The following is a 68,806-nucleotide window of genomic DNA, read 5'->3' on the forward strand; positions in this document are numbered from 1 at the left end:
CTTTCACAGTGCTCCATCATCAGAAAATAGGAATCCCATGCGCTGTCATTTACCATCATGTTTCCTGTGGAGTAGCCAAGGAAGGGAGGGGGTTGGGGGGCGCTGCAGGTGATTGGCTGCTGTAACCGGAAGAGGCGGAACAAGGAGCTTCGTGTGTTTTTCGTCTTCCTCTCTGCTTTAATCTGCAGTGAAATGAAGGCTCAAACTGGATCTTTGTTCACTGTACTACAACTTTTGTGTTGTGTTTTACATGTTGTGTTCAAAATGGCTCTCTTAAACCAGTACATGAGGAAAAGTCAAAGATATCTAGAGTTTAGGAGCATTTTGAGTCCTCCAGTTTTTTCATAACCAGTTTCTGTGGTATTCACCAAGTAATGAGTGGTAGTGGTATCCTGCATTACAAGAAAAACACATTCAAAATCACTTAATTGGGAGATAAGTCCATGGATTTACTGGGCAGGGAGGTGTGAAAATTTTATGTTAGAAAAGTAAAGCTGTCGGGAGTAAGTAAGATTCAACTCTGAGATGTTGAGAAGTGGAAGAATAAAGCTGCATAAACTAGAAATACTCAAGTAGAGTACAAGTACCTTGAATTTGTGAATAAGCAAATGTACTAAATTAAATTCCACCACTGCAAATATATTTTATACAGACATGATACACATATTTGCAGTATGACTTTTTTTCCCATGTTTTGGACAAGATACTATAGTGGACAGGAATTTAAAGGCAAATTATTTTTTTTTATTGTCAAAAAGTGTTTTGTCCGTCATTTGAACATGAATAAAATGAAATCCTGAATAGGTGGTGTTAAACATTAAGTGGATTCCTGTTAAAGTCCCTCCTGACTATGACTCTACTTTATATCAAGAGTTTATACCTTACAGTTACTAAGAAAATCGAAGGCAAAGTTCACTTTTTTTGCATTTTGACATCGAAATTTCCTAATTTAAAATATTCATTAAAAATAATCCGTAATAGCTGGCGAAAAACTTTGACTGGATTCCCGTTCAGGAGAATCTCGACTATGACCCTGAGAAATATCAAAAGTTTGACTTTTGACGAGCAAGGATTTAGGTAAGAATTTCATTCAATATGTTTTTGCGATTTGATTTCTTCCCTGTTTGTTTTAAAGTTTAAGTGTGACACTGCATTTTCCCACTGACATTGATAATGTAATCTGTCATGTTACATGTTTAACAGGAGGCATTTTGACTTGTGACAGACTGCATTTCACTAAAGGAATTTCCTGCATGTACATACTGTCACTTTTTTCATTTAAAAAAAAAAAGAGGGGAAATTATTAGTCAGTGGTCAAAATCGATTAATTTTCTGCAAATCAATTAAAATTGATCGAGTCATTGCTGCAGCTCTTCATGGAAAAAAAAGGGGGGGGGGCGGGGGGGGACATTGACGTGACCAAACACTTAAGTTACCATTCAAATATGCCTGATAAAGACCTTTTACAGTCTGCAAAGTCTGGGGAAACACTGGGTTATTCCAGATGAATGGTATCTGTGCGTGTGCTTGTTCCCCACAGTCACCTGAAGCGGCCCAACCCTTCCCTCCATCCCGTGAGAGGCTCCGCGCCGACACCCACCCAGCCGGATCTGATGTGCTGACGTGTCGGGTCCTGCAGCCCAGTGCTCGAGCTCCAGCAGCGGAGTCAAAGGCAGCCGACAAAACTGCCAGCATGGCAGCAAAACACTTTTACCGACAAGGCTTTTTATTACTTTTATTTAACTTTATTTCAACAGCAGCCTTGGAGAAAAGGTTCTCCGACTTCAAGAGATGCGCCGATGAGGAGTGCAGCAGTAAGTTTCTCCGGCGACCAGCTGGGGGGCTTCGGGACGCGTCCTCCCCCATCCCGACACCACAGCTAGCCATAAACGGCGCCTTATCTCTGGACCTGTTGCCGATCGATGTTGGCGGCCGACCTTGAGCGCCTCTTCCAGTTGTTCTGATGCCGTTGAGCTGCGTGATGCTCTGTGATGTTAACGTTAGTCATCGGCGGGGTGGTCCGTTCAGACGCAGCCGCGGCGGCCGGTCGTCCGGCCGGCCGGAGCGGCCTGCCTCGCACGGTGAATAGTGGATGCTAATGTTAGCAGCTAATTAGCCACCGACCGGCTTGGTGTGTTAAAGCTGATGTAGTTCCTGAATAAACAGCATCTGGTTGAGGCCTCTGTTGTTCAACCCGATGAGATGACTGTTGACCTGCGTCTTATTTTGTTGACAACGCTGCGCAACACAAACCAACGGACCACGAAGACGTTTGTAGCTCAGCAAAGTGTAGATGAAACATTAGAAAACGAAGTGAGCTTTATTAGGTTTAAGGAAAAGCAGGTTGAGCTGGAGGGACGGTTGTCTGTTGAAGACAGTCTTCATCAGACACTAAGCGTTAACCACGACATAACGTCTTCTCCAGGTGATAAGAAGTCATTTTATTGGTTCGTTATCAGCAGGGAAAGATGGTTTTGACTCGTACAACAAATGATTACACACAAGACAAAGTCACAGCCCTTCAAGACTTCAAAGCTGAGACACAACCATGAGATTTAGGTTTTAACATCCACATCCGTCTTTTCTTGTAATCCGTTTGTTGCATCATCAGTTTTGGTCTCATTTTGTTTTGCTGCTGCTGTTAAAAGGACAAAACTGTTTACTGTAACTTCCTGTTTGAACTTGTGAAATGTGAAAAATAAGATTATTAAAAGAGTTGTAATTTTTCATCCTTTGCTTTTTTTAGTGCTTCTATGTCGGGGAAAAGCTGTGAAAGATTTCTCAGGACCTGATTGTCGTTTCCTGGGATTCAAGAAATCTGAAACTATCTACGTATACTACAAATTGTCAGGAAGAAGGGCTGACATGTGGGCCGGAAGTGTAAGTATACTATAGTTAATATTCAATAATTGCTGTGTTATTATGAAGCCAATCTAGATAACAAAAGTCCTCAACATGCTCTCTTGTCAACAGGTTGGAAGTAACTTCGGCTATTTCCCAAAGGACCTTCTTGCAATAAACCATCTTTATACTGACAAAGAAGTGGAAATTCCAGCACAGGTATGAAGATATGATACTAAAATGCAATAAAGCTCTCACGATCCAAATAATAGCATTTAGAAAGGTGATTACCATGCCTTTTTTTGTAACTTTCATTTTTCGTCTTCCTCTCAGGAAACAGATTTTGTCTGTTTTGACACTGGGTTTGATAAGTTTGACAACTACGACGTAGATTATCTTTTAGGCTCGTCACCGGAGGACAGTGATAATGAAAACAAGGGAGCATCTGACCAAATCCAAGTGGCAGAGGGCACACCGAAAGAAACACAGCCATCAGACGTGAATACCAGTGAGAAACCAACTGAGCATCATGATCAAAGTGCCTCTTTACCTGAACTCGACACCTCAACTGAGTCGCCTTCAACAGAAATAGAAGAGTCCGATTCAGCAGCTCCACCTGATGCTACGGAGGAAGAAGTTGAGCAAAAACATGCACCAGAGTTTGTTGAAAATATGTCTGAAAGTAGTGAAACCAAAGAACATGTGTCCAAAGAGGATTTTGATTCAGATGATGAACCAGTCTCGGTTTCTAAAGGAGTGCAAATCCCCAAGTTGACAACTACTTTTGGGACAACTTTTGATGCGGTCACCACCGACGAGGAAATCACCAAGAACGTTACCCCATATGAAGAGGAGGACAGTGAAGAAGTACAACACCATCCTGAAGATGACATCGATGTTAAAGAGGAAACTCCACTGCTGTCGTTCTCTGAAGAAACCATGAACACTCCAGCATCTGATTCTCTGAAAGAGACTGAAAGTCCGGCAGCGGCACCGGACGACAAACCAAAGCCAGCGGAGGAGAAGAACATGTGGACATCGCTTGGAGATACTGTGTTTTCAGTTGTCACAGGAGGAGAGATGGCAGGGCAAGATTTGAGTTCAGAGGAGGATGAAGATGAGGAGGATCGGGAGGAAGAAGCTGTTTCAGAAATTACACAGAGTTTTGAGGAAGCAAAGGAAGAACCACTCTCAGTAAAATCCCACAAAGACCCGAAGAAAATAGAACCAGTTCTTGAAGATCCTCTGAAATCCAGCTCGGTACAGGCCGATATTAAAGAAACCGTGAGCGACACTGGGAAGGTTTTGTTTAATTTCGAGGATGAGAGTGATGGAGAAGTGATCGGACATGAGGAAGCTTGGGATGAAACGTTAAAGTCGGCTGAGGAGCCGATACGCCATCAAACAGAAGAGAGCATATCAGTAGATCCAGATGAACTTTTAGGCAGTCCTGACGCTGGGAAACCAGATATTAAAACAACATATGAACCCGCCGAGGACAAAGAAGAGGAGGAAGTGTCCAAGGTATCAGAGGTCAATAAGGATGAAGTAAATGTGCAGGACAGTAGTGTTGTAATAGAGCAGGATTTAGACGACGCATTGGAGGAAAACAAAACCGATCAAGAATTAGCCATTACTGAAAGAAAAACAAACCAGCGCAGGTTCACTGAAGAGAGGATATCAAATGTTCCAGATCTCAAAGATGACACAAATATAGTTAATGATAGTCAGATACAAGATGATTTAGTGACCGATTTAGAGAGTAATTACAGTCAAGATGAAGTACCTGTTGAGGAACCGGAGATTGACGACGAACCACATCCAGAGGAAAAGGAAGATGAAAAAGATGCAGAGATGGAGGAAGACAAAGAGAAATTACTCGAAGATGAAAATGCACTTTCTTTCTCACAGTCAGACGCTGAGGAACCTGAAACAGCTCAGCCCAGTGCGTCAACTCCAGAGCCAGAATACAGCGACAGCATAATGAGGCTGGCTCTGCTGAGAGACCACTTCACAGCGGAGAAAATGAATCGGGTCCAGAAGCTTTTCGGTCTAAAGAATCTGTTCAAAGTGGAGGCCATGTTCTCTGATCTGGACATAGAGCTCCAGGCTACCCGTCTCTCACACACAAGCACCATGCAGGCCATTGAAAACTCTCTCGAGGGGATCCTGGAAGCTTCTGAGAACGCTATCTTGGACGAAATTGAGAAGATGCTTGATGGTCGGTACACAAAAAACAACAATGACCACCATGCGGACACGAGTATTTTAGACGAGGAAACAGAAATACTGGATGACTTTCAGGAGCTCGCTTTCAGCCTTCGACAAAAATATTCGACAGCCAGTGACAGTACACCCTTAGCAGCAGAAAAATCATCAGATAATGAGCAAGGTGAGTTTGATTTTTATTATTTTAAATCTTGTCCCCATAAGGTACTAGATACTTGGCTCCTCTGTGATTGGCAGAGTCAACTAGCATTGCATTTTCCACTTTAACCACTGATAACTGGGCCTTTTACAGACAAATACAGGACATTACATCATCTTATGATCCAAAGAAAAAGTGAATTCCGGATTTGCTACGATGGCCCAGCAGATATGCCGTCCTCGGTTACCCTTTCAGACCTGTTTCGACCTGTATCTTGTTTCCAGATATATCCTGATTGAGTTTAAAGGGATTCATACCTGGCAGCAGCATATGTCTCAAGTGACATGTTATGATAGAATGAAACTTTCGTAAACAATGAATTGTGGCCACAAAGACACAAAATGCTTCTTCTTTTTTTTCTCTGCCACGTACTTAACTTTACCTTCTTCAAAAGCAGCTCAAGGCAACCGTGTTTGTTTGGGCTGGTTGCATGCTACAAAATTTTAAAAGTTAGCTTTCAGTGTGCTGAAGGACACATTTCTATGAAGATTTGGGCTGTAACTAAAACATATGTTCATTATTAATTAATTTGATGACTGAAAAGAAAACATTCTTCAGGCACTTTGAAGCAGAGCAAAAAGAAAAGTCATCACAGGGTCACTTTAAGGATGTGAATTATACAGTATTGTTTATTTGATTTATTACTTGTTTATTGTAGAGCATGAAAGGTCAGAAAAAAGTGAGAAAACGCTGGTAAATTGTTCCAGAGTCAAAGGTGTTTGACTTCACATTGTAACAGTATGCAGACAGAAGAAGAAATTCCACTCATTTGAGAAGTAGTAATGGTTTGACTTTTTGCCTGACAAATGGCTTAAAACTGAATCAATTTTTAAAATTGTTTATTCATTTTCAGTCAACTCACCAATCAAATAACTGATAGTTTCAGCACTAATTGAAACTACACTAAAGCACAAATCATCTCCAAATGTTGCTGCATGATTTTACTTTCTCAGTGAGCCTTGGATGACATTACATCTACACTTAGAGCTGCATCATCCAATATGCATTTTAGTTCAATACGGTGTGAACATTTTTTAATTGCATGACAAAAGATCTTTCTATCTTTGCTTTACAGATATCATGTAGTGTACAGAGATGTTCCAGATTTATAATAGAAGCTGGTACAGGCCTTTGGCAAAGACACTCTGTTGACAAAGCATTAGATCAGACCTGCTGTCACAAGGTCAAACCCGAGTTACCAAATGTACACCTCCCAGAAAAAGACCCAATTCCCCCACCACAATTACAGTCCTCTCTAGCCACAGCTGAGAAATCACGTTCTTGATTACTCTCTAATTGCGCATGGGTTTTATTTTCTGTGTTTGCTTTATAGATGAACATGAGTTCAATGTTACAGAAGACGTGGCCCACATTGTTGAAGAAACATTTGACAGCCTTCCGGAGGCCGAGAGCGGTGACAACGTCGCATTAAAGGATCATGAAGAAAGGCCAGCTGAGGTGGAAGAGGAGCAGATTGTTTTGGACGAGGTGCCCTCTGCTCCAGACGTCAGCGTTGACGAGGACGGCGGACATTTTAATAAAAACAAAGACAATCCGCCGAACTTCAGTGAATCGGACGAGATGCAGAAAGTCCCTCAAGCCACCCTGGAAAATCCTTTAGACATGGGACTTGGTGTTGAGGTGGAGCACTCACCCTCAGGTTGGTAATCTAAACAACATAATTGATATATCTTTTTCAATTATGTCAATTGTGTTGAAATTATGCCAAATTTCTTTAAGGCAGAAACAAAAGCTGCTCAGTTGCCACCTTGTGGGAAGAATTCTTTATATTTTACTTTTTGCCAATTTCTTATCTTAAATTTGACAACTCGATTAAAAGATCTTCATTATTCATGATGACATAATTAGAAAATATAAACCTGTATTTCCTTACCATAAAATATAGCACAATTGTGTTCAAAAGTTCACTCCTGGGATCCATCTATAAGTCATAGATGAGTTTTGTTTGATTCTGACTATCAGCTAAAATGTAAGATTCTCACGTAGTGCATCCATAACACATACAAACTGACTAACTGGCAAATATCGTCCCATAAGGATCTATGGACTCGATGGAGCCAGTATCTGAAATGCACGAAGAAGAAGCGGGATTACTCTCAACTGGAATTGTTTACACCAGTTGCATCCTTTCAATAATCAAGAATAAAACTTCAGAGTGGACCACTGTGGTAAGTCCAAGAATTGTACAGTACTGTAAGATACTTGTCTTGTCTCAGTTCATCCCCATTAATTCAGAACATAAATTCGACATCACATTAATCTCTGTGTGCTGCATGTCTGTTGCGGTTCCAACTAGATATCAAGAAAGTAAAGAGAAGTGAGAGCTTGCTTGAGAGCTTTGGAACAAGTAGGGAAGTTTAAAAAAACAAAACAACGTATTGGGAAATTATCACCACCAGCTACAAAGCAAATGCTGGTAATGTATGGAAGTGGTTTATATGTCTACATATCATCTACATAATATAGTTTATAATATCCTGCCCTACACACACTATTAGCCAGTCTGCAAGGAAACTGGGTTTTTAAAAGGTAACTACACTGATGATAACAGTGTGAAGTGAACCATTGAGTACTCAAATAGACACAAAATAAAAAATTGGTATGATGACAGAGATTTGGTCCAATAATGAGTGTAGAAGACTGAAGAAATATAATTTTTCTAAAAAGTGTAAATGAACAGCAAACAAACCAAATATGAACCACGATACTATCACTATACTGTACTGGCTTCTAACTACCCTGCAACGGATAAAAGTTGTTTTTTTAAATCCTATAAGCATTGTGGTCTGTCCTGTAATCCCACATTGGTCGTCAGTGCTTATTAGGACGTCTGTGTCAGGGAAAGTTCAGATGTCCGACTTCCCCTGAACGTCCCAGGGCCCTCCCCCTGTTGACTGTCGCGGTGTCGGTTGAAGTTCAACAGCCGGTGCTGATAGACGGGCCTGATAGACGGACCTGATCTGGACTCGGACCAGCAGATCACAACACACCGTCTCCATCTGGACTCGGTACCGTCGAGTTCTCGGAGCTCCTGAAACTCTTTCTGTGGTCAAACTGGTGTCAACATTTGATCCAGCAGATAAACTCGGTTGTTTTATTTCAGAACTGAATGGAACCGTCGGCTCGTCTGTAATTACCATTAGAAGCTGTTGGTTCTGTTGGTTCCGAGTCCGGCTGTTAAACGTCATTTTATTACATCGTATTCTTTAACGCTGTCGGCTAACTCGCGTTAGCTCAACCTGCAGTGGACTGTCGAGGACAGCTAACGTGCTAGCAAGCTAGCTGGTATCTGTCAAACTAGCATTCAGCTAGTTCCGTTGTTGAGTCCAACCCGACCATAGAGAGCGAAGCGGTACCGGACCCGTGGTGGTACCGGACCCGTGGCGGTACCGGACCCGTGGCGGTACCCCGACCCGTGGCGGTACCGGACCACATCAGCATGTTTCTCCTCAAAGAAGTGCGACATGTAAGTGAAACATTTGTCAGACTGAGCCCCGGTCCAGGTATTAATGATGTCGTCATGGTCCAGGTATGAATTATGTCGTCATGGTCCAGGTATTAATGATGTCGTCATGGTCCAGGTATGAATGATGTCGTCATGGCCTGCTGACGTGTTGATGAGCGCGTGACAGACGGTCCAGGTATTAATTATGTCGTCATGGTCCAGGTATTAATTATGTCGTCATGGTCCAGGTATTAATGATGTCGTCATGGTCCAGGTATTAATGATGTCGTCATGGTCCAGGTATTAATGATGTCGTCATGGTCCAGGTATTAATTATGTCGTCATGGCCTGCTGACGTGTTGATGAGCGCGTGACAGACGGTCCAGGTATTAATTATGTCGTCATGGCCTGCTGACGTGTTGATGAGCGCGTGACAGACGGTCCTTCACTTGGTCGTTTTGTTGTTCCTGAATTCACCCACCAACCTCGTCTTTAGCAACAGGTGCACCTGAGCTCGCTCAAACGTTTGCAGAAGGCCTTCCACTTTCATGTGCCTCTTTTCATAACGTGTTTTCTGAGTATGACCACCATCTTTCCTTTGTGCAATGCCATATTAAACAGTTCGGCTTCAGGGAAGATGTTAACTTAATTTCACCTTAATGCCTGCATTGTACTAGAGCGGAGTGAGTGTTTGCTCCTGCATGAACAATCACCTGTGGAGTTCAAAGGTTTCTTTGAGGTTGAGCCACTACGTACTTCTGCCTGGACATAAAAATAAACCACTGAAGCCAGTTTAACTGATTTAAACCCCATCTGGATTGCAGTTGTAAGATTTAGGTGTCTACATTTTAAAATAGCTGATGGATGCATAATTTTTTTCTTTTTTTGTCAAGTTGTAGCACCAGCTACCTTTTATAATACTCTTAATACTGCAATGCTTAAGAGGTACTTATCCACGTCAAAATGTATAGTGCACTGGATTGACACTGTGTATTGATTGTGGTAGTGAAAGGAAACGTAAAAGAGTTCAGTAGTTTTGCAGCTTCTTGCCTTTCTGTGCAGTTGATCTGCAATTTCAGCTTTGATGACTCCGGCATAAGTAGATCATTTAGTTGCACAGCACTTCATTTTTGTTAATGCCCTCGGTAGTGTGATGACCTGCCTTTGTGGTGGTGCGAGTAGAGTAACAGATCACTCATCACTCACCTTTGTTGTTGATCAGATTGTGGTTCACACTATCTTAGTCAAAAGGTTCTTATAAATACTGAAAGTTGATTTGAGGCGATACTAAATGTAGATCTTCTGCCTTCTGTGCCCATTTAGTGTCTCATTAGATTATTTTTGTTTTGTTTTAAAGGATGATAACAAGTGTAACAAAGCTGTTTGCTCCTCACCTCATTTGACATGCAACAGTTCCTTCTTATATTATTTATGTTTAACCATCTTTCTCCAGCTTTATGTCAGACTTCAGTGTGAACACTGTGTTTGTGTTTTTGTGTCCTCAGATGATTTCATTGCTGCCAGAAGAGTGGAAGCCAGGTGAAACTTTGTTTGGCTGTCCTTGGCAAGCTGTTGTCCTCACCGCAGTGGTTGGGGTTGTGACCTTCACCCTCTTCTTCTGGAGAACTGTTTTGGCAGTAAGTGTTGCAATATCACTGCTCTCATCTCAACTCTTAATAATATGTTATTATTTGACAGCAACAAATGATAATCGTGTTTGTATAAGTTTAGATTGAATCATGTTTTGAGTCTAAAGACATTGTCTTGGTGCCTAATTCTCCCCCTGAGCTTAACTACCTTTAGATTGAATTGGACATAATGTAATATTTTCCATATCTGGATCATTATTGGACAATATTTATAAACTTTCCTAGAAGTTAAAGCTACATTACACATGATGAATGCGCGGTGCTAATTATTTCTAATGTTTTGATAAGCCATAAAATTGATGTTAATTTACTGTATTTTTTTAGGTAAAGAAGAGAGAATACCTTGGTAGGTTTTACTTATGTTTTCCTCATCACGTTACAAAATGCAGATTTTTAAATCCTCACTGACTGTGTTCTTTCTGTTGTGGAAAAAGTGGATGAAAAAAGGCTCGCAGAACAAATCCAGTCACTGAAAAAAGAAAAGATCGATGCTCTCGCCAAAATGTCTGAACTTAAGAAACAGGTGAGTTACAAGAGAAATGTGATCAAAGGTCTATGAGCTACTTTGGATAAAGTTTTAATTAGTTTTTTCTTCTTTTTCTGAAAGACGGAACAACTAAAAGAAAATCAGAAGCAATCAAAGGAAACCGTTAGCTGTACAATGAAAAGGATGCAAAACCTAGAGGTAAGGAAACGATGTGTTTTTGTCTTGTTTTTGTTTGTATTGTATTGAGTGTTTTTATTTGAAAAGGAGCTTTTAACAATGGAGAAGGGTCTGTTGTTAGATTTGCCTTTCACAACTACCGCTGCACATCTTATACCTGTAAATCATTTCATTATGTTGTGTGTCATCTGGAAAGAAGATAAAATGACTTCTTGTTTTTTAAGGACTGTCAGTCAAGTTTCTCTCATTTTCTTTTTTCAGAATAAAGTTGTGGAGGCAGAAACACTGAATGGACAGATGGCTGAGGAAAACAACAAATACGCAAAACTACTTGAAGAAGAACGGGCAAACTTTCTCCAGAACAAAAACAGGGTAAGTGTTTAATGTATTTTCCTTACTGTTATTATTAAAAACTGTCTCCTCAGATTCATGACATTAAATGCTTTTTCAACAGATTGAAAAATTAGAGAAGTCAAATGAGAAGTTGCAGCTCAGCAGGAAAAAGATTCAGGAAGCGCTCAATAAGGTACAAATCCTTGCACAATATTTCGTAAAGTGCAAGACTCCGCTGTGTTACTGTAACCTTTCACTTTGAGTGCATCTAATGAACTCTGCTTTGGCCACAGACAACTGTTCTCCTGGATGAGGCTAAGATTCGTGAAGATGCCCGAAACGTTCAACACAAATGTCTTCAGAAAGATTTTACTGGATTAAAAGAGGAAAACAAAACGGTAAGCAGTAGACCTGTTTTGGATTTGTTGATCAGTGAATCCTTTTACGAGGGCCATTATATTGTGAATGATCAAAATATAGCCAAGTAAAAAAAGCTAAGATAATTTTAGAGATTCTTTTCCTGGAGCCTTCTTCTGACCCTGCCAATCACTTCCAGCTCAAGGCTACTATTAAAGGCTGGGAGGAAAAACACAAGGAACTGAACGAGAAGATTAAAGTCTATCAAAAGTCCCAGAAAGAACTCAAGGACTCGGCGGTGCTCAAAGATCACAACGTGGAGGTCAGTATTTTTCTCTCACTATTGTCATACTGACTTGTCTTTTGTTTCTTGACTTATATCAAATTATTTGCTGACCCTGCACAAAAATGTCTGCTAACAGGTGCTGTCTGACCTCCTGGCAGACCTGGATGCTTGTGATTTGCAAAAAGGGAACACCAAAGTTTTAGCCAATGGTGAAGTAGCACCTGGTGAGGCCAACGCTGTCATTAATTTAGGAAAAGGAAGAATAAACATGCAGATACATTCAGTAGTTTTGAAGTTGAGTTGTTTTGTTAACCACCATTTCATAATATAAAGTGTTCTTCGCTGTCATTTACAGATAAGAAAACAGCCATAAAGAACAGAATCAAGCAGATGATGGATGTTTCCAGGGTAAGATGTCAACAAAGGTTTTAAAACTCACTCTAGTTTTACTAAAGAGTTTCAATGTTTTTAAATTAGGCCTTTCGGGATTGTATGGTTCTCATTTCTGTACTTGTTCACAGGTCCAGACCACACTCACTGTAGTTGAAGAAGAGCGCGATCGCTTCATGACAAAACTGCTGAATGAAGAAAAGTCAAGGAAGGCCCTAGAAGGTATGTCGGTCATGAAGAAATACATTTTCTGTCAACATTGTGTAATAAAGTAGTATTACTGATAATGAAATCGCACAAATGTGAAGTTTTCGAACGTCTCTCATTTAACATTTTGTTTTAAATTATAACAGAACAACACCAGGAGCTGGAACATGCAATTGCAGCCCTAAAAAGCGATAAGAGCCACGTTGAAAACCAATTCACGATCCTCCAGCAGAAAAACGAAATCATGGTTGAGATGTACCAGCAGAAGGAAAACGCTCTGCAGCAGTGAGTGCAGTTTCAGCACTCTGTAGAAATGTCGCCACATTTTTTTCTTCAAATATGTGAACAAATGTTTTATGATTTCCAGTGATTGAGAGTTTTGTGATATAATATTTGCAACAGTCTCTAAATTTGATTTACTATCATTTCACAATGATGACGATGAATAAGCTGAACTTTTTTTTTAAAGCAAAATCCAGTTCTGTATAAATGCCTGCATCTTTAACATGGAGACGCGGTATGAAGAGTTGAATACAGATGTTTGAAGGAGCGTCTCTGTTTGTTTTGTTTTTACAGGAGATTAACCAAAGAGGAGCTGGAGCGACGCAGCAAAGAAAATCTGCTGACTGAGGTTGGAGGAAAAGCTCTTGAAGCTGAGGAGCAGGTCAAAGTCTTAAGGCAGCGCATTAATGAAATGGAAGACCAGATGAAGAAGACCGAGGAAGTCTATAAAGAACAGGTGGGCTGTGGTTAAGATTTATATTTTAAAATGAACAAATACGAAGAGAAATTTCCCTGAAACCTGAACCCTGGCTGTATGGCTCTTTTCTCTTCTTTTAGATAAAGGAACAGGAAAACAAAACTCATTCAAACTGGGTAACTTGCATGGAATACATTCACAAATAACAACATGCTATAAACAGATATTTGAGCCTTTTTAGGATTAAAAACAAGCCGTAAATTGTATATTAATTCTCCGTGTTGTTTCCAGGTAAATGCCCGTAATGCAGAGCGAGCTCTGAATCAAGAGAAGGTCGAATCATCAAAGCTCCGTGAAAAGTGAGTGTCGGCAGAATTATTAAAACGGTTTCATGAAAAATGTTGGATTTCTCAGTCCTGTAGTTCATCTGAAATGTCAGAATATTAATTTCCCCACTCATGATTAGCCGGTTTATACGCAGAAAGTTGTGAAAACCACCAAATATTCATTGGTTGCAGCACCTAACATCACCGTAAACTAAATATCTTGGGTTTTTGTTTTCTTTTGACTTATTTGGACAAATTGTTGAAGCAATTTGATTGTGTCATCTATTTTTGTTGTTGTTGTCTATTTTCAGCAGATATAATGATAATTCAAATAAATGTGAGGTGCAGCTCAGCCCGTCACAATGAATTGCATCTGATCAGGTTTCCTGTGTTCACAGACTCTCCGTACTCACCTCCCAACTGAATGAGCGCCGCGCTCCTCTCTTCAGACCGAACTCCGGTCAGCCTGCCGGCCCTCGTCAAGGTAAGCCGACACAACTCGCCTGCTGTTCTCTTCCCAGCGGGACGGTTCTCCACAACCACAGGAGGAGGAGGAGGCTGTTTCCTAATCCTGCTTTTTTCTTTCTTCTTGTAGTCTTGTTTTTGCTTGTTAGGAAACATTTGGTCACGTGTCGGCGTTCTATTTGTCATGTTGAAGTACTTTGACTTTCTCAGAGAGCCTGGAGCGAGGACCTCTTCTGTGCCTAGATTGTGGTGTATTGTCAGCTGCTGCTTTTCTTTCTGTAAATTGATGGTTTGATCATAACAGGTGACTCTTATGGGCCCTCTCCTGTGAGTGGGGGTGCGCCATCCCCTCCATTAATGATAGAGGGTCCCAGGCGCCCTCCTTCTGCCCCAGCCGGGCGAAGAATTGACCCGTATGGTGAGTCCAAGTGGATTACTTCATCTTCAGTTTTTCACCGGTCGGACATCATCCCTGCACAGTAGCCTCATGTCCTTAAATCTCTCTCCTCTTCCACTCCTGACTTTAGTTTTCTTTTCAGCGTTCTCACCTCGACTTTTTCCTTCCTTTATTTCTTCCCAGTGTGTCGCATCCTGCATCTTTCTGCTACCTGCCCATGTTTTGTACCTTTTAGTTGAACCATTTAGAAATGTCCTTTGTGAGGAAGTCTTTTCGTGTGTTGCTGTTAAAATGTGTTTTGCCCTCTTTTAACTTTTAAAGCCCTGAAAATATATTTTCTCGATCAGCTTCTTAGTATGAACAGTTGGGTCATATAACAAAGTAGTCTCGATAAAGCAGATTAGATGACTTTTCATGTTAAACTCTTAATAAACAGGAATTTCTCAAATGTTCTGCTTAATAGTTGTTTATTTAACTTTCACTAAGGAGATTTTCATTGGAAACCAAGTTTTCAGGGGTTTAACTAATATAAAATGCTTTGCTCCTCTGATTTTCCTACTTTATCTCCTCTTCCTTTTTTCCTCAAACCATGTTTTCCCTGGAAAGGTGCTACAAACAGTCTGACTTTTTAAAAAAATATTTTTTTATATCATTCATCGTCTTGTCTTCATCTCGCCTCAGGTCCTCGACCTCCATCAGATCCACATGGTCGTTACCCTGACAACAAGCACATCTCTGGGATGGGTATGTCCTCTGAAGTGTCTTTGCATTTCAAAGGGTTCATGGTTGCTCCTAACCTGCTCATAACGCTGTGCTGTTTCTCCTCTTGCAGACATGATGGGCCCTCGTAGCTCATCTCCAGCCAACTTGGACGTTTCTGTAAGTCATTTTCTCATCACGCCGTTTGACTCTCTTTTATAAGATACCGTCCCTCCTTCCATCTGTAGAGCTACGGCTCCTACCTACATGTCCGCTGTGTATGTCCTTGCTCGAAAACAGACACAAGAGGTAGATCCACAGGTAAAAGCCGAGGCTGCGGCTGAGGCCTCCACAGAGAGTCCAGAGCCAGTGAGTACAGAGACTCTCCGGTTGGTGCTTGGTGTGAAGGTGTATGCAGGCACTCCACCCTCTCTTCCCTACAGCTGTATGTGGATATGGGAAGAGTTTAACATGTTTGGGTTTTTTTGCTTCCCTGGGGCTGAACTTAACTGTTTTTAAGGCTGAGTGTGTGGCTTCACCTGCTCTCACACCACTGACAGAAACACTCTTTTAGACAAAACTTCAGCGAAATGTGTCTTGGAAATATTTGGGTTTTTAAAAGTTGCAGAGTATGTGTGTCAGAGCTCAAGTATTCGTTAAAGCGGTTTGATTTTTTTTTTTCACCCAAATAATCATGGTGTGTGGTTACTGGTCATGTGATTGAGGCCGAGCTAAATGCACTTATGGTTTGGGAGTTAATTGTGTGGTTTCTGAATATCTTCACTGCATGATTAAAATTTTAATCCATCCGCTGTACACTCAGGAAAATTGCGACCGCACATGAAAAAAAACCATCCCAGTTTATTTTCTGCTTTTCTGATCATCTGTGTCTATTTCAGGGACCTGGATCTTTCCACGCATCACCTATCAGGGACTCGCCTGGCCCCATGGTCCAGGGCCCTCCGTCCGGCCCTGGACCCCACGACCCACTACTGCCGCCTGGACCCCACGGTCGTCTACCACCACCCGGACCTTACAGACAGCCACGACCTGGTCCTTACCACCTCCCACCTGGCCCCCCTCCTCCAAATGCACTTCCCCCTTTGCACGGGCCTCCACTACCGGCCAACGGACACCCAGGGATGCCGCTGCCTGGACCAATGGGAGGAGAGTTTGGACCTCGACCGGCCAATGGGCATGCCTTCCACCCCAGGCCGGGTCCCGGCCACATCATCGATCCTCGGGGTCCACCGCCACCACACTTCCGTCCCCCTCTGCCTCATCACTTTGGACCGATGCCTCCGCCACACGGTACAGTCAGCCCTTTGTTTGAGTTTCAGCACATCGTGTTTTGTAGCCTCAGTATTTTGTCAAGAATTTAGTGTCGTTTCCACCCTTTTAGTCAAAAGAGTGAGTTTTTCTGTAGGATGTGCCGGTGTTCAGTGGTACATGAATGGATGTGGGGAGCCTGTTCGCTGTAGCTGCATCATGTAGACCAGCGAGTCTGTACAAACCCGCTGACAGACGCAGCTGATAGCACGAAGTAGACGGTGCTAATTCAAGCCCTAGAGGGAAACATGCATCTGTCACCACCTGCGCTGCTTAAAGTGAGACGATATAACTCCTGATGAACAGCAGCTGTTGAAACCACGAGGGAAAATTACAAGATAATGAGGAGTTGCAGAACGTCTGTTTGCTAACGTTAGCCACCATGGGATAGTAATGTCTGTTGCACGGAGAAAGCAAATGTTTTAGGATTATAATCCGTCCATTTCAGTTGTTGGCAGTTTGTTCGATAATAAAAGTTGTTCTCAATCTATTGTTCATGACTCCCTGTATGTTGCTCATTTGTATATTTAGTCGCTGATTGTGTGGATGTTTTCCAGCCTTTTCTGACTGTTTTTCAATCGTGCCGTTAAGGTGTCCGTGGGCCTGTGGGACCACGTCCACCCGTCCCTCCCGACATGCGCTTCCCAGGACCGCGTGACCACACCGGCCCACCAATGGACCTGCCTCTCGGTCCCCCACGCCATCCTGCACATCCCGGTGTTGGATATGGTCATGCTGCGCCCAGTGCCCTCCAGAACTCAGCGGGAGCTCACAGCGGCCCCAGACACGACCTGCATGTGAAGCAGGAGGCCCGTCAGGACTCCCGTCAGGACTCCCGTCAGGACTCAGCGAGGCCAGCCATGGTCAAGCCTTAAAAAATGCCACCAGCTGCAGGAGCTACGGTACCACAATAACAACCCAGTCCAAACATAGGTCATGATTATTTTCATATTTCTGTTATAAAATGAAAAAAATTAAATGATGTTTATCAAAAACGTGGTCTTTAGATTAAAGAATCATCAATAATTATGTGTCTGAAATCAATATGAATTGAGAGGGTTGCCACTTTTTCTGAACCGCTTATTGTGCAATAACACTTCATTTATATGCCAGAGAATTTTCATTTATGTGGATCTTTTAAAAGAATATATATAGCAATGATTTTTAAAGGGCAAATTTTTTTAATGTCATTTCCTGTGGAAATTATTTTAAAAAAGGAGAAACAGGAGGGAGGTTTAGCTTCTAACATTTCAGGAATACCATAATTTCCCCAAAGCTGTTGCTTTAGTATGAACTGTAAAGCAAATGTGTAATTTGATGGCCAGATGTATAACTTATTTTACTATGTTGGTAGAACTTTTAATAATAAAAAAATGAAAAAGCTGTCGGTGTTATGTTATCAGCGGAGAATGTGCTTTAAACACTCTCTGTGGGCTCTGCGAGATGTGATGAGGCCTTTATTTGAGAAAAAATAAGGCATACATCTGTGCCACTACTGCGATAGAAACATATTGGTGCAAAAACTGTATGCTCTTTAAAAAAAATTTGCTTAATGTAGTTTTTACGTGGGCAGGGACAGTGAAGCACAGTGCCGACATGTTTTGGCAAATTACCAAGATCTTTCTTCACATTTTGAAATTATGATCTGGACGAGAGTCGGCTCTTCTCTGCTTCTCACCACCGTCAACAGGCCGTAGACCTGGACAGCATTTTCACACACACACGGTTCTCATCGGCACACACTCGCTCAGGAATTTACCCCAAATCTAAGTTAAGAGGCACAAAAGACGCTGAAAGTGTCGCTTCACCCAAAATAAACATCACGCGTCTAAACGTACCTGCTCCAGATGTATGAAGCCATGCGTAGTTTTGGTTTTATTTGTCCATATTTTGAGGAAAAACAGAGTTTGTGCCTCCATCACAGCATCGTAGAGGGGAAATTAGTTTAATTTGAAGTGCTTACAACAATTAAAAATTATATTCACACACCGTGATCTAAACTGCATTATTTTAAACCAAGACTAAATTTATTCATCCATAAATTAGCGCTGATGAACCAAAGCTTATCGCTACACATATGATGAATATAATTTATTGTTGATTCTATTTTATGGGTACTTTTTTTTGTGTTGTTGTGCAGTTGGCCTTTGTTGATTTGGATGAAGTTGATAAAACGGAAGCTATTTGCAAGACTAAATGTGACGAGGTGGAGGGTCAGTGAAAGGACCTTTTCTGTAATTTGAGGGAACTGGACTGAAATAAGTGAAAATGGTAGAAAATAAAACTCGGCAGATTACATTATGTCTCGTACACGTTTAGTCTTTAAAGGGAAATAACTTGAAATTATTAAAAAATAGTTTTTGAGCAAATAATATATCTGAGAAATAAACTTAAAAAAATTATAATGAAGTTAATGTAGACGTACGTGCTAAAAATGCAGTCTGTTTACTGGACGATGCTCTGAAAGAAATCCATCCAACAAAACTGCCTCGTTTGTAGTTTATTAGAAATTAGAAGCATTGTAAATGTTCCATACAATTCCCCTCAATCTGTCAACCAAACAGTTCCCAGTCCTGCCACGTTGTGGCGCTTCGCACACACAGTTCATGTAAATCCATCACTTAGTGTATCTTACAGTTAATTGAAATTCCTGTTTTTTTTTGACATTACAAAAATAAAATCTAAAATCAAACGTTACAATGTCGATGTTTGAGTGAACAAGAACATCTGAAGTCAGAATAAAAGTCGCACAATGTGAAATTTCAAAATAAAAGCAGTGGACTTTCCTGAACTGTAAAGACACACACGATCCTTAAAAGAACAAGAGCACCAATCTGTAGTTTGACGGCCAGTAAAGATCCACCATCTGTAAGCATTTCATTCAGATAGAAACTGTATACACAGAACATTTTGATCTGCAAAGTAACACCGGATTACAAAACCTCTTGTGGGCAGGTGGAAACATCTGCTTTATCCAACACTACATTTCTGCTTGCTTGATGTTATAAACATCTGGCTCAAACAAAACAAATGAACAGCAGGCAAAGCACGCTGCGTCAATTTGACTCGTTCTATGCATTTTAAAAAACAGTATGCAACAGTATTTAAACTCAGTAAATTGAATCCCTACCGAAGCATAAATACTGACGTGTGGCGACTGTCTGGGTTTACGGTCATGTTAAATTTCACCCGTGTCGTAATCTCATTTTATTCATATTTTCTAAACAAATATTTAAATGTGACCTGATCAGACAAAGCAAATAAAATGTATTGTAACTCAATTAAAATGTAGATGCCACTGTATATTTAGCATAATTGCACCATTTAAACACTAAACCTCGAGAATCTGTAGTTCACCACCAGAAATTAACAGATGTGTTTATTGTTTAATTATACATGAGCACATTTCCCCAAATGTTGAACCACCCCTTAAAATGAAAAATAATTTTCTTTGAATTGGTACAGGTTCAAATACAAACCGTAAATGTTAAAGTGACAAACAAATATGGTGAAATAAGTTAATTTTGTAATTCCTTTGTTAAAATTCTGTTGTTAATTTACTATTTAAAGACAAAATGTGGAAATGGATTTCGTTAGTTAATGAACTTTTTTGTAGTGATTTAAAATGTTATCGGTTAAACCCGTTTTAGATTTATGACATTAATAGTTCAAAACTGAACATAGGTTTATAATAAGAGCACACTTCAGACTCTGTAGACCATCCTGGACCATCTGAATTTAGGAATGCACTTTTTGTGTTTCAATGGAGCAGACAAACTCGCCGTTTTATCTTGAATTCCTTTTTAGTTACTGGTTGATTCTCAACTTCCTCAACAAGTCCCATAGTTTGGCAGCTGTAGTTGTTAAAACTCTGCCGGTCCCGATTCCACATTGTCTGAAATCACAAGCTGCTCAATTCAATCGATGTAAACTGTTTTAAGATATCAAAACCGACAGCAGCTCTTTACTTTGTAATGAGACACACAAGCACAGCAGTAGTTTTCGACATCTTCTGTCGTCTACTTGTCGAATCGCTGTGCTGCATTGTTGTCACCGTGAGTCCAACAAACAAAACAAGCTTCTCGTCTTTTTTTTTTTATTATTATTAAAGCAGGGTTAAACTTTAAGGGGTTAATGTTTTGCTGAATTTTACTTGACAGTCCAAAGTCCTTCTCCACAAACGCAACGAGCCAAACTGAAGTTTCAGCACCTGCAGCGACTCTGGTTGTTTCCCAGTTCCCCCCCTCCCCCCAAAAAAGGAGCACAAAGGAAGACTGAAGGTGAGGCTGTTTATCTTGAGCAACATGCTACTGCTGGAGTTCGTTAACTCGCCCAACAATCTGTTTTAAGTTTTTTTGAGAATTTCCTGCAACAGAAATCAAAAATCTTGAGCGTGAGCTGATGTGACCGCGGCTCAGTCCTCTTCTCTTTGTTCATATGGGGCCTTGAGTATTGCTGGATGTGTTGACGGGAAACAGCTCGTTTTGCTGGATGTGAGAGACGGTTGGCGGTTCGAGTCTGACTTAGCTGTCCTTGTGTATTGTCTGATGAAGATGGAGATAAAGTGGTTTCTTTGTGAGAAGCTGCAGTTTCTTCCTCTTAAAGTCTGTTGGCTTCTTGTACCTGAAACACAAGAAGACACAATTTTTTTTTTACCGACATGAGAAAAACCTCAAGAAATGTTGTTCCTAAAAAAAAAAAGAAAAGAAAAAGAAGCATTCACTGGCCGACTCACAGTTCAATGACGATCGGTCCGGGTTTGATCTCGTCCATTTCCATGAAGCCAAAGCATTTTGTGCTGGTAAACCTCTTTTTGGGTTTGTAGTGCTTGAATTCAAAGAAGATAGCTGCTCCTGCAAGGAATTAGAACATAATGTGAATTATAGGACAACATGGGAGGGCTGACGAGAGATACTCTCCATCAAACACACCTCAATATACACAGCTTGAAACTGAATTGAATTCATGGTTTCCCTGCAGAGAAAAAGGCTTTGTTTGTGTGATTTGGGTGAATGAAGCTGTGAGCAACAGGTGGGCGGAGCCAGACTGCGACTGTCCTCGTTTGACTTCGTCATTTGAAAGGGCCCGTCTCCAAAAGGACTATTTATTAATCAGACGAACAAAATAATTCGACGTTCAGTGAGCACGGTGCTTTCGGGGTGTCCCAAGCAGCCGCCCGCTCTGCCCGGTTGGCGTCAAACGTTACCTTTCGGTAATTTCTCCACGTGTCTCTGGATCTCTACGTCCACACTGAAGTGAATGTAGGTGTCTTCCTTCCTGCTGGCCACGGGGGTGTCCTGCACTGGGTTCACATCCACACCGTTCAGATCTGCAGGCAGAGACAACAACAGACTGTTTTCCAGACTTGAAGCCGCATTTTCAAAGCACTTGAGAAGCTTTTCAGTACAAGACGGAGTGAGTGGAACCACAATGGAGGGAAGTCTGCGGCTGCAATCGGAAACTGGCCACACTCTGCTCACATTAATTCAAGCAATCGCACACTGCAGGCCCATTTAAAAACGTGCATCCTGGGATCTGTACCTTTCACACTAATGGTCATGTAGGGATCGATGCACTGCCCGGCATCCTTCAACCCTATTTTTTCAATCTTTATCGTAAGTAGCGTCATCGCAGGCTCCGAGGGTAACCGTGGCAACAAGGTACCTGTAAAAGGACAAAGGTTACAGACGTTAGCGGTTCTGTCTCATAACAGCGAATGAGCAACAAAGAGTAAGAAACAACCCACACAGTGCTTTTAGGTGGGTAGGTATTTACTTTATTAATCCCCGAGGGGAAATTTTTAGTTACTATTCAAACATTATAAATTACGTATTTATCAAGTGCCACTCCACTTCCTGGTTAGCTGCTGTTCTCTAGTGTTTAGTTCTTACTCTGTTTTTTTTTTCTCCACAGAGATTCTTTCATTGACAAAATGTGGTTATACTCTTTTCTTTTTTTTTCCATTTTAATAAGCAGAAGGGAACTTGGGCTCTATTCATGAAGAGAGAAACTCATTAACCTACAGTCAAAAAGAAGAAGAAGCATCTAATTCTAAAATTAACTCTGAATGTGACATTTATAATTCACATTTTCTCAACTGAGCAACAGACTGTGTTGAAAATTTTAAAAAAGAATAAAAAAAACATGTCCGTCATGCGGCAGAGGATGAATTTAGATGCCGTACCTTGCGAAGCTGCAAATGAACCAGGCAGGCAGGAATGAGCGATGAAGCCATGCACAGCCCCGACAGAAAGAACAAAAAGACGCATAGTCAGACAGTTCATATAAAACAGGACAACCGGGCAAAATGACATGAAACCAAGCAGTCCGAACAAAGGTGAGTTTGATGAGCGGGTGTGAAGTACCAGGAGCTCGCGGTGGAAAAGCTTCCGTTGAACCTGCTCCTGCTGCGGCATCTTCTTCCTCCTCCAGCTCGAGGTTCTCCTCTTCACCCGGAGCGAGGATTCTCCTGAAAGACAGGAACAGAGAAAAAAACAAAAACAAAAAAACAAATCACTTCATCTGAAGATTAGACACGATAAAATGTCACAGATAGATTTTTACCTCAAGGGCACCGGCTGGACATCAAAGGGGAACGCCTTGTTGTAGCTGAGTATATTTTTGATTACTGTTGAAGAAAAGAAGTTGATTTTTTTATTTTGAATTAGAATATCCAGTGATTTATCAGAGCGATCAGTCTCACACTTACTGTTCTCCAGTTTTTTCAGGTCTTCTAACTTGAACTCCTCCTTTGACGGAGTGCACTGAGGAAGAGCAGACAGAGGACAGACTCAAAACTGAACCTGTTTATTCCGGAAAGGGAATTTACACAAATTTAAACCAACTTGACAAACAATGCTTCAAAACTGAAGAAGCATTGGAGGTGGACATTATGGATTATTAGGGATGATGCATTTTAGGGGATTTGACATTTGACCGTGCTACATTTTGCACGTACGTGTCAAACAGACTCAAAAACAACAACACAAACCTGTAAACTAGCACTTCTCATCTCCAGGCATGTTGCAGTCTTCCCTAAAGTTTTCTACACAAAAAAAAAAAAGAAGAAGAGAAAAACAAACATTTGTGAGAGTGAAGCCGCAGACTTTTTTCCGTGTGAAGGTTGTTGCACCCAGATGTAATGATTACCTTCTGCTCCTCTGTGAAGTCTGATGAGTTGGTCGACTGGACTTCTCTTTGCAGTTGTCTTGCTAGACTGAATTAACCAACATGAGCACAGTTAGAGACATCAATGATTCCCCATAACACTCATGAAGATGCATGCAATGTAAGGTGGCTGCCGTATGCATGTCTGCGCCCCCTTGCGGTGGAGAAAAGGTGCAATCAAGGTCTAGGTTTTGCATCACAATCTTAAATAAAGCGGTAATTAGCAGACCAATCTCAGATGGTATGCTGGAAAAACGGCAAAGAGACTGACGTGAAAAGCAGAAAGCATTCCTCACTAAACTGATGAAACCCACCATAACAATGAGAGGGTGTGGCTGCCCGTTTCTCAACACTCTGAGGAATACTGGCCCATTTCTGCACTTCATGACGCAAAATGAAACCCACGGCACGCAGCTCTGGAGGATTTTCCACGAACTGCTGCCGTGGATGAAGCTGGGATGCAACACAGCGACTCTGCTCCCTCTGCAACAACCGCCACATCACGTCACGTCACGGACGGGCTCGGGTTTATTTACCGCTGAGCTGACTGACAGCTCAGAGGCCAACTTCTGGAGAAGCACCGTGCACACGCCGTTATCTCCCTGCACGGTCTCCGGATCCGAAAGGAGAGGAATCCGGATAAACCAGCAGCGACAGGATACACATGTTGAATGCAACTTACATTTGGTACTCATCTATAGCCTCCACTAATTGTCCCCACGAGTCAAAGTCCGTGCCTTTCTTGAAACTGGCGTGCCATTTCTGAATAGTCTTGTTGACATCAGACATTTTGGCGGGGCGGATCCTCGCGGCGCTCTCAGGGCAGCATAGCCGTGGATGAGATTCATCTACGGGGCTTCGGCGGCGGCAGCGTCGTTACCCAGGTTGTGAGAGACGGACCGGTGACACCCCGACCAAGCCCTTTCTGCCTGCTCACCCTGATATCGCATCCGCAAGAGAAAGGAAGTCCCGCCTGGAGCTCGGGGTGCGCGCGTTTTGGGATACGGGGTCGCCCGAATGCACAACAAGTCCGAGGCTCATAAAACACTGATGTCGAAAAAAATGACTATTTAACTTAGATAGCCATGTAAATCAAGAACAGTTTGCTGTTCATAACTATACACACACACAGACTATATACACAAAGAATAAAAAATAAATATATGGTAGTAAATATATTTATTTTTATTTTATTTTATTTGTTTTTGTGTATATAGTCTCTGTGTGTGTGTGTGTGTGTGTGTATTTATTAATTCATTGCTCTTATTTTCTTTTCTAAAATAATAATTTTTATCTGTCTCATTTTATGTATACGTATTTGTAAATTTGTTCTTATTGTGTGCACCTTTTTTGTGTTTCTATGCTGCTGTGGCGACTAAATTCCCCCACTGTGGGATTAATAAACAATATATAAACACTGTTCAAATTCAAAATACTATTTAAAATTACAAAAAATATGTGCTTTATTTTCCATAACATTTTCCGAGTAAGAGTATAATATTTTACTCCACTACATTTATTTAACTGTTTAAGTAACAAAACATAATAACTGATATAATCAAATGCCTTGTTATAGATGTAACTGCATGAAGCAGTTCAAATAATAAAGGTACAATAATATGATCACCTTTTTTTACTTTGAAAAAAATGTATATTCGTGGTCTTAATTAGTGATGGATTACTTTAATTGTGTGGTTTTGCTACATTTATTACCTAAGTACTACTGTATATACAAATTGATTTAGTTGTTTTTTTTATTATTATCAAAGATGCAACATGTAAACTGAATTTTTCCGTAGCTGTTAAAGAAATTTAGCGGTGTAAAAAGAGGCAAAAAAAAAGTTTTCCATTTTAAGTAAAAGTCTAATAAAATGAAACTACCCAGATACTAACTGTATATATTTACTTTAGACCACTGTGTTAAAAGTATTTTTGGATATCAAAAGTGATATTTTTATTTATCATGAAAATATAGACATTGCTTTAAAATAAATATATGTATTTACTAATAAACGAATTACACCATGACAAAACGTCTGTCTACAATGAAGCATTATTAAATATTTCTGAGGTTCTTTGGCGTTTCTCTTGTTTGTAATAGATTTTGGGACAGTGTTACCTCCCCCTTTTTCAGTCTGCAAATCTTAGGATGTTTGTAAGATAGATTAACATCTATTTCTTAAAAAAGATGAAACATTTTAAAGACAGCTGAGTTCATAACTGTTGCAACACGTCTAACGCTTTTATTGTGAAAGCACACCAGGCGTCTTCCGGTTTCTCTCCGGCTTCCGGCAGTAGTCGAACAGCGGACGTTGGCGATGGGACCGACGGTCCGAAGCGACACAACAAGTGGCGTGTTTTAGGGCGAGTTAGCCGCTGACAGAATGAGATAAGATGGATCATGTCACCACGGATTCCTGCGCCGCTGAGGAGGATGAATGTTCAGACTCGGAGGTTTTATGTCTGATGAGAGTCGGAAGAAACTCCGACTGGCTTCGCTTGTTCGAAAACACAGAGGTGCAGTTTGCTAATGTTAGCTAACTCGCTAAATTGACGTCAAGCTTGAAGCTTGTTGAGATGAACATTAAACATGTCCCTCATTTATGCGCCATGTTTGTTTGTGTGTTTTTCTTAAGATTGCCGTCACTGAAGAGTACCCATAGATGATCTTCTGAGCTAACTGAAGGTGATGTCTGTTTTTGTCGGTCCAGATCACCATCGGACGCAGCGTGGATGTCTCCTACCAGCTGCTGTCTCCGACCTGTCCTCTGATGATCTCCAGACAGCACTGCATCTTCAAGCAAACGGAAGACGGACAGTGGACAGTGACAGACAGGAAGGTGACCAGCTTTTCTCATGTGCCTAATACTGAACATTTCATCATTGCTCTCTGTTATATTTTATATATTGTAAAAATGTAAAAGATGCAAACAAACAAAAGAAACATTGAGAGACTAGAAACATTATAGAGGGACTGGTCTTTTGGATATGTTGTCCTAGAGGGACTGGTCTTTTGGATATGTTGTCCTGGAGGGACTGGTCTTTTGGATATGTTGTCCTCGAGGGACTGGTCTTTTGGATATGTTGTCCTGGAGGGACTGGTCTTTTGGATATGTTGTCCTGGAGGGACTGGTCTTTTGGATATGTTGTCCTAGAGGGACTGGTCTTTTGGATATGTTGTCCTGGAGGGACTGGTCTTTTGGATATGTTGTCCTGGAGGGACTGGTCTTTTGGATATGTTGTCCTGGAGGGACTGGTCTTTTGGATATGTTGTCCTAGAGGGACTGGTCTTTTGGATATGTTGTCCTCGAGGGACTGGTCTTTTGGATATGTTGTCCTAGAGGGACTGGTCTTTTGGATATGTTGTCCTAGAGGGACTGGTCTTTTGGATATGTTGTCCTAGAGGGACTGGTCTTTTGGATATGTTGTCCTAGAGGGACTGGTCTTTTGGATATGTTGTCCTAGAGGGACTGGTCTTTTGGATATGTTGTCCTGGAGGGACTGGTCTTTTGGATATGTTGTCCTGGAGGGACTGGTCTTTTGGATATGTTGTCCTGGAGGGACTGGTCTTTTGGATATGTTGTCCTAGAGGGACTGGTCTTTTGGATATGTTGTCCTAGAGGGACTGGTCTTTTGGATATGTTGTCCTGGAGGGACTGGTCTTTTGGATATGTTGTCCTGGAGGGACTGGTCTTTTGGATATGTTGTCCTAGAGGGACTGGTCTTTTGGATATGTTGTCCTAGAGGGACTGGTCTTTTGGATATGTTGTCCTGGAGGGACTGGTCTTTTGGATATGTTGTCCTGGAGGGACTGGTCTTTTGGATATGTTGTCCTGGAGGGACTGGTCTTTTGGATATGTTGTCCTAGAGGGACTGGTCTTTTGGATATGTTGTCCTGGAGGGACTGGTCTTTTGGATATGTTGTCCTGGAGGGACTGGTCTTTTGGATATGTTGTCCTAGAGGGACTGGTCTTTTGGATATGTTGTCCTGGAGGGACTGGTCTTTTGGATATGTTGTCCTAGAGGGACTGGTCTTTTGGATATGTTGTCCTGGAGGGACTGGTCTTTTGGATATGTTGTCCTAGAGGGACTGGTCTTTTGGATATGTTGTCCTAGAGGGACTGGTCTTTTGGATATGTTGTCCTAGAGGGACTGGTCTTTTGGATATGTTGTCCTAGAGGGACTGGTCTTTTGGATATGTTGTCCTAGAGGGACTGGTCTTTTGGATATGTTGTCCTGGAGGGACTGGTCTTTTGGATATGTTGTCCTGGAGGGACTGGTCTTTTGGATATGTTGTCCTGGAGGGACTGGTCTTTTGGATATGTTGTCCTGGAGGGACTGGTCTTTTGGATATGTTGTCCTAGAGGGACTGGTCTTTTGGATATGTTGTCCTAGAGGGACTGGTCTTTTGGATATGTTGTCCTGGAGGGACTGGTCTTTTGGATATGTTGTCCTGGAGGGACTGGTCTTTTGGATATGTTGTCCTAGAGGGACTGGTCTTTTGGATATGTTGTCCTGGAGGGACTGGTCTTTTGGATATGTTGTCCTGGAGGGACTGGTCTTTTGGATATGTTGTCCTAGAGGGACTGGTCTTTTGGATATGTTGTCCTGGAGGGACTGGTCTTTTGGATATGTTGTCCTGGAGGGACTGGTCTTTTGGATATGTTGTCCTGGAGGGACTGGTCTTTTGGATATGTTGTCCTAGAGGGACTGGTCTTTTGGATATGTTGTCCTGGAGGGACTGGTCTTTTGGATATGTTGTCCTGGAGGGACTGGTCTTTTGGATATGTTGTCCTGGAGGGACTGGTCTTTTGGATATGTTGTCCTAGAGGGACTGGTCTTTTGGATATGTTGTCCTGGAGGGACTGGTCTTTTGGATATGTTGTCCTAGAAAGACGTCCCTTCATTCTGTATGTTTAAGGGATGTTTTTTTCTGTCAGAAAACTAAAATTGTTATATCGCTCTCTAACCACCAGATAGACTTAGCGATATATGGATATATATCTATCTATATATAAATAGATATATATATACATATATTGTAATGAGACTTTATATTGCCTTAGATTTTGGATATCGCAATTGTCATGAAATGGTAAGGTTATTATATATGTCCATATAAGGTAACGATTAATTTTGCTGTTACAGTAATCCCTGCATTTTTTTTTTTGCAAGCTCGATATGGAGGTATTATGTCAAAAATAGCCTCACAGGTCTACCACTGCCTTGCTCCGTCAGTTTGTTTGTGTTATTGTGTGACTTTGGTGATGTTTTAACATGTCGGTACGGATCCAAACTACCAAAACAGGGATTCAGATAGCCAGCGTCTCACACGGCACATACCTCAAGAACCAACCCCATCAAAGTAAATTGCTGAAGGCTCATGTTATTTATTACCGTTGTGTTACAGATGTTGCAGAGAGCGAGATATAAAGTACATTACCATTCAATCGCAGGGATTTGTAGGTGTCCCTGTACGGTTCACAGCAGCTGATAAACGCAGTGCTGCTCTCTTTTTCAGAGTCTTAACGGTGTGTGGGTGAATGGGAATCGCATACCCGCCGATGAAGCCCATCAGCTCAGGCTCGGAGACTCCATCCAGCTCGGAGTTCCTGTCATCGGAACCAAAGTGGAGTTTGACTACATTCTCGTCCAGCGGCTGCTCAAAGACATTAAACTCTACCTGGCAAAGGGACAGAGGGAGGGCGCCAAGACGGCCCACGCAACCAAGAAGCCCAAGAGGAAGCTGACCATGGAAGAGGTGGAGCCGTCTACCTCCAAGTCCAAGCTCTACCGCTGCTCTTCTGCCGACAAGTCCACTGCGACGCCCTGCCCGCTGTCTCCGGTGAAACGCCAACAGCGACTCAGTCACTCCCTGCCGGAGGAAACGACACCCAGCAGACAGCTTCGAGAGTCAAACCGGCTCTCCGGTGACTCCAGCATTCACTGTGACCTGGACAACTTGCAGATGTAAGTCCCAGTTTCTCTGAAAGAAAATGTACCAAGTCCTTTGTCGAGGAATTATTTAATTGTCTAGAAATCCAACATGTCTGCTTCAAGAAAGATATTCAGTTTGCTCTCATAAATGGCCAGAAATCTGGAAGTATTTGCATTTGAGAGACTGGACCTAAAACATTTTGTTAATTTGTCCTTCTAAATGTCTTGAAGGATAATGAAAAGAAATATTCTGTGGTTTGAGAAAAATCATTTCCACTGTAACCATAAGGTGCTCCTTTATTTGTTGCAGCTGTGAAGGTATTTCCAGAGTTCTTTGAAAACTCTTCTGTCAATCTGGATCAAAAATCTTTCCACCAGCTGAACAATGAAAATAATTTATAATCCATTAGTTGTGACTCAGTATCTTAAACCATAATAAAGATGGAAGCAGTAGACCGTAGATACCTAAAGAATTTGTTTGGTGCCATTAAAAGTATCAGCGTTCGGTAGTCAGCCCTGAGTTTCATCGCCTTGATGTTTTTTTGTTTTTGTTGTTGTCTGCAGGTACAGCCAGAACATCCTGCTGCTGAGGGAGCAGGTGGATGACACCCAGAGGCAGGTAGCCTCTCTGGAGGGAAAGCCCTGCCAAGCTGACCTGCTCAAAGAGGAGCAGGTCTGCGAGCTGCAGGGTCAGCTCGACACGCTCAGAGCCAAAATGCACAGAATGGAGACGTTAGAGAAATCTTTCAGTGAAACTAAGAAGCAGCTGGAGGTGAGACGCTTTTTCCCCGAAGCAACTTCTACACACAGAAAATCCTCAATTAGCATCAGTTTTAAAAACGGTGCCTTTTTGTTGTTAAGTCCTTGTTGTCATGTACTTTTTAAAGGTCGCTCAAAGGTATAAAATACAATACACGTTTTAGCTTGTCGTATAAGCTGCTGTTTTAAATCACTTCAGTCTTAAAATGGTTTAGTTATATGAAAAATATCAAAGAGAAATGTTTTATATAACATCGCAAATATGGTCAGATTGCATTTTAAAGACTAGTTCACACAATTGTTTATCGAAAGTTTATCAGCCATTTTTTAAAATGTTTACATGAATATTCATTCAGCTACACTTTATCTCTGCTCTGTTTGTGGAGTTTGCCCGAATTTTAAGATATGTTATGTACATGTTTTTTTTGCAGATACACATAAACTGTAAAAACTATTTTTTTTTATAAATTACTACGAGACTCAAAATACATAGATACTTAATTGTCATTGCATATAAATATGCAATGACATTTTGTTTGACAGCAATCCTTATAGCTGCATATATGTAAATAGAACAGAATAACAGTTGGGAAATTATATAAATTTGATAAATTGTGCAAGTTTTACATCGAACACTATGAACAGTGTCAATATTTGACGGTGTTGTATTTTGCAGTTATAGCAGCAGCTCAGTCCTTTGTTTGTTTTCCTGGTGGTGGAATATTATCTTTAATCAACATGTAACTTTTTATGAATCCAGGAACAGAAAACGCAACATCAAGAGGAGCTTCTGAAAAAACGTCTGGATGATGCCCTGCACGAGGTAACAAGCATAAAATCAATTTATAATACAAACAAGTGTTATAAGTATTATCAGTTTTTGTTTTAGTAAAGCTTTATAATTATAAAAACACAGGCAACTAAAAACATACACCGTCTGACAGTTTTATAATTTTGAAAATATGATATTCAGAAAGCTCAAATTTGCATAAATTGAATTTAAACGTTGAATTTGTCCTAATATCTCAACCTGTTTTTACATCCTTAGCAAAAGAAAGTGATAGACGAACTCGCCCTCTCTCGACAAGGTTTTGAAGAGATTCTCTTGGCCAAAAACAAAGAACTAGAAATGACAAAGGTACGGTCAGTACAGTTGTGTCGTTTCTTTTCTTTTTTTTTTATCACCTTTAAAGCTCAATTCTTTCTCTTTTGGTGCAGGAGGAGAAGGAAAGGGCGACGGCCCAAAAAGAGGAGGTAGTTACACAAGTGACTGAAGTCCTGGAGAACGAGCTTCAGTGCATCATCTGCTCAGAGCTCTTCATCGAGGTAACACGGAAATGACATCATCCTGGCTGCTGTATTTTATTCCCTGTTTGGCTTCACAGGAACCCGACCAGGACAAAAGCTCATTGTGACTGTAAAAAAAAAAAAAAGTACAAATTAGGTTTTGGTCTTTGAGCTTCTTCACCAGCTCGACACAAAAGAGAAAACCCTAAAATCAAATTAACTCTGTCATCTGCATTGATGTCCGCTGCAGGCAGTCATCCTGAACTGCGCTCACAGCTTTTGCTGTCACTGCATCAAGCTATGGCGCAAAAAGAAAGACGAGTGTCCCATGTGCCGCCAGCCCATCCTGTCTCAGACCCGCTGCCTGGCACTGGATAACTGCATCGACAGCATGGTGGATAACCTGAGTCTGGACATGAAGGCGAGGCGGCAGACCCTCATCACTGAGAGGAAAGGTGAGAGGTGCGTCATCATTTGTCTTCATCAATAAATACAGTCTGTTTGTCTATTTCCACATAAAAACTCAAACCTCTCAAAATAATTTGTACCTGTTGGAGACAAGCAAGCTTGTGAGCTTCTTGTCGTCATTACTCGTGATCTTAAAATCTCTCCCAGTTGGAGTCATTGAATGCTCCACAACATGAGGCTTTTTAGAAATTATACATTTTGTTACACTGAAACGTTGACTCGGATCAAATCTTTTTAACATTTTACCATCTAGGCTCGAATACTGTCCAACAAATACACGCATACATATTATTGCAACACCCTTTGCCAACATCACTCTCCTCGCCCTTAACACACGGCAGGTAATCTGCTCGCTGCGTTCAGTCGGTTTCCCTGAATACGTCTGTCGGCTGTGTTGAGCTCCTTGAAATGTCAGTAACCTACTCGGGCTCATGCACATGCGAGTTATCACCCGAATGACCCGTACAGCACTTATATCTGAGTGGACAGTAGCAACGGTGGGCAGTGCCACATTAATCACATCCGACGAGTGCAGAGCCTTGACGTGTCTGGTGAATTCAGTGACTGATGTTGTTCCTCCCCCTCTGTATTAACCACGGACGCGTCCTTGAACGCAGCGCTCCACCCTCGGACGGTGTGATGAAGCTGCTCGGAGGTTTTTAAGCAGTAAAATAAATGTGGTTTTCAAAATGTTTTAAGAGTAATTACACTCACTGCTTCCTCCTGTCATGGTTTTCTAGATAATTGTATGACATGCTTGTGAAGAGAGGAGGGGCGAGCGGTCCGTAATGCGGAGCAGTGAACATTTCAAACACAAGGTGGCAGTACAATGACGCATTTTCTATCCGTCTTTATTTTATACGGAATGTTCTGTGTTTTAAATATATTGAAAAGAGAGAAAGTCATAAACCTCCTTCCAAAGGAGCTCAGCAGTCAATTGAATTAGTGTCAGGCGGGCGGGGCTGGAGATGAGCACGCTTTTACCAGATAAGCTAATGTGGAAAAATAGCATGTATGTGTTTCGCTTAGCAAATGTAAACAAGGCTGCCGATCAGAATACTCGTACTCATGGCTTAAATTCAGGAAGTAAACGTCAAACACGGCGAGTTTTTTTTTCCTTCGTTTTTGAGCTAAAAAGGTAAAAATATGACGTCGGCATGCCACTCATGATTTGCTCTAACTTCACTGCTTTATAATATGATATACACATACATCATTTTGTTCTGTTGTTGTGGCATCTTCTTCTAGTTTTGTACTTCAATATGATGCTGTTGTTATTCAAATGATTATGTACTGCCGGTTACACAGAAGACGTCAGTTGAGTAGGTTGACCTTTGATGTGTCCATATGTCTGGCCGTCCAGTCAGACTTACAAAAGTCAAACAGACTGATTAATGTGTGCTGTTGGTTTTGGTCTTTTCATGCGACTTGTTTCCAATAAGAAACAGCAGTCTGATCCTTTAAGGTCATGGAAAGGACTTGAGAGTGGCTCAGATGGACGTCGCTGCCTCTTCAAATGTTTGCCAAGAGAAACTCACGATGTTTTTTCTTTCCCCCTGGGTTTTCCAGCAGCTGACTCTGCAGAGGTGATGGTGATCCACGATGACGACAGTAGCAGGAGCAGCGACACTGATGGAAGCATGGTGTCCATAGACAGCAGCCTCAGCTCCGTGGTCTCTGTGGGCACAGACGGTAGCATCCATTTGGACTCCAGTTCTCCCTACAGTGGGTACTCTGATGACAGTTTTGATTAGAATGTTTTGAAGATCAGTCCGTTTTGGACTTTTTGGTTCTGTGTTCGGCGTTTCCCTGGAAAGTTCCCAGGACATTTGGAATAAAAAGGACAAAGTTCGATCTCACCTGGAGCTCAGCAACCAGATCCAGCTGGAGTTCATGTTTCTTTTTGTACATTGATTAGTTGTGTTTATTTTTAACGAAAGGAATAAAGTTTCTGCCTATACATTTTCACAGTCACCTCTACCTGTATGTTGTGCTGTTGACTTTGATCAAGCATTGATTCTTGGTGTTACTAGATCATGAAAACATGAAATCTAAAGTCTCCACTGCTGCAGGTAGTAAAAGCGTTCTCCGAAAATGCCCAACTCCACATGAAAGCTTCTCCACGTGAAAGCTTCTCTCTGTGAAAGCTTCTCCACGTGAAAGCTTCTCCATGTGAAAGCTTCTCCATGTGAAAGCTTCTCCACGTGAAAGCTTCTCTCTGTGAAAGCTTCTCCATGTGAAAGCTTCTCCATGTGAAAGCTTCTCCATGTGAAAGCTTCTCCACATGAAAGCTTCTCTACGTGAAAGCTTCTCTCTGTGAAAGCTTCTCCATGTGAAAGCTTCTCCATGTGAAAGCTTCTCCATGTGAAAGCTTCTCCACATGAAAGCTTCTCTACGCGAAAGCTTCTCCATGTGAAAGCTTCTCCATGTGAAAGCTTCTCCATGTGAAAGCTTCTCCACGTGAAAGCTTCTCTCTGTGAAAGCTTCTCCACGTGAAAGCTTCTCCATGTGAAAGCTTCTCCATGTGAAAGCTTCTCCACATGAAAGCTTCTCTACGTGAAAGCTTCTCTCTGTGAAAGCTTCTCCACGTGAAAGCTTCTCCATGTGAAAGCTTCTCCACATGAAAGCTTCTCCATGTGAAAGCTTCTCCATGTGAAAGCTTCTCTCTGTGGAAGCTTCTCCATGTGAAAGCTTCTCCACATGAAAGCTTCTCTACGTGAAAGCTTCTCCATGTGAAAGCTTCTCTCTGTGAAAGCTTCTCCATGTGAAAGCTTCTCTCTGTGAAAGCTTCTCTCTGTGAAAGCTTCTCCATGTGAAAGCTTCTCCATGTGAAAGCTTCTCTCTGTGAAAGCTTCTCCATATGAAAGCTTCTCTATGTGAAAGCTTCTCCAGGTGAAAGCTTCTCCAGGTGAAAGCTTCTCTATGTGAAAGCTTCTCTATGTGAAAGCTTCTCTATGTGAAAGCTTCTCCATGTGAAAGCTTCTCCATGTGAAAGCTTCTTCATGTGAAAGCTTCTCTATGTGAAAGCTTCTCTATGTGAAAGCTTCTCTATGTGAAAGCTTCTTCATGTGAAAGCTTCTCCAGGTGAAAGCTTCTTCATGTGAAAGCTTCTCCAGGTGAAAGCTTCTCCAGGTGAAAGCTTCTCTATGTGAAAGCTTCTCTATGTGAAAGCTTCTCTATGTGAAAGCTTCTTCATGTGAAAGCTTCTCCAGGTGAAAGCTTCTCTATGTGAAAGCTTCTCCATGCGAAAGCTTCTTCATGTGAAAGCTTCTCTATGTGAAAGCTTCTCCATGTGAAAGCTTCTCCATGTGAAAGCTTCTCCAGGTGAAAGCTTCTTCATGTGAAAGCTTCTCCATGTGAAAGCTTCTCTATGTGAAAGCTTCTCCAGGTGAAAGCTTCTTCATGTGAAAGCTTCTCCATGTGAAAGCTTCTCCATGTGAAAGCTTCTCTATGTGAAAGCTTCTCCATGTGAAAGCTTCTCCATGTGAAAGCTTCTTCATGTGAAAGCTTCTCCATGTGAAAGCTTCTTCATGTGAAAGCTTCTTCATGGACGTGCTGCCGACGGAGCTCTGTGGATGTCAGTGTCTGTCTGTTGGTCCAATTCAGTTCAGTTCAGTTTGATTTATGTTGCAGAGTATAAAAATTCCTTCCAATCAATCTTATCAGGTTTGTTGTTTACGTAAGTTTTTGTATTTAAAACACAATTTAGGAGTGAAAGACGTCACAGTGTCCTGGTGAACTACTTTTAATCCATTCATTCTGTGCTCCTCGAGGTAGAAGACATCCCTTCGTTTAATCTCTTAATGAACCTACCAAGACTTGAGTTAGAAAAATGTTAACATCATAAGAACATTCTTTAATGTGACAACGTTATGATTACTGAAATCACCAAAGAGACATTTTTCGTTGTTGCTCAGTGATGCCCTGCTTTCCCTTCATCCACTGACTCACCTGGGAGTTGCGTCTCTTGGCTCACAAGCTGTAGTGCTTTGTTGAAAGGCTGCCGGGCTGCAGACAAGGAGGAGCATTAATCACTCCCACTGGCAACCCAGCAGATTTTATCTCTGCTCTCACTGCTTCTACCTCATAAACAAGCAACCGAATCACTTTAGTTCTTATGATAGTGTGTGAAATGTTTAGTTCGTTTGCATTTTTTTTATGTCTTATTTTTTTGTTTTATTTACTTGGGCTGTTGAAGTGCACAAGATGACGTTTATGTTGCATGTAAGATACAGAAAAGGCACCTTTCAAAAAGCGTTATTGTCATTGGTCAGTGAAACATTTACATACCTGTACAATACTGAGTTACTAAACAATACTTCACATCTTAATCTGCCTGCCAGGTCCTGCTGCAGTGGGTGTCACATTTATAAATAGATTTTCATCTTCGAAAGAAACTCTTCATTTTGCTAAATCCTTTTAGTAATTACATACACGTTGCGTTGCCTAGCAACTAATGCAACAGCTCCTTGGGCTCTTGAGAGCGAAATGGAAGTGTGATGGTAGTGGCTGCGGTGGTGAGGCAGAAGGTAATGCACACACACAGTCCTCCCATACTGTAGGCAGGCGGCGGAGATGCTGCAGTTGTGTGTTAACTCTCTTACTTTTGTTTGTTGGGAGATTATTATATATAGTCACTGCATGTATTCAATACTGCAGTACAGATGTGTGAGCCAATATCCAGCTGCACTGTCAGGTCATTTTTTTTCTGGAGTATGCTGAATTCCTGGTTTCATACGTGAGCATTAAACATTCAAACTTTTGAATTTCCTTCCTTTCTTGTAGAAGTACAGTACTTATGTCTTTGACACTATGGCGGAAAACAGGTAAAGCTTTTTTATAAGGAGGTTCAGTTCACTTTCCACGGAAGCACAGATGTAATTAATACATTTCATCATAATTTAGCAGCTGCTCCATTTACACCCAGATTAAAGTCACCAGAATGATGCATCTCTGCTGGAATGAGTGGCTGAAGTCAGAGACCCTCATTCTTCTGCGAGATGATCAGTAAGTTCATTTTATATCAGAATTTGTTCTCTCTCATAAAAGAAACTTTGATTTGATTTCCTGAATAAACAAAGCACACTCTATAATAAACAATAGTTTAAATATAACTATTCCTTTGTTATTGGATTGTTTGCTTACTTGTAGACTTTTCTCCATCATTTTTATCTGTTTAACTGACCTGCCTGCATTAATAAAAGGTAAGTTTTGTGCCAACAACTAATTGAAATGAATAAGTTGGAAACATTTCCATACGTAATCATGACTGATTCGGATTTCAGCCTTTTAAAGGAAAATTTTGAATTTTTTTAGGCTGATCCCACAGTTTTAAAATTTTGTCTTTTCCTACCACAGTTTGTTTTCTGGCTGGATTCTGTGAAGGAAGATTAAATTAACACAATACAAAATATACTTGGACTCATTACCAGTCTGCGTAACATTATTATAATTTTCCAGGAATCTCCCCATTAATGTAAAGTTTTTTTATTTTACTTACATCAGTTACATTCTTAGAAATATTATGAAACAATGAGGCCCATGTTGCTATGATATATAATAAATATCATAATAAATAATGATATGAGTATCATTATTTCGTTACATATTGCTTCTTGTGTCTTTTAATCAGTTGTAAACGATGTTTGACAGCTGCGTCACGCTGCCTCATGCTGAAACAATAGACGTGCCAGGCCGATCAGAGAACCTGTTTACAGTCCTCGTGATGCAGGAACCCCCAAAGTGGTGACTCATCCCACACTGACTTTACTTTACTGGGACAGCAGCTCACAAAGTGAGTTTGCCTCCTGTGCTGTGGCTGGCTGATGTCACGCCAGTCCATTAAAGCCAGAGTACGAGGGAAGCGTGTCTGTCAGGCCGTATTACATGAGGACGACAGTGATGGACTGCCTCTGGGCTACAGTTGGAGCCTCTCGTTCCTCTATTCGACCCTACATCCCACTCTTGGAGCAACCTCATGATGCCATCTCTCTCTCTCTCTCTCTCTGGCAAACTCTGCCCAAACATATGGAAAATAAAAGCAGTTTTGCTGCATCATGCACCTGTCTTCATTCATGTGCCATCATGGGAAAATGATACCCGGATTATTACATAACTGATGAAAGTAGCAAGAACTGACACAATTAGTCAAATAACGGATAGAGGGAAAAATGTATCTGCAACTGATGGTTAATTGTTTCAGTCACGTTTTTTTAAAGCAAAAATTCACTTCTTTCATCTTCTGGACTATGCAGATTTTATGGTTTTCTTCATATATCAAAATAAACTTAAGTACCTTTGAGTTTTAGAATGTTGGCAAAACAAAACAACCAATTTAAATACATCTCCTTGGACTTAATTGGCCCTTTTTCACTATTATCTTGTATTTGTTGTTGAAACAATTAATCAAATACACTGATTATTTCTTTAATATATCAATAATTAAAACAATTGTTATCTTTCAGTATAATCTTTTTAACTACATCCTATCAGAAAGTCTTTGCACAGCATCAAAGCAGTAAGACTACATGTTCTCTCCAACTATAGCATATAGAATTATTTAGGATATAATTGATGTGGACTGCTATACAGTGGAATCGGAGGGTGATGTGATGGCAGTGATCCCAGATTCAAACATACATATCCTCCCAGTGCAATTAAGTCTCATAGCTGACTCTGAAATCAAAGTCCCTGTATCTCTGCTATTATATGCAAAATAACTCTCTATGATAACAATCCTGATTCTCTAAAGGAGGTATTTACTGATTTCCCCCCTCCTCCACTGTAGCTGTGCACCTGCTTTGTGTTGTTGTTGTTTGTATGATAGATGGATCCACTCCAGTGTGCTCTCTTCCAAAAGGCCCCGTGGTCCATATCCGAGGTCCATCTGTCAGTTTTGTAGAATCTGAATGTTTCACGGCATGATCCATTCTCCTTTACACTGCCAAACACAAACCTAAAAACAAAAGCACTCTGCACTCATCTTAGTGTTCTCATTTCATGTCCAGTGGTTGAAATATTACTGTATGTAATATTATGTGGTTTCCCCAAGGTCTATTTTCCTGCATTTAGCAGTTAATAAATGATAATACATTCAAGATCAGCTGATATTACAGATTATTAGAATTAATGTTTCCTAAATATGATTTTCTTTTATTATAATATTATTATTATTATTATTATTATTATTATTATTATTATCATCACCCCTTCTGTTTCTACAACAACATGTGAACGTTAATATTTTTCACATATAGCAAGTTATAACGTGTACAATAACATTCACGCAGTAAAACAGTTGCATTCATGGAACTAAGAAATTCGGCTATCCCTACAAATATCCTGTTGACAAACAATTATTAAAAGAAAACTCGGGGTTTCTCTTCTAAACACAGCAGAAAACACTGAAAATGTAAAAAAATAAAATAAAAAAACAACAGGTACAACTGTGTGACCTCGAGGCACATCGCGCCTTCTGAATGACGGAACCACGCGACTACGTTCAGACCAAAAGCTCAAATTTACGTGATACCCTTAACTACACTGACGGCGTTTTGTTACCATGGAGACTGACGATACGCTGACCAGCATACTGCAGCTATTCTTTAACGGTTAGACGGGAAACGGTAAGTTGTGTGTATTTAACTTAATGTTGTAAGTACTAATATTAAGTATACATTTTTGTCTGTTGCCACTTTAAAGGTGTTTTTCAGTGATATGACAGATAACTGTAATAGTACCTAGCTGGTCACAGAGTGGCTGCTTGCTCTTAAACTAACAACTTTAACTTTTGGCAAGCAGCTAGCAATTCCAGTTTAATTTGATGTTTATTTAGTCATTAATGTCAGAAATTCTCATCACATAAACACACCTGAAAACAGGCCATAATGTGGTTGTAGTTACTGGTAGGTGTAATTTAATGTTTCTCATTTTTAAAGCAGACTTAGCTGCAGCGAGGCTCCTTTTCCTCGGGGCCCAAAACTACAGAAAGATGAGTCGAAGAATCATGGCTGAAGATCCAGACTGGATCCTGGATTTTGTGCCCAGTTTGTCAAACCTCTCTCTGCAATGCATCGTGAACAACTTTGAAGGTATGCTGCTGTTTTAATACCATATTATACACATGTTTACACTCCAACTTGAATTTGATTGCAAATATAACTATCGCAGAGAGGCCCATATTTGAAGCACTTAAACCCACCCAGAGAGTCTTCATCCAGGAGAGACTGTCCCCCTCCCTGCCTCTGCATGTGACAGCCAACCTGGTCCCTGATGGTGTCTACTGGAATCGGTGCTGCAAGCAGAAGTATACATGTTGTGACGTCTCCGATTATGGCTACAGCTGGAAACGAATGTTCTTTGAGAGGCACTTGGAGAACATTATTGAGCATTTTATCCCAAATGTAACCGAGCCAAAGACGGTCCTACAGATGGCCCCGCTTTGTAAAGACTATGTCAAGAGGCTGGTTATCTCCCAGCTGCTGCCGCCCATCAAGGAGGCCCAAAAGGAGGAGGAGGAAGAGGAGGAATATGAATATGTAATTGGCAATGAGCGTGGTGCACCTTGTCTTGATCACTTTGACTTTCGCATCCTGCTTGACAAGCTGACAAACCTGGAAGAGCTACATTTGGTGTATAGAGTCAAACACTGTGCAATGAACTTTGAATGGAGTATGTTTAAGATGACCGATCAAGACTGCGTGTCCCTCGCCACGGCCCTCAAGTCCTGTAAGACGTTGAAGGTAAATAGTGATTCCTCCTCTTGGTTTATGGCGATACTGCACAGGATGGAGCCTGATTGTCTGCAGCACGTTTATTGTGTTTTAGCACATTCTTGACATTTACAAAGTTTTATTTGCATAGATAACCCTGATGTCATGAAACAGAAAAACTGTTGTTGGCAGTGCGTAAGCATTAAATGCATTCTGTATTTAGATTTAAAAAAACAAACAAAACACAGCAGGGCCTGTGGCTGCAACCTAAATAAGTCACTATTTATCACATGAATATATAACTGCTGTTGCTTCTATCTACTACTGTTTCCTGTGCAAGATGCAGAAACTGTACATGAGACTGTTGGAGTTAATATTAGAGTTGCAATTAATGATTATTTCATCTATAGATTTGTTTTATTATTAATTGTATATAAAATATAATGAATCTATGAAAACTTAAATAAATTGTTGGAGTAACAGTTGAAACTGCAGCCTGTGTCTGATCAACAGTCCAAAACCCAAAGGTATTTCTTTCACGAGGTCATAAATAAGAAAAGAGCAGTAAATCCGTTCTATTTGTATAATTTTACCCGATGAATGACTAATCAAATTACTGGTGGCTCATTTTCTGCTGATTAATCAGTGAATCGTTTAAGTACTATTTGATATTTTTGGGAATTACTAACTTTATAATGCATAAAACGTTATTTAAAACATTTCTAACTGTTCTGTCGTGCTGACATGTCAGCAGCATTTACACGATCAGATTCACGCTGTGAAAGGTTTTTCTTAGTTTTTTGTGTCGCTTGTTAAAACTCAGTTCAGACTCTTTCTAACCTTAATAATTTACTGTTTCTACAGATTTTTAGGCTCCATCTAAGCCAAATTGAGGATAAACAGTGTCGGCTGCTGGTGAAATACCTTTTGGACCACCCATTCCTCAGGGAACTCGACTTTTCTCACAACCTGATCGGAGACCGTGGAGCCAGAGCCATCGGCAAGCTCCTCACCATGAGTAAACTGGAAACCCTAAAGATGTATAACAACCAAATTAGCGGCCCGGGAGCCAAAGCTATAGCTCACGCCTTGTCCAAGAACCCTGCTCTTCTGTCCCTCAACCTGTGTCTGAACCATCTGATGGATGAAGGCGGTGAGGCTATTGGCAAGGCCTTGCTGAGCAACGACACGCTGCTTCACCTGGACCTCGAAGGCACCGGGCTGACTTGGCTTTCTGCTGCCGCCCTGTCTAAAGTGCTGGCACAAAATAATACCATGAAGACCATCAATCTCTCCAACAACAAGCTGGGGGAGGTAAGTAAGGTGTTCATTAGTATGACTTGATCATTTGTCCCAGCAAGCCCATTACAGAGCAGAAAACCAAACAGCTGGACGTATGAAAAATGGAAAAGACGACTGCTATTCTTAGACCCTTACTGCTACTGGGGCACGTTTGACCTGAGGGATGGGCCAGAGGAATGGCCATGTTATCACCTCTATCCAAAGGGTTCAACTCTGTTCAGTGGGAATGTTAAGGCAGTGGCATCCTCAGTCTGTCAGTCTCCAGCCGACACAAATATTTGTATTTAACTTCTGCTGCACTTGGGCTTAGTTACGCTTCGAGCTGAACACGGAACAATCACATTCCAGCATGCTAAGTTCTGTCAACAATGCGAGTAGCATATTTAAGTTGCATTTACCTAACATCATATTTTAGGCTGCAGCTGACCGAAGTTCAGTTTAATAAGCGTCTGAAGGCTTCGACAAATTTGACGAGAAATTTATTAAATTCTGAAAAAGTCACGCCTGTTTACATTCATGTTTGCACAACCCGTCTGAAGGGCGGACCAATCAGTGACCGCCGGGGGAGGCTACATGAGATGACGTTTTTTTTTTCTTTCTAAATCTAGCTGCAGCCACGGTCGAGTTTCAGCGCGAGTGATGGTCAGTGCTGATCGGTTAAAGGCTGCTCCAATAGTTTTAAATTAACCAGAGGGCTACACCCAGTAGGATGCAACAACTGGAAGTGATTCCCTCCAGAGGGGGTCCAGGCGCATGTATTCATGCAGTGAATTTAGTTCTGGTAACACCGGACTACTTCTGGACTGCCGGACCGAGAAAAGAACCAATAAAAATATGGCAACTTACTTGAGTCATGGAAAGTTGGGAAAGGCTTTTGTTCCTGCATTAGTAGTCAATAAGATACAAATATTTAGATAAGCCTTGTCCATAGTATGGACTAAACAAATTCAGTCTTTTTAAAGTGAGGGAGAAATAAAAGTTAACAAAAACAAAACACATGAACACAAAACATGTTATCCTATAGGAATTATTTTTCCATAACAATGTGACCAGTAATAATTTCTTTGTGCTACATGTATCAACCATAGGACTTTGAAATACTGGTTTATTTTAAAACACTGGATTTTTGTTCCCTTTGTGTGACACAGTACGCTGAAGTAAACAGACAGAGTAGCTTTGTAAAGTACAAGGTTTTCAATTATTCATAAGATATGTGTGGAAAACATGCAATAATGGAAAGCTGAGTAAGAGTCATTTCCCCCGAGAGAGGTAGATCTGAATTTTCCTCGTTCTCCTGTTCGCTCTCCTTCAAGATTTCACAGTATCCTGTATCTCTGACTGGAATACGCTGCGGAGGATCAAAAATCACCCACATAGCAGAAATGCAACATGCAGTACCATCAATATCTCTGACCTCGGTCTACTCTCTTCAAAAATAGAAATGGCTGTTGCAGACAAAACAACAAAACACCGATGACACCAACAATCAGCAGTTTGGAAAGTGTGCGCTATTTCAGACTGCAAGGTTGCCCAGGGGGGATTTCCCAAGGTTATCAAGGCTGTGCTCAGACCTTTTAGAAACAGCATCTTGTGATGTGTTCAACATGGACACGCATCCATGCCAACCAACCGTGTTTGCTTGTTCATTCCTGTGTAGCTTGGAGGTAAAGCCTTGGAGGAGGCGATGTCCCACAACACCAGTGTGACCGAATGCAGTATCTACCTGACAGGAGTTGATGAGCGCAGCGTCTCCTTAATTGACAAGGTGCTTCTCGCCAACAACACTTCAGAACTCAAAATCAAGCGCAAATGAAAGAAGAAAGAAAGAAAGTAAGAAACAGGAAGGTAAACCACCATATACTCATATTGCATCAAGCTATGTAGTTCGCTGTGCTGGAGCAAATCTTTCAACAAAACTAGTGTTGGAACCTAATAATAAGCAATAAGATCTTGTTAGCATGTCTGTCACATAAAAAGAATACACCAGATATTTTAGTGAGCATTTCCAGTTTATTGAGCCTTTTTTCCTACGTTGATATACATATTTGGTATTCAGTTCTTATGTAACATCAAGGCATGGTGGTGTTGGAATACATACAGACTTGTTTTATTTTTTACCTATATCCACTGGTAAATAGTGTAACTCTTTTGCGAAGCAGCGACAAAATCATCTTAAATGTAATTAATGTCGTGTTTTTTTCAGTTTTTAACCAGGCAAAAATCTCTATTGGTTCTCTACAACCATATGAAGAGAAGCAAAGGTATTCTGCAGGTTCATTGAGAACCAATTCAGTCTAAAATGCATAAATCTAAGATAGAATACTGATGTTATTAAGATCAGTAATCAATGTCAGCAATCACTCAGCGTTATCTTAAAGTGATGTCTACTCTATGTATGACTGGATGTGTCCCAAATCAGTCAAATCAACCCGACAACATTTGTAGTTTAAAAAAAAAAAAAGTGTATTCAAATGATTTATACAATAATTCAAAGTTGTAAATGAAAAGCAGCAAAAATATGTTGTTGGCTGCATTGCCTGTATTCTGTTATAAGGGATTGTACTTCCTTTTGCAACATAACAAATCACTGTTTGAAAGTGTACCTTCTCCAGTTACCTCAAAGCGTGTGCGTGACACATTCAGCTGAGCACAATATTGCACGTCGACACTCACTCTACACTCTCATCTCTAGTTTATGTACAGTACAAAGCCTTTCTGGCCTATGGTCTTCAAAATGCACAAATTTATCTAAATATAAAAAGATGAGCCCCAAAGCATTCTGGAGTGAAAGACTAAATACCATAACAACCTAATCTACTTAATAGACATGATAAAGGGTTCAGTGCTTTGCATGACAAAAGCTTTTATTCTAACAGTCATCTACGGGGGGAAAAATGTCTCGTTATTAACCTTTCAGTCAGATTTAGAACCATTTTCAATACCCCAAATAGTGTTTTTGTCACCGCTGTTACGTAAACATTGCACTGGTAAACACGTTTTTCTATTCTTACACATGACTATGTATGAATATCACAGTGAAGCCACCTGAGAGGCTCGTTGGCTAATCATGAAGGAGAAAATGTGATGATTTCTGAGTGACCCACTGACTGGAATCCTGTACGTCCTCCCTACGAGCTGAAATAACATTTAAAAAAGACTTCAGTACGTTTTAATCCTTGGTGGAGTTTGCATGCTTTTATTTGTTGTGTCCTCTGAGACATGCAAGTCCGTTTAATTCTCTGACTCCTGACCGGTGCCTGCTGGGATGATCCAGCCCTTTACAACTCAGACAGAAGAAATAATTGAGGAAAAGGAGCTGAATGAATTGAAAAATACATTTCAACCAATGTCAATGGGTTTCCTGCTATTTCATATGGCGATCGCTCTCATATCTGCTAAATATAAATACAGCTTAATAACTTAACTTAACATAAAGGCTGAAAACAGTGGGAATAGCTAGCCTAAATTGCCCTCTGCCTAGAACCATAACTAGCCATTTTTACACTTCCGTTCTTGTACAATTAAACAAATGAGATATAAAAATGTTGGAAATTATTTCAGCATTTTTGGAGACATTTCAATGTTAGTGTTACAAACACCAGAACCAGGAGCTAGTTACACCTGCTGTTTACAAGGTTAAACGGATTGCACCATATAAAGTAGAGATTAGTTGTTACAGGTTCAGTGTGTAGGATTTATTGGCAGAAATGGAATATATTATTCATAATTGTGTTTTCATTCGTGTGTAATCACCTGACACTAACAATGGTTTACTTTTTGTGCCTTTGGGCAGCTGGGAATTGGGAACGTTCCCATTTTGAAACGTCCCTCTTCCTCGTTTAAAGCATTCAAAAACAACCCCAGAAAATGTGCTTTTTACATTTCTACTGTACTGTCATAAATCCATATTAACCAACACAGAGACAAAATGAAGCTCAGGAGGTCAATATTATTTCGACAAGTTTGGATGTACTGATGTTTTTAACATTTCTAGAAAACTTGGTACACTAGGCTAACCATGTCTGTTGATTAGCATGTTGCAGTGTCGTGTTTCTACAGTAGCCCAGAAAGGACAAACCAAACACAGGCTCTAGAGAGGGCCTTTCACATTTCTGTACAAGCTTGGAAGAGGAGTAAAGTAGAATGCAGTCTACTACCTCATCACTAAATGCCACTAAATCCCACACACTGATTCTTGACTAAAATGCTGTTTTTTCTGAAATAATTACGTAAACTGTTTAAAGAAAAAATAATATATCCCCCTCAATTGCAAATTATAAATCTTAAACCAAGATCATTTGTCCAAATTAATCCAGTTAGGTTTTTTAATCCAATATATTCCACTCACTCTACACTGCAAGAAGTGATGGATTTACAAATCGCTAGTGCAACCAAACCCCGAAGTGGAACTAGATGACACATTTCTGCTTCTGTCACTCTGTCTTTGTAATCTTGAACGGAAACATTGTTAAAGTTATGATTCATTTATGATTATTTGGTTCAGCACTGTTCACAAACCCGTCATTTAAAGATGGTCTAGTTATTATGCAGCTTATATTTGCCAAAGCTTTTAATGAACAAAATGAAACATCTTCATAACTGCAATCCAAAGTGTAAAATCAGTGGGAGTGAAAGGAGTGATGATTATATTTGGTATGAGGATGTTTTTGAAAGCAGAATCGTTGCCCTGAATACTATCCTGAGTTTGGGGGTAGCGGCTTGCATAGAAGACCTTGAGTTGTGAAAACGGGTTAAAACAGTTCAATGGTTTCATTATAAACTTAATGAAATGAAAAGTTTGATCGATCTGTGTTTTGTTTTTTTCTGTGTCTCTCGTTCTTTGACTATTTTCACCGTGTTCACTCGTATTGCTATAAAGATAATCCACAACTCCAAAATTAGCTCTGCACATGGAAAGGAATGAGGATGGCTAATTGGTCACAAGTTACTGTACACGCTTGTTATTGTGAAATGACTGAACACCGGGAAGATATTATTCAGTGATTCTGATGGTCCTGATGGCCAACCATCCATGTCAGTTTATTTTTACACTGCAGGTCTCATGGAGTAGTATTTTACCACCTTTCTTGAATGATTTGTATGCTTGATTTCATCTATTCAAGGAGCTTTATAGATTATTCACAGATATTGTGGAGTAATGTGGGGTTTACAGTTAAATTTAGCAGAACTGTTTGATTTCATAAGCCAACCCTCACATAATATTTGTCTCTAAAACAAAAACACAATTCCCCACAGGATACTGCGTGCACGCAGCTGAGAGGAAGTTGGTTTTTTTTAGTTCTTCTAAGTGATCCTGTCATATTATTAAATCTGACACTATCAGCAGTGAATCCAGGCCTCTGCCTATTTCTAGCATCTTTGATGGCGAGCTCTCCGGCTGTCTCTCTGATACGCATCAGTAGCAGCACAGAGCTGGCTTTCTGGGATCATGTGTTACATTATGAAGAAAGTCATTTAGGGCTTGATTCTCCAAAACTTTTAGTGTATTTTCAACCACAATGAGGTCAGGTAATACAACATTGTCTTTTGCACGTTAAATACCGTGCGCTACTGTTCGGCTTGTTTGAATCAAGGTGTGGAGATGAGTTAAGTTGTGATAGCTTATGCTTGTCAGTAACAGTTGGCGCGAGGCACTTAAATAAAGAGGTAGGCTGAATGAAAATATTGCCAAATGTGAAATTAAATGGATCTTTTAAGATTTTTAAACTAGCTGAGTTGACACTGATCAATCAATATTAAAGTGAGGTTTACTACAATGTAGTTGGCCATCATATAAAATCTCAACCATATGAAGAAGTGTTGATGATTCAGTTTTAAGTTCTCGTGTCCTTTAGCCCTCCTGTACTAAATTATTCATGTTCCTCCAGTGCTATATTTGGCAAGCAGGGAAGTATAATGTCATTGCTAACGACGATTTCAGCTGACGGGATATTGTATCTGTGCCAGACACTTCTTTGTGTTGTACCGCAACTTGTTTTTTAAATGGACTTCCATTAGTATAGACTGAGTGAACATATTTAAATCATCCTGTGTCACAACATATTACATGCAGATGTTTAGATTTTATATTTGAGCCAACTTGATAAGAGTCATAGGATGTGTGTTTTATTTTTTGCTAAACTATTTAGTCATGTTCATTATGTTTTGACAGGGAGGCTGATATCTTTTCATTTTCCCTCATGATTCACCCGTCACATGACTCACATGACGCGTGTGTCTCATTTGTCCATTAATTGTTATATCCCTTTCATTTGTCACTATTTTCTCAGGCTGTTACTGAGTCAAAGCCCGTTTTAGTCTTCAAACACGAGGAAGTGTTACTCACGTCTTTGCAACTTGTCTGTGACTAAGCTCTATAAATATGGCGTTTACAGTAGGATGAGACTCCCCCCGGTGTTCCTCGGTTATTTGGCGCTTTATGGATGTTTTAGAGCTGAATGCGACACTTTGGCAGTTTGGTCCTTTAAAGCCGCTTTGTAGTTTAAACAACAGTCTCATCAAGTCTAGCTTTTCCCTGACTTATGGAGGGTACTGTGACAAAGTCCCCACATATACTTTGTTTGTACTCGAGGCTAGTTTCTGTAGAGATTTGAACAAATCCGTAGTTGCAGTAACTTGTTGGTGGATCTTTTTTTTTTTTTTTTTTTACCTCTACTGTAAAGGAGAGAATCAAGAGTCCAGGGTTCGAGAGGTTTCTCTTGTGTCATCATATTCCTCTCTCAGACAAGCGTGGCGGCTGTGGGTCATAGTGAAGTTTCCACACAGGAGCCGTTTCTGTGCAGAGAACGGTGGTCGTGGTTGAGGCAGCCTTCGTTGCGATGTACGATGAGCACTGGGAAGCACAGAGCATCCTGATAGGCTGGCGGGTTCTCCTCGCTGGTCTGCTGGCCTGACAGACAGCGCGTGCTCTCTGTGGGGCAGGACTGCTCATTCAGGCTCCCGCTGCTCCTCCACAGGCAACTCCGCCTGGAGCCGTACAGCCGACCCAACGAGAAGCGGCTGGCGCTGAAGGGGATACGGGGGCTCCCCGTGTTGCAAATGCTGAGGGCGCTGCGAGAGAAGATGGAGGAGCTGCTGATGGTTCGGTGGCAGCGCTCACAGTTCTGCCTGTAGCTGCCGTAGCCTCCACATATGGAGTAGCTGTTACAGCTCCCTGAGAGCTGGGCCAGGTCCATGAGGACTGCCTCCGAGTAGCTGGGCACCAGCTGCTGGTTGGAGCGGATGTGCCACTCTAGCTCTGTGCTGTCGATTGTGTTGACTCTTGGGATGTGTCTGCAGTACGGCCGCTCCTCAGATGGTGTTACTGGCACATAGTCAAAGCCGAACAGCTTCTCTACATGGTAGTGCGCACAGGCAGTGCGGTACTCTGTCAGCACCCGCAGAGGCCAGGAGAGGGTGAACGCAGCCGCTACCCAGAAGGTGGAGTGGGAAGCGTACCAAGGAAGGTGATTCGGGTCAGAAAAGGCAATCATATACTCCTTAAAGTCTACATTCTTCAGGTGCATCCCCTCTCGGGCCTCCATGTAATCATCCAGGCCCTCGTTCTCTGTAAAGAACCGGGCTCGCTGGGTCAGGTAGGAGTTTTCTGACTCCACATTGGCGAAGCTAAAGCACTTGGTGAACCTCAGCTTTGTGATGGGGAAGCCCTCCAGGCCCAGCAGGTGCTTCGAGATGTCCTTAACTCCACAGTTCCCGTAGTCAAACTCCGCCTCAGCCACGTGGGTGTTCACTCTCTCGTGGTAGACCTGTGTTGTGGTGTAGGCATCTCCATTACGGTAACGTGTCACCTGCCGTGTCCTCCTGACATAATGATAGCTGATGGCCTTCCACCAGATGCAGGGCGTAGCCTGCTGCATTCGCTGTATGCGCTCCGCCACGCTTTCCACATCCACCTTGTACTGCAGCTCGTTCCTGGTGTAGCAGTGCCAGCACTCCACCAGGTAGACCACATAGAGCATGACCAGGAAGGCCAGAGGGATGTAGATGTAGCCGTTGGAGCAGGGACTGTCGTGGTACATCATAGACTTCCCCTTGTAAGCGCTGTCGAAGGAGAGGCGCGTGACCTTGGTCACCTGGCACCAGGCCATCACCCCGACACAGCCGTACATCAGCAGGCACAGCAGCAGGCATTTCCAGTGGGTTTCCTCACACAAGGATTTAGTCAGCGACTGTTTCCGAGGCTGCTGCTACAAAGAAGATGAGAAAAAAAGCAATATGTCAGCAACAATAATTAGTGCAACTGTGTACTTACATTATAATGAGAAAAAGTAACCTCTACACAACAGGGAACCTGAGGAGCTATGTGAATTGAAATTGATCAACATGACCTAAATACCTGGAAGGAATAAAGTTAAAATGCAGTGGCTCATGCACGTAAAATATTTAAGGAAATATTCTGCGTTGTAAGTGCTTTTGTATAGTTTATGCATGAGCCATGAAGGAATTGCTCATGTCTTGGTCTGTGCTTGTTATAATCACAAAATTTACTAACTATTATGATAAAAAGAAAAAGAAAAGTGAAAGTATAAAGCACTTGTCAGCAATGAGCAGCGTGAGCTTCTGTGTGAGTGGTGTGCGGGTGGGAACATGGTCATGGTACGTGAGTTGATATAAATATGAGTTATGCTATAGAAACAGAGTAAAAGAGCAGAGATAGCCTGAGGGGTGGACCCCTCATTTAATACCAAGCCAGGCAGAAAAAAAGCAGTCGTTTGACTCTGGCAGCATAAAGCTGGTGCCATCCTCTATCACCTCGGGGCACAGCAAGCCCCAGTGGCTGCATCGAGAGCTGGTCACGCCCTATAGAAACACTGCCACACGAACCTGGCACGGATTCAAAAGCTCCAGGAAGGATAGAGTAACGCTGAATTCATTCAAAAAAATGTGCATGGCAGACATTGCGCTGAGGCCGAGTCTGCCATTTATAGACAATAAACGCTTCAGATTGTGCTGTAAATGTTGCATTCATCATCTAATACTGTTCATCGGTCAACTCCAACAGCAACAGTCAAACAACCAGCATCATGACATTGATGTATTGAACTCCACATGTGAGCTCTGTGCTCTTCAAGTGACAGACAAACATAAATAATAGATGCTCTTTCTCCATAATTATCCTCCCCACCTTTGTCACATGGTCCCCAAGTCCCTGGCCAACCCCAGGCTACACCCCACAGGGCAAAAGGGACAAATACTGAAATTCCCCATTTGAAATAAACCTACTGCAAGAGGAGTAATTTACTCACTAGCATCCTGTACATACTTGACAACTATAATCAATACAACATGACATACTTTGCGGCTCATGTTACATTTTACAAGCGAGAATAATCACGAACAGTTGTGGAGAGCAGAAAACATCATTCTGCATTGATGAAACACATATTTGATCAGAAACAAATAGAACAGAAACAGCAGTCCTATACAGGGACTTTTACATGTATATTATAGTGGAGCGTCACCCCTCATTTGAAGTCAAACAACAAAAAAGGTTATTTGATGGCAACAAATGTCTTTTTTTTAACTGAAAAGTTCCTGTCTGAGATCATAACGGAGCTGTTCATTGGGCCTGTGGAGAGCAGAAAAGAAAGGAAATGACTCACCACCATAAATGCAGTGGTGTTGACATTTTTTATACATTAGACAAAGAAATTCCTCCGGCCTGCTTGAATAGCAAGAAAGACTTCTAATTAAGCACAGAAGGGGGAAAACACCTCATGTGTTTGTCATGCAGGGACACCTGAAGTATACAATAGAAGAGAAACCACTGGTTTTTGAAAAATCTTAAACATTGATTTGTTGAAGCCAGAGAAAATATCAGGAAATTGATTTTAGATGATGCAACTAGAAACTGTGCTTATAGTTCAAAAATATGTTTTCTTACAGTGTGATTTGATTTTGCACTGCCAGATTTAAAAGCTGCCTCTAAATTGGACCAATATTGATTTGTGTTTAACACAATTATAGTGTAAAAAGTCTCTGAGGTCCAGTCAGCTGGAGGGTCTCATAATATGTTTGACATGTTTCCTTCTGCGCAGGAACACAAACAACTTGGGTGCAGGCTACAAAATATAGACGTGAACACAGAGAGAGTAAAATAATATGCTGTGTTATTGTGAGGATATGATCAATTATTTTTATGGTTTAAGATCATATCAGCAATCTAAAATCATCCATTAGCCTATGTTAAAAATATCTTAACCCAGGAAGGTTAAAATCCTTCCAGGAGTCTTCACGATTCATGAGCCCACTGTGGTGCCTTTAACTAAGTGCCTCTCACACTCATGGACACTTTCTCTTGACATAATAAGACCAGCTAGGTTATATAAAAAGGCTCTTGTGTAATGGATATCTAACTTGTCCAGCATGTGTGTTTGTAGGGGAAGTCTACACAATGTCAGCAACAAAATTAGATTTAATAGTATTGTTGCTGATATTAATTTAATCTCTTTGCAGGAAAAAAAAATGTGATTTTAAATGAATGTTTCCTTTGGTGTTGTCCTTAAATCTAAGGATATGTAAATCAACCGTTTTTGGTTGTTTATTTTACATCTTCCCCAGAAAGTCTGGATCAAGATCTTTTTGTCTTAAAAGACCAAACAAACCTGCTTAGATGTTGAACCTGTGAGGTGTGAAACATAACTGTGTCCACACAGATTTGAAGACAGTATTTCTTTCTTCTGGTTCCTTCTCTTTTTTTTTGTTCTTTTTTTTTACACTTTCAATGACCTGATTGGACCCTCTCCAGGACCCACATTAGGTCCCTGAACCCCATTTTGGAAAGCACTTGTCTGGATGGGAGACAAACAGGAGCACATCCAGCCACGTTCACACTCTCCGTTGCGAGCTTGGACGCACAGGGACGTGTAATATTGCATATGAAGCCAGTAAACCAGCAGTAAACACAGAAATGTTGTGCGTGCACTGGCGCCAATCAAACCCTCATCACCAGCATCTGATTATTAGAGTTAGATTATAGGGATCCACAGTGATGGTGAAACATGTCCCACTAATTAAAGGCTGAATTTGACTCACTCTGGTAAGAAAACTGGCATAGCTCACGCGCTGCACACAATTAGTCCTTACCTCCTCCCTGGGGCTGTCCACCTCCTCCCTGGGGCTGTCCACCTCCTCCCTGGGGCTGTCCGGCTCCTCTTCGGGGACGGTGGTGGTGCTGCTTTCACTGGCCGTTGCAGCCGATGCTGGGGACATGATGATAACGGTACAAAAACCGGTGCATGGATCTCCTGTTGGGATGGGGGGGGTTCCAAAGCAGGGTGAGACATAAACACACGGAGAACCCCTCTGCGCATCATCCACATGAAACCAGTCCAGCAGGAGCCCGAACGGAAACGCTCAAAAGATGCATCCTCCCAGGAGCCTCCTCCAGGTGGGCAGACTTCGCGGGGTGGATAGCCTACGGGAATCCGGTCATTGTGCCTCCGAAGACACGCAAAATAGGCTGAGACTCCTCCCGCGATGCAATGACTAGATGATGATGAAGAGTGCTGCAAGGGATTCAGGGTAAGGAAATGACAAAGGCGGCAGTCAGCTCCTCTCTCTGAAGACAGAGCTCATGGCAGCCAGTGAAGCTGAGAAGCAGGACAAAGACGACAGACAGCGGCACGTGTGAACCGCCAGTCCGACACCACAATGTAAATAACACCCACAGTACGTGTTCACGTAAATCACAAGAGCGCAGAGAGGCGCTGCTGCACAGGGGAACCACCCCCCTGCATACCATTAGCTGCATGACCTTGTCTCTGGTCTCAATCTGGATTAAAATACCTCCTTTAAGAAAATGATGGAGGAAATAATAATTAAATTTCAGTTCGACAGGCCAATTCTTTGCCAATTATGTCATAATAGATTAAAATAAAGTTCACTTCTATAGTAAGATAACATGAGACATACATGGAGAGGCAATTTAGGGAAAGACAATGTGTACAATAGGAAAGCAACAATTCTTTTCATTTGATGAAGTTTATGATGAGATAGTTGAAACTGAGTCAGACACTTTTGTTAAATATTTAAGATTTAAAGCGTTCATTTTACACGAGATTATTTTAGTGAGCTTTTGTGCTCTGGTTGATTAGAGTTCAGCTGTTGAACACTTACTAATGAACCCATAGTGTTACTGGTAGTGAAACATAAAACACCCAAAACACGCAAGACTTACAGTCCGTTTGTTTTTATTCATAAACTGTAGTAAAACACTGCTCTGCAGTTTATTCGCATAAACATTGAAAATACTTGCTTTATTCAGCACTGAGAGATCAAATATTTCTTTGTGTTTGCATTTTGTTATGGATGTAATTCTTTACTCCTTCGCCCTTTTTAACCCATAAACAGACAAGCACAGGCTTTGCTCTTTCTTATAGATAGATAGATAGATAGATAGATAGATAGATAGATAGATAGATAGATAGATAGATAGATAGATAGATAGATAGATAGATAGATAGATACTTTATTAATCCCACAAGGGAATTTTTTTCCCGCTACAGTAGCATTATAGGAACAGGAAAGCAATAAAACAACAGTAAAATATTAAATATAAAAATGCACAGTATATACAATAAATAGAATATTATTGATGACAATTTTTTTTATTTTGATCTGAAATTTGGCCAAAGTCCACCTGAATGTGATTTTATTCAATATTGTGACCAGAGGAACAAATGGCATTGCCCCAATGAGTTGTAGTAAGACGACAAATTCCGCTTTTTCACGTGAAATACAAGACAAAAGACAAAAACAATTAAGCTACAAAAACATTCTTTGTTCCTTCCTTTGTACTATTTACACAAGAACCCGTTCGCTCACAATCCTGGCACACAAGCCTGTGTTTATCATGACCCACAATATGGACATTGGACCGGACTGCTGGCATACAGTGAAATAAGTAAACAACAGTGGATGACTTGAAAACAGATGGCAGCTCTTGGCAGCAGGAAAGGCTTCTGTCTGACAGTCTCTGACAGTTAGTATTGTTTTATAGACTGAATATATTTATGATGAATCTGGTCCTCTGAAAGCTGCAGCTGTGTAAGTGAGCCCTCTAAAGGCCAAACCACCACAAGCATTTTAAAAAAGAAAGAGGAAAAGAAAAGACTGCTTACATTTATTATTGTTTCTTGTGCATAGGCCTTGACCCCAGACAGGAAGCAATCGCCAGTTTGGTGTACTTTGCACCTTATTGAGACTTAACTTAAGTTATTTTTTTGAACAGCGAAACCATAGAGGTACCCCAGGAGTATGCAAAACACCTATACACATTGTGTAGTTATGAATGGCATGTCAAAGTACAGATAGTGGCTGTAGTTGCTTCTAGATGAGTGCTCATAGCACACAAATTACAGTATTAATGATCTCTCTGTGTCACTGTCAAAGAGAGCAGGACGAGATTTAAATAAACCAAGTTCAGGTTCTGCAGCTTCTCAGAAAAATGCCTAAAGGCCCATGAATAATGGTGCGACTGCGGTTTCTTGCTGGTGCCACTGACAATACCAAGGAATAAGACTTCCGGTGTTGACTTCCAAAATAAAACAAACTTGTTTTGAACGTGTGCCAGTGGAATTGTTGTACGACTTTACTGCAACAACAAGTGTTAGCATTTACTTATTACACATTTGGATTAAATAACTTTATTTCCATTACGTAAGAAACACTAAAAAGTTTTGCAGTGAACAATTTATTTATGAAGATGTGAGACTTTCTTGCCCGAAAAAGTTTTAAGCACCATATCATTGCATTTTCCAGTTTTAGTTCTTCATACAACTCGTGTTTGCTGACATATAGACCATCTGACTATGAGAATCGTCCTGTTAATGTTATGATGCCGTTTAAGTCAGCTTTGGTTGACCTTGTCTTGACCTCTAAACAATAATGCATCTTTCACTGCGATGAATTATGCAACTCATGCAGTATTATAGAAATACTGAATTCTAGATTCCACAGTTTCAAAAGTTGTTTTATTATTTAAAATTTTAATATTTTACTAATTCAGTTAAATGTTCAGTTATCCACACCAAACTTTCTATAACTCTGGAGCATTTGTCCTTTTATGGTGAAGACTACAGCCTTTCAGAAAAACAGAGACTCGCAAACCAAACATAGGAAATCCAAACCAAAAGACGAGCAATGATTTTACATTTCTTTGTATTACAATTTGTCATATTTTTGAATGACATAAAGTTAGGGTTGCAGTTATTGTTGGATGGTTTGTGATCTCACATTTCTTTACACTTTTAATAACAGACCAGATTAATCCCGGTTTTACCCCCAGTAAAATTCTGGAGGGAAATAGTTTGATGAGAATTAGGGGATTATAAAATGTATTTATTCAACAATATTTAAAAAAAAAAAAAAAAACTAATTAGTAAATAAAAATGTATAAATAAAATTATCTGAAGTGTTCAGATATAGGCTATATAGAATACTTACAGGCTTGATTTTTGATTGCAGCACAAGAAATTTTCTCTCAAAACTTTCAATGCTCCCATAAAAAACATACAATTTTGTGTAATCTTTAAATTTTAATGTCTTAAATCTAGAAAACACACTGGAATGAGTTACTTGTTTAAACTAAAGCGCCCAAATCGTGCTGATTAATTTGAATAAGGAACACAACTGAAGAAGAAATCAGTGGCTTCCAAAAATATATTACAGAATGATTACTTTTGATATAAACTAGGAATACTTTTCAGTAAACGCGCTAAAACGTCCTCTCGAATTGTGGCGATTTTTTTTTTTTTTTTTTTACATTTATTTTGAAAATCATCTCACTTCCGCATTTGATATGCCTACGTAACTATTAACGTGTTTTCTCGTTTGTGTGTGTGAGCGCGTGTCTGCGGCTGTGTGTGTGTTCGTTCACGCGCACTGGGGATTCCCCGCGTGACAAAAACAGCTCTGCCTTTCACATGTCAGCTCTTCCCCTTATCGCCTTTCATTGCTCATCTGCTCTCCGCCCGGAGCTCGTGCTGTTACCGGATATCTCGTCGACGGGCGACCGTTTCGCCTCATCACGCTCGTGTTGAACTTATTTCACCGAGTCTGGGATGACCTGCCATGTTTTGAAACTTTTTAAAAATCGATCGAAGCCGAGCTCGAGGTGAAGTCTCGACGGTTAGTGGCATGAAACGCGGCGGCTCATTCCTCTGGTTTCACAAAGGAGCGGTGGTTTCCTCAGGTGTCCGCAGGCTGTCCTCGGAGTCCGGTCACATCACCGAGCACCGAGCGGCGACGACAACCCGCTAGAAGCCTTTAAATCCTCGGGGAAGGCGGGAGGGGGAGAAGCCCAGCGAGGCCACCAGCCAGCGCCACCATGGCGACTGGCGAATGCGGTAAAGATGACTTGCTGGAGGAGAACCGCACAGACTCGGGCATCGACTCGTACCGCTCCATACTGAAGTCGGAGGAGCCCCGGGAGCCGAGCAGCGACTTCAGCGGGCCGAGGGACAAGTTTTCCAGCGGGGAGGAGCGCCTCGACTCAGCCTACGGCTCCTCGTCCATCACGGTGGAGAGTCTGTCGGAGATAGTGGAGGACTGCACGCTTTCCAGCGCCAGTGAGGAGCAAGCACAAACCTCTGAACTCTCTGAACAGGACAACTTGCTCACTACTATTACAGAGGAGGGAGACACGTAGGTTTTTATTTATTACCACAGTTTTTCCTCTTTTTTTTAAGTTACCAGCTTGCCAGAGTCTAAGCTAAAAGTGGTCTGCAGTCAACTGGAATTAATTAAACTTTTTACCAGATCTGATCAATTAATTTGCATGTCGCCCACCTGCTTCTTTCTGAGCATAATCATATTAACTATGATTACCTGTTCTGTTTGCACTCCCATGATGCTCTTTTCATGAGTGGATGCAACTAATTATTATTTTAATAATGTATTAATCTGCTCATTATCTCTGTGATCTGTCGATAAATACCCCATATGACAATTACTAATGTTTTGTGTTGAAGGTATATGATTTATAGTGATAAAAGCTGCAAATTCTAACATTTTGTGGGCTGAAATGAGAGAATATTTGACTTTATTGCATGAACAGAGGCCACAAATGATTTACAGATGATCAAAATAGGTGCTGATTGATTTTCTTTTGGTTTACCAATCAATTAATAGCAGCTATTCTTTTCATTTTTATTTCACTGGAGATGGTGAACCTAAAATGGAGTCTGTAAATGACAGTGAATGTGAGGCCGTTTTTTTCCATGATACTGATTTTGAAGGGGATTTTATAGAAGTGCGATACTGCAGATTATTATTGTTTTTTTTAATGAACTTTGTCCATGTCATGAATGTGGACGGTCTCCTGTGATGCGTCTCAGTCAGAAAACAGAAGTGAAACAGATAGGCCTGGACTTCCCCCTGCAGCACAGACAAAGCGCATGCTGTGAGGTAGCAGTAGGCTGGCTTTTGATCCAAGAAACTTGTTGATCAGGATAGGACAGTGTGTACGCATTTGTTTTATTCCCACAATTCACCAGCCTCTCTCTCTCTCTTCTTTTTTTTTTTTTCTAAAAGGCAAGACGTCTATAAATGTGAAGGGTTACAGTTCCTTCTAGCTTCTGTTCGTTTCTCAGTTTGAGTCAGTGAAACTGCAGCTTTTTTTTTGCACACAATCTAAAAACCTCAACCTCCAGCTTTACCAGCCCATGCAGACCTTCTGGTGGGACCCACTCATCATCTAGTGTTGCTGTGTCATGCAGTCGGTTTTGACTGTGAAACAGACTGGTTAATGAGTCCTGCAGCCACCAACCAAATTTAATCCAGTGACTGATGAAGTCACAGTCTTGCTGAAGTGTTGTTGTGTCTCTCTGACCTCTTTTCATTTCCGCTTGTCGATTGTTAGGGCCACATGGTTTCATTCTCACAAGCCTAACTTTAGATACCTGGGAAGGGGAAAAAAAACACACAAAAAAACACCTGAAACGCACCACACTGTGCTGCTTAGACTGACAGAGAATCATGCAAATGCTCATTTTCCCCTGTGGGATTTTTTTACTTCTTATTCATTCATGTCTTACTCAAACCAGGAAGTCCCTTTCACAGCAAGGCGTTTGCTCACAGGGTTGAATATCTGCTGGTGCAGAGCCATTAGTCTGCAGACATTTATATCAGTCTGTGATGAAACGGATCTGGAAACGTTACTAAAATACTTTTTTCACACACTTGTATCATTATTTAAATAATTCATTGATGGATTAATCTATTTTTACTCTGACATTTTAAACCCAAACTGTTTTTGTTTATTTTTTAAGCAGTTTTTTGGTGTTTAGTGATTTTCCTTCAAATGAAAATGCCCTGCACAGTTTTCTTCATTTTTTTTTTTTTTTTGTCTGAAAACAGTGGAAAAAAAAACAAAAATATTCAGATTATTATAATTTACTTGAAGAAACATCAGACAGTCCTCTGCTGGAACCAGCACTGGTTTGACATTAAGCCATTAAGCTTGGGAAAACAACTTAATCCATTTTTCAATAGCAATTTTACAAGCTATTTTTCTATCTCGGAGAGTTTTCCTGCAGGCTCGAAGGAAATTGCCTCTATTTGACAGCATTGTGAGGTTGGCAGTTTATCATCAATGTGATTTCTACCCTTAATATCATTTTTTTTTTTATATATATATGTTCAAACTAATTTCAATAATAAGCTTTAACTTAAATAACCTTTAAATATTCAAACAGATAATATATATATATATGTGTATATATATATGTGTATATATATATATATATATATATATATATGTGTATATATATATATATGTATATTTAATTCAAAGTGCAATATTTAAAACATCCAAGTATTGTATTATTTCTTGGTACGTTAAGAGATAGTGAATCACTGTTTGCCATCAGGGCTATCAGAGTTTTCTGATTGCTGATTATAAAGTTAAATTCGTACACTCAGTAGATTAAATATAATTGCGATCGTTTCAGCCGATAGTTACATTATAGCTTGTTTATCTCATTCTAGCCAGGAAACGATAAAAGCATTCACGACGTGTTTTTCACTTCGTGTTGGTGGTTTGTTTGATACATAAAGTTGTTTCAGTTTCGTAGATGACGAGTTAATTCAGATAATCGCATACAGCTGATGTAACGTTATGCTACAACGTTAGCTGTGTATGCAACGATAACATCCATAAACGGCTGTTTATTTACCAGTCGATTCTATTAAGAGGTTAAAATGCGCCACGTCTTCTTCCTCTTGTGTTGGACTGAGGGGCAGACTGGACATTTCAGTGACTCACTGTCGCCTCTTGAGGTGTGTGTTGGTATTACGCGATAGGATGAGTCAGGGCTAGCGTTAGCGTAACTTCAGTAGATCTGTGCGACACAATACTGACATTTTTGCCAAAATGTCAGAACAGAATTTATTTTATTTTTTTATGTTTTGTGGATAATTTCAGTTAATTTTTGAATCTTTTAAGGTGAAATTTTTTTTACATAATGCAGCTTTAATTAACAGGTTTGTAAAGCGCCAGTACTTTGTCAACCATTGCACAGAAATTGCAGGCAGGCGTTATATTAGACACGATGACATTATTCACTTAATATTCTTTTGGTAATGATTATGTGCCGCATTGCATGTTTTTTTTTCTGTAGTGCTGGGTTTAAATCTGAAGGAAAGTAGCACAGCCACATTTAACGTTTATGAAATCAATTGATTAAATGTCATTTTGTATGGCAGGTTTTTTTTTTTTTTTTTGATATGTAAAATTAGAAGTCTGACATTTTTAGTGACTGGTTCAAAGCAGAACGTTGAATGAACTGTCTGTGCAGTGAGACGTTGTGGGAACTTTTGATCCCACACTGTCTGGCTGAATCAAACTGTGGTGTCCAATTCGTGGTTAAATGACATTTAGTCTGAAAGAAGAAGCGCTCGCTGCTAAACTTTGAGAGCACAGAAACTGCATTAACGTACATTTAGCAGTAAAACAACATCCTCGTGCTGTTTGGTGGCTACAAATCAGCTTCAGCCGTTAACGTGTATTCTGAAATTGTACAAATGAAGTCAAAAACGAGAAGCCAGACTTCGATTTGAACCGGTTGAAATCCTTCATGAGAGCCTTGTTGTGTTCTTCTTCTTCCATTTCCTGCTTTGTGCACATTTGTTTGCTACAACTTCCCACTCAGGTTTCGAGGTTAAGTGTGTTTTTGTTTTTTTGTCGTTTGCTTTAAGTGTTTAAACTGCAGCCTCCAAGGTTGGCTCCACTCACAGGTGATTTCTTCATGTGCCTTTAATGTCACAGCTTGCGCTATCTTCTCCAGAAAGTCTTTTGTTGCTCAATGTCACCGCCACTCAATCTTGCCATTCAGCCCACTGCGCGCTGCATTTCGAGGGAGTCTCGAGATGAATACTGAGGAAAATTGTGATGCAACATTTTTCTGAAATACATTGTTTTTCTGTTACCTAAAGTTAGTTTTTTTTTTTTTTTTTTTTTTTTTTTTTGGGGGGGGGGGGGAGGGGTCAGTTGCTCAATATAAGATAAAGTAGGCCAGACCGTTTTTTTTGTTTTGTTTTGTTTTTTTGCAAATATAACGAGTGAAGATGTTTATTTTTCTTTGCCACTCCTGTAGAATCCTGCACCTAGCGATCATCCATGAAGATAAATTCATTGCTCAAGAGTTGATACAGCTATTCCCAAAAGAAGTCCTGGACATCCAAAACAATTTATACCAGGTGAGTGCAACGTGACTTCTTCCAATACAAAAGCACACTGCAGCTTCTGCTGGAATTTTTCAATCCAAAAGTCCTTCCTCATTGTCAGTATCTTTATTGTGGAAGCAGTGGCATTATTTTTATCTCTGTACTTCCAGAGAACTGTTGTTCCTCTTTATTTGCAGTCCGTCCTCTCTCAGGGACGTCATTGTGGGTGGTTCCTGCGTTAGCTCATCAGGGACTTTGAATGGAAACTCCCCTCCTCTACCTCAAGTAGAAATGGAACCACAGGGAGCTGTGGAGTGTATCCTTGTGTGGGTGTGGGTGGTGGATTTGTTCCAGAGCTTTGAGAAATCAGACCAGAGACTTAAACCTGAAGACATAGTGAACGGACAGACCTGTCACAATGAAACATCTGAAGTCAAGACTCAGCACTTCTCGAAGTGACTCGGTTAACTTTGGGCAGAGGTCGTTTTGGTTGCCTCATTTCCCCTCGGTAGTCATTCCAAGACCTCAGATTTCGACACATTATGAATTCTTATGAACTCCTTAAGGTGTTATAGAGAAAATGCACCCTTTGGTTGAGGCCTTTTTCACCTGGTTTAATTTTACTGGTTTAATGTGTTGCACTGTTACAATGGAGTCTTTCTGTAGAGTTCTGAGAATAAATAATGTGCATTAAAAAGATTTAGAGGTATCAGAAGGCAGTGCAACCACAATACTTGTTTGCTTTGGATAGAAAAGGCAACTTTCTCTGCTGGAATAATTCTCTGTTGTTCTCTTCATTCACATGTATGACAGGACTGTAGCTGAAACTCTGTTATTGTCATCATGGAGTATTGAATTTACATTTTTAAATGATTTGCAGAAAATAGCGGCAACTGTTTGCTTTGTCCAACTGAAATCTGGAGATATTCAATTTACTCATCTTTACGGGACAAAACGAGGCTACAACTAGTAAATGTTTGGTGTTTTTACTTGATAGATAACTGAAATGATAAATGGCATTAGATATAACCAGAGACATGCAGTTTTGATTGCATTGCGCTTTCTTTTTTTCTTGGTGGTCCTCAGAGCCCTCTGCACCTGGCCACCTACCTGAACCTGACAGACGTGGTGAAGGGCCTGGTGGGGAGGGGGGTCAGTCTGGACCTGCAGGACCAGGATGGGAACACGGCGCTCCATGTGGCCTGCCATCATGGGCAGACGGAGTGCGCCACCGAGATGACCAGAGACGTTTCCCCGAGCAAGCTAGTGCCGATCCTCGAGACCCAAAACTGGAGAGGTGAGGAAAAAAATTCATCTTGTTGTTATTTAGCGTCTTTGTACGCGTCTGCATCATCTGTGGGATTATTTGTCAGTGGGTTCTGCTGGAATTAAATTTCCCAGATTACACAACTCTGAGTGTCCTGACGTAAAACCGCTTTTCGGTGCTTTTAAGGTGAAGCTTTAATGTAGTGCACTCTTTCAAGTACATAATGAACTAGCATGACTTTGCTCAAACTGTAGCATTAAAGGAAACATGAACATTTGGACACGAACCAAATAATTATTTCTTTCATCAGTGTCGATCCATCTTCTCCTGGTCTCAGTTTGTCATTTGGAAAAACACTATATTTTTACAGTGCATCTCTTTATTTACTTGGAAAAGGAACCCCATGTTCCACATTTCAAACAAGATGTGTACTTGCAGGTCTCGCTTGTCTTCACTTGGCTGCACTGAACAGGCAACATCATATTCTGAAGATCCTGATGAAAAAGGGAGCAGACCTGAATATCCAGGTTAGTCTGTGACTCCTTACTTCAATGCCTCCATTATATTTTTTACTTAATTCGTACGAAATCTTTTAATAGACAGCAGATGTTTTTATTTGTGTTTGTATGTAATTCAGTGTGAAATTACTCTATAAATGAGTTTCCGATTGTCCCTGTTTTCACACAGCGCACCTCCACCTGCAGCCAGCTGACCCTGACTTTGTATGAAAGTCATGTTTATTTAGTCTCTGAGAAGGGTTGCCCTGAATATTTGATGCCCTAAAGTGCCCGTATTTATAATCTTACACTGGTCCATCTCAAACTCTGTTTACTGCGTCTGGCGTAATGTTGTGTTCCTGTCTAAAAGTCTGCTGCACCTGTGCAATGCTGATAGTGATACGCGCTGAGCTCAGGCCTTCCTGCAGGATTCAGGGAGACATAATTAGATTTGAGATATGATTAGGCCGGGCTGGGCAGCAGCTCTTAACTTTCTATTGATGGAAGGGAACATGGGAGTCGGTCCCTACCCCAGAACTACCCCAGACATTCCTCTCAGTTTGAATCACTGGACAAACATATCACTCTGCCTCACGTCCAGTGTATTGAATCTATTATAATTATCATTATAATTTGAGCTATTACGTTCATTCCTTTTGCGCTTGCAGAGTGCAAAATTACAAAAAGAAAGTCTGTAGGTATAAAAAGAAAACTTAAAAATGAACTATATGAATGAACACATTTTTCTCCCCTTGCAGGAAGGAACCAGCGGCAAAACGGCTCTTCACCTGGCCGTCGAGCTGCACGACGTCACGTCAGTGAAGCTGCTGCTCAGCAGGGGAGCCAATGTGGACGCTGCCATGTTTAACGGCTGCACGCCCCTGCACCTCGCCGTGGGGAGACAGGATGCCGCCATCGCTCACCTCCTCTGCCAGTCCGGGGCTGACACGATGCTGCGAAACATGGAGGACGAGACGGCGCTGGATCTGGCTGATGGCAATGATGATGTAAGCGATCATAAATGACGTTTTCTGGGGACAGCCGTCTTCGGGGTAGATCACTCTGCAACGCACCATAACAGCAATTTCCCCGACTGAACAAAACTAATCTAACAAATACCCAACAGATACAAACCACATTTCACGAATCTACACTATTCATCTAGATTGTGTCCACAGACAAAAACTGTGGTGTTATTTTTGAACCGTCCTCACTTTTAGCTCCTACATTTATATGATTCAATATGATATAATAATGTTTATTAGCAAGACATTGAGACTTGAGTGCCACAGACAGGGTAGACAGCCGCAGAAAGGGTGGGCTAAAAATTTTAAATAATCTAAAAAAAATCCCCCTTTATATGAAATCGCTCTTTATCACATCAAAGTATTGATAATATAATAATAAAAGTCCCCTTCCATGACTTGCACAAATATTGTTTGTCAGATATTTTTCTGTTCATTTGGAGAGGATAGAAATGATCAATCACAGACAGCATCAATAAAATCTGACCTTTTGTATCTTTATCTTTCAGATTCTCGCTCTATTTCCTTTTGATGACATCCAGATCTCTGGGAGGTCGGTGGTTGGTGTGAAGTTTTGAGCTGAATCATAATCATAAACGACAGTCTTTAATTTGTCCGGAGGCTCACTGCAGCTGCAACCTTTGATTTAACAGAAAACAAAAAGCTGTAGTTGAGCTGAAAGGTTTTGATTAAACGGTGACTCTATTTGTAGTGTACTCTAATATCTAGATTATATAAATCTTACTTCCGTCTGACAAACCAAGTGATTCTGGTTAATTGGACACTGATAAAGAAAAACAGAGTCACTGGCTCAGATATTTTGCTTCTTTTCGCTTGCCTCAGGAGGGTTCGTAAAGCCGCCTCACTGTGAGTGCCAAACTTTCCATCAACGTGTTCAATGCCCACAGAAAAATTCTACCTCTTTATCATTATGACCTTGTTTCAATGGCACCATGCAAACTGCATTGTTTCACAGTTTGTCAAACTTTATCAGTGCGATGAGCCTTATAATGTGATGGAAGTAAGATTTTTTTTTTGAAACTCTGAAAATGTGCCTTTACACCGTAGTATGCAAAGAGACTTTTTGAGTAATGCAGTCAGAGGCAGAGAAAAACGTAATGTTCATATGCTAAATGAAAAATGTAAATCCCTCAAAGACAAACTAATCGCATCCCTGCTTTTGGTAGAAAAGTGAAAGCCCATATAGAAATGTAATATATAACACAAAACGCAGCTTCCTCCTTTTGATTTTTAGGTTTGCTGCTTCATGTTGTGAAACAGTTTTCTCTATTTATCTCATCTTATCCTTCATCTGCAGGAAACTGTCATTGTTCCTTTGTGTGTAATCACACTGGCCTGTCTCGTTAATATAAGCAATGTGTTTGTTTATTTTGTAATAAAATGAGGAAAAAAAACTCGCTGCATGTTGTGCTCTTTTCTGGGTTAAGGGAGTTCTACACGATCTATTCCCTCCGTGTTTATCAAAGCTTTATAAACGATATTTCAGACATGCACACAAACAGGTGATGCAAAAATGTATTGTAGATGCCATTTGACTGAAAGAAGAACCCTTGCGGTCCTTTATTATTATTATTATTATTATTATTGTTGTTGTTGTTATTATTATTATTATTATTGTTATTATACCAGCTGTTCATATACAGTAAACCACTGCTGTGATTTATATGACTTCCCACAACTTACAGAAAAGATATCCTTAATGACAGACTTCTTTTCCTTGTTTCCTTTCAGCTGCTTTTGCAAGGTGTATCTTTTGTTTTGCTTTAAATGCTTTCTTCCTGATGGCTGCTATAACACAATGACTGTGGGGCGGCTGGAAATTCCACTCAGCTGGATCGCCGCTATAAACACGAGACCCACAGAAAAACAGGTTCACTTCATGTTTATGTAAGAATATTGGCTGGAATAACGCTTTGGTAATTACACAAAGTAACTTTCCTTTGATGAGGCGAGGGGTTGTGGCAGTTGGACTATAACAGGGGCATGTGCACAAACACAACTTATTATGGTGACAGCCACTAAACAGACCAAGGTTTTGTGGTCTACAGCCAGAACTGAGAGTTATGAAACTCTACCTACTTCCCCATTCAACCATGGCCTGGGAAACTCTTAAGCTATTTGTGTCATGTACAGTACAGGTGATGCTGGAGTTGCTGCAGGCTAAAAGGTGTTGTTTCAAGTATTCTATCCCATTAGTTCCTTCTCAAAAAGAAACTGGTATTGTTTTAATAATACACAAATATGACAGCAACGTGAGCCTGAAAGTACTGCCCAGTGCTTAAATTATATGTGCTTTCAAGATGCATTTTAATAAGTGAACAGTAAAATGTATTTTTCTTTTGTTCAGAACAGAAAGTAAACTCTGTTGACAGTGTATTGCTTTAACAAGACCGCCCTGCAGAATAAAAAAAAAAAAATCCTTTAATACTGTTGGAAATAACTTAATTGCTACTGGAAAACCAGAATTTCCATTATTGCAAAGATGCACCATGGAGACGTGAAAACAGTGAAAGGCACCGCACTTTGTAGACCAATGATATGTTCATTTAAGAAATGTGTTATATATGAATTGTTCTGTTATTCTTTGGTATTTTGTAAAACAGTAATGTTATAAAGTAATGTTATAAAGTTATATAAGTAATGTTAAAAAAAATGTCCCCTCGGGGATTAATAAAGTAAATACCATACCTACCTACCTACCTTATAATGTGTAGGCCTGGTTACAAATTAACTGCAGCATTGAGTCTTTTATTCTGCAATATATCTTCTTTTTTTTTTTACTTACTTTACATCTAGGATTAGCTACACATCACAAAATGTGTATTTTTTTTTTTTTAAGTTTCCATTACATATATTTAATAGGTTAATATAATAATTGACTGAACCTAAAACCCTCAGTATCATTCAACATGCACTTAAACTTTTACCTACCTTTATATATAATTATTTTAGATATATTTTGACGGTTTCTAATGCTATATTTTCTTTTGGACTTTGTATGCATCGTGCACAGGACTTTGAATTGCCTTTTTGTATGAAATGCTCTCTATAAATGAAGCTGCTTTGCCTTGCAGTTCTTCCTCCACGCCGACAGGGGTCAGAACCGCTGGGAGGGCGCTGTTTTCTGTCTCCGGCATCCTGTGGTGTTGACTGAAGAGGAGGGGGCCTTTCCTGCTCAAGTGAACACATCGGCTATTGAGGATAAGTCGAAGACATCAGAGCTAAAGGCGGTGGCTAGTCTGACAGAGTACAGTCCCTAATATTTAAAACATCTTTACCTACCGGAGTGGACCGGTGCGGCTTCATGCCGCGTCACAGCGGAGACGTTTGAGTCTGTCGGCGTGTGGGCTGCGCAAGGTGTCGGCCAGAGTGGGAAAATGCCTTGTTTTACATGGAGGTAACGTTTCACACCAAGAGCAGCTAACTGCAGGAATGTCCTGCTAAAGATGAGTTGCAGTTCAGCTGTGTGGTGGGTTAGGTTGGGTTAGGTTAGGTTAGGTTAGGTTGGGTTGGGTTAGGTTAGGTTAGGTTGGGTTAGGTTAGGTTGGGTTAGGTTGGGTTGGGTTAGGTTAGGTTGGGTTAGGTTGGGTTGGGTTGGGTTGGGTTAGGGTTAGGTTGGGTTGGGTTAGGTTGGGTTGGGTTGGGTTAGGTTGGGTTGGGTTGGGTTAGGTTAGGTTGGGTTAGGGTTAGCCGGTCAGCCTCTAATGGGTTAGGTTAGGGTTAGGGTTAGCCGGTCAGCCTCTAATGGAGTCTGTTATGTTATGATAGTTGGGAGGGACAGTTTTTAAAGTCCACAAACAAACTGAACTGTTCAGGAAACATTACGTTGCATCCAAATGAGCCAAAACACAGAGCTGCTACGAGTGTTTTTATTTTCTGTTAAATATAAGGAGCTTTTTGACAGGTGTCACCACAGCACCCAATGTTAGGGGAAAATATTTTCGACATTTTGGTATTTTTATTGTATTAGACGGTCTTCTAGTGTCATAAATTCAGGTACATTAAAATGGACCTGCAACGATTGGTCGATTATTTGACCAGATGATAAAGAGGTTACAGATCTGTGTCATGGAGTGCTTCCCTTTCATAGGTGTCTGTTTGTTTTGAGAGTGAATGTCTGTGTTCATGTGAAGCACTTTCTT

The 68,806-nt window shown here is 40.8% G+C and overlaps 7 protein-coding genes across 15 annotated transcripts in view; 5 read left to right on the plus strand and 2 right to left on the minus strand.

Annotated features, from left to right (window-relative positions):
- The first annotated feature begins 1,627 nt into the window (after positions 1-1,627).
- On the plus strand, positions 1,628-18,838 carry mia3 (MIA SH3 domain ER export factor 3). Of its 4 annotated transcripts, none has more exons than XM_069174106.1 (28): positions 1,628-1,814; positions 2,747-2,880; positions 2,974-3,060; positions 3,175-5,233; positions 6,603-6,929; positions 7,328-7,458; positions 10,241-10,372; positions 10,709-10,730; positions 10,819-10,907; positions 10,992-11,069; positions 11,310-11,420; positions 11,503-11,574; positions 11,675-11,779; positions 11,938-12,060; positions 12,161-12,248; positions 12,380-12,432; positions 12,546-12,636; positions 12,768-12,906; positions 13,198-13,360; positions 13,462-13,497; positions 13,613-13,680; positions 14,046-14,131; positions 14,417-14,530; positions 15,191-15,253; positions 15,342-15,388; positions 15,509-15,577; positions 16,108-16,519; positions 17,129-18,838. In XM_069174106.1, the coding sequence occupies exons 1-28, from the start codon at positions 1,694-1,696 to the stop codon at positions 17,410-17,412; spliced, it is 5,304 nt and encodes a 1,767-aa protein (XP_069030207.1). In that variant the 5' UTR covers positions 1,628-1,693; the 3' UTR covers positions 17,413-18,838. The 4 variants fall into 4 exon arrangements, with proteins under 4 accessions (XP_069030207.1, XP_069030233.1, XP_069030224.1 ...); XM_069174114.1 differs by lacking the exon at positions 1,628-1,814 and adding an exon at positions 1,949-2,081; XM_069174132.1 differs by lacking the exon at positions 14,417-14,530.
- A 186-nt stretch (positions 18,839-19,024) lies between these two features.
- Positions 19,025-24,667, minus strand: aida (axin interactor, dorsalization associated). 2 transcript variants are annotated; one of them, XM_069174172.1, is made up of 11 exons: positions 24,387-24,667; positions 23,687-23,753; positions 23,529-23,582; positions 23,247-23,301; positions 23,102-23,165; positions 22,903-23,006; positions 22,722-22,730; positions 22,079-22,201; positions 21,744-21,866; positions 21,273-21,390; positions 19,025-21,160 (listed from the first exon to the last, which is right to left on the minus strand). In XM_069174172.1, the coding sequence occupies exons 1-11, from the start codon at positions 24,491-24,493 to the stop codon at positions 21,061-21,063; spliced, it is 924 nt and encodes a 307-aa protein (XP_069030273.1). In that variant the 5' UTR covers positions 24,494-24,667; the 3' UTR covers positions 19,025-21,060. The 2 variants fall into 2 exon arrangements, with proteins under 2 accessions (XP_069030273.1, XP_069030282.1); XM_069174181.1 differs by lacking the exon at positions 22,722-22,730 and having other exon boundaries at positions 24,387-24,666.
- A 1,338-nt stretch (positions 24,668-26,005) lies between these two features.
- rnf8 (ring finger protein 8, E3 ubiquitin protein ligase) lies at positions 26,006-34,129 on the plus strand. Of its 4 annotated transcripts, XR_011179515.1 has the most exons (10): positions 26,006-26,221; positions 26,416-26,544; positions 29,226-29,674; positions 30,206-30,413; positions 31,161-31,223; positions 31,449-31,538; positions 31,619-31,726; positions 31,938-32,142; positions 32,896-32,973; positions 33,725-33,804. XR_011179515.1 is itself a non-coding variant. In XM_069174194.1 (9 exons), exons 1-9 carry the CDS (start codon positions 26,099-26,101, stop codon positions 33,907-33,909), a joined length of 1,560 nt encoding a protein of 519 aa, XP_069030295.1. In that variant the 5' UTR covers positions 26,006-26,098; the 3' UTR covers positions 33,910-34,129. The 4 variants fall into 4 exon arrangements, 3 of the variants coding, with proteins under 3 accessions (XP_069030295.1, XP_069030307.1, XP_069030316.1); XM_069174194.1 differs by lacking the exon at positions 32,896-32,973 and having other exon boundaries at positions 33,725-34,129; XM_069174206.1 differs by lacking the exon at positions 32,896-32,973 and having other exon boundaries at positions 31,938-32,149; positions 33,725-33,813.
- A 5,587-nt stretch (positions 34,130-39,716) lies between these two features.
- tcte1 (t-complex-associated-testis-expressed 1) lies at positions 39,717-44,171 on the plus strand. Its single transcript, XM_069173701.1, has 5 exons — positions 39,717-39,765; positions 40,096-40,245; positions 40,325-40,896; positions 41,731-42,180; positions 43,826-44,171. The coding sequence occupies exons 1-5, from the start codon at positions 39,717-39,719 to the stop codon at positions 43,979-43,981; spliced, it is 1,377 nt and encodes a 458-aa protein (XP_069029802.1). The 3' UTR covers positions 43,982-44,171.
- A 117-nt stretch (positions 44,172-44,288) lies between these two features.
- Positions 44,289-53,789, minus strand: tmem151ba (transmembrane protein 151Ba). The gene is made up of 2 exons (XM_069174228.1): positions 53,275-53,789; positions 44,289-50,375 (listed from the first exon to the last, which is right to left on the minus strand). Exons 1-2 carry the CDS (start codon positions 53,398-53,400, stop codon positions 48,933-48,935), a joined length of 1,569 nt encoding a protein of 522 aa, XP_069030329.1. The 5' UTR covers positions 53,401-53,789; the 3' UTR covers positions 44,289-48,932.
- A 3,267-nt stretch (positions 53,790-57,056) lies between these two features.
- On the plus strand, positions 57,057-66,061 carry nfkbie (nuclear factor of kappa light polypeptide gene enhancer in B-cells inhibitor, epsilon). Its single transcript, XM_069174244.1, has 6 exons — positions 57,057-57,834; positions 61,785-61,887; positions 62,941-63,151; positions 63,560-63,648; positions 64,377-64,625; positions 65,153-66,061. The coding sequence occupies exons 1-6, from the start codon at positions 57,518-57,520 to the stop codon at positions 65,219-65,221; spliced, it is 1,038 nt and encodes a 345-aa protein (XP_069030345.1). The 5' UTR covers positions 57,057-57,517; the 3' UTR covers positions 65,222-66,061.
- Positions 66,062-67,808: 1,747 nt separating this feature from the next.
- Positions 67,809-68,806, plus strand: part of slc35b2 (solute carrier family 35 member B2) — a 5,536-nt gene continuing 4,538 nt past the window's right edge. For both annotated transcript variants that reach the window (XM_069174258.1, XM_069174267.1), the window contains exon 1: positions 67,809-68,061. In XM_069174258.1, the coding sequence (XP_069030359.1) occupies positions 68,042-68,061 (20 nt within the window). In that variant the 5' untranslated portion in view covers positions 67,809-68,041. The remainder of the gene's footprint in view (positions 68,062-68,806) is intronic.

This window comes from Embiotoca jacksoni, unplaced genomic scaffold (genome assembly GCF_022577435.1).
Source record: "Embiotoca jacksoni isolate LCO1_2020_lvr unplaced genomic scaffold, fEmbJac1.0.p SCAF_101, whole genome shotgun sequence".
In the NCBI taxonomy this organism is placed as follows: Eukaryota; Metazoa; Chordata; class Actinopteri; family Embiotocidae; genus Embiotoca; species Embiotoca jacksoni.

Bases quoted from the DNA above. Each gene is read 5' to 3' on its own strand.
- rnf8 (XM_069174194.1), top strand. From the start codon at position 26,099: ATGGATCATGTCACCACGGATTCCTGCGCCGCTGAGGAGGATGAATGT. The intron at 29,675-30,205 runs GTAAGTCCCAGT...TGTTGTCTGCAG, and splicing joins GACCTGGACAACTTGCAGAT to GTACAGCCAGAACATCCTGC. The intron at 31,539-31,618 runs GTACGGTCAGTA...CTTTTGGTGCAG, and splicing joins AAGAACTAGAAATGACAAAG to GAGGAGAAGGAAAGGGCGAC.
- tmem151ba (XM_069174228.1), bottom strand. From the start codon at position 53,400: ATGTCCCCAGCATCGGCTGCAACGGCCAGTGAAAGCAGCACCACCACC. The intron at 50,376-53,274 runs GTAAGGACTAAT...TCTTCTTTGTAG, and splicing joins TGGACAGCCCCAGGGAGGAG to CAGCAGCCTCGGAAACAGTC.
- mia3 (XM_069174106.1), top strand. From the start codon at position 1,694: ATGGCAGCAAAACACTTTTACCGACAAGGCTTTTTATTACTTTTATTT. The intron at 2,881-2,973 runs GTAAGTATACTA...TCTTGTCAACAG, and splicing joins CTGACATGTGGGCCGGAAGT to GTTGGAAGTAACTTCGGCTA. The intron at 15,254-15,341 runs GTATGTCCTCTG...CTCCTCTTGCAG, and splicing joins CAAGCACATCTCTGGGATGG to ACATGATGGGCCCTCGTAGC.
- nfkbie (XM_069174244.1), top strand. From the start codon at position 57,518: ATGGCGACTGGCGAATGCGGTAAAGATGACTTGCTGGAGGAGAACCGC. The intron at 63,152-63,559 runs GTGAGGAAAAAA...GTGTACTTGCAG, and splicing joins CGAGACCCAAAACTGGAGAG to GTCTCGCTTGTCTTCACTTG. The intron at 64,626-65,152 runs GTAAGCGATCAT...TTTATCTTTCAG, and splicing joins TGGCTGATGGCAATGATGAT to ATTCTCGCTCTATTTCCTTT.
- aida (XM_069174172.1), bottom strand. From the start codon at position 24,493: ATGTCTGATGTCAACAAGACTATTCAGAAATGGCACGCCAGTTTCAAG. The intron at 21,867-22,078 runs GTACAGATCCCA...CTCTGCCTGCAG, and splicing joins CATGACCATTAGTGTGAAAG to ATCTGAACGGTGTGGATGTG. The intron at 21,391-21,743 runs GTAACGTTTGAC...AATTCCTTGCAG, and splicing joins CGTGGAGAAATTACCGAAAG to GAGCAGCTATCTTCTTTGAA.
- tcte1 (XM_069173701.1), top strand. From the start codon at position 39,717: ATGGAGACTGACGATACGCTGACCAGCATACTGCAGCTATTCTTTAAC. The intron at 40,897-41,730 runs GTAAATAGTGAT...CTGTTTCTACAG, and splicing joins AGTCCTGTAAGACGTTGAAG to ATTTTTAGGCTCCATCTAAG. The intron at 42,181-43,825 runs GTAAGTAAGGTG...ATTCCTGTGTAG, and splicing joins CCAACAACAAGCTGGGGGAG to CTTGGAGGTAAAGCCTTGGA.